Source organism: Camelus dromedarius, chromosome 23 (assembly GCF_036321535.1).
Source record: "Camelus dromedarius isolate mCamDro1 chromosome 23, mCamDro1.pat, whole genome shotgun sequence".
Classification (NCBI taxonomy): domain Eukaryota; kingdom Metazoa; phylum Chordata; class Mammalia; order Artiodactyla; family Camelidae; genus Camelus; species Camelus dromedarius.
Window position 1 is genome coordinate 8,331,479 of NC_087458.1, and position 60,948 is coordinate 8,392,426.

Sequence of the window (60,948 nt, forward strand, 5' to 3'; positions counted from 1 at the left end):
TCTGCCATTTTTCTGCTTATTGTAGATTTCACTCATGCCTTCTTTGTCTCTCTATTCCTTCATTGTTACCCTTTTTTAATCTTAAATAGTTATTTTCTATGGTGTCACTTAAACTACCTTCTCATTTCTTTTACTATCTATTTTTGAGTTATTTTCTAAGTGATTGTGTTAGAGATTACAATTGACTTATTAATTTTTAACAATTTAGTTTATATTAATCACAACTTAATATAAATATTAATATAATTATAATATATAAGATTTATATAGGAGAATTCAATTAAGCATTCTAAATTTTAGGTGAAAATATAAAAATTAACAAACTATATTACATCAGTTCTAATCAAATAGGAAATGTAATACAAGGAAAAAAGATCTAATTCACAGGAGTAAAATGATTTCTGTGAATAAATATAAATAAAGGTCTGCATTGTCTCCATGGAGAGCCTGACTCTCCTGAAAGTCTCAAGAAGAAGGCCATCATTTTATCACATTCAAAGATGTTAGAATGGAGAAGTCAAGCCCTCTTTGCTTCTCCCTGTTGTATCTAGGTTATTATATCTCCACCAAAATGCCCAATGTTCAATCGTTTGAGGATATATCTGGCTATATCACACTCTGTACCTCCTCATTACAGTCAGTTATCTACTTCTTGGTCACCTCCAAACAAAGACAGCCTCAGGCATTTTCTCCAGTGAAATTCTCCAAAGGCAGTAGCATCCACATGTGAATGAATTAGGATGCTTGGCTGCGAATAACAGAAATCTTCTTCTGTGATCCTGAGGTTGAGAAGCCACCACCAGCACGGTTGGTTGCAGAGTCATGCCACAGCATTCAGACATCCTTATCAGAAAATCAGTGTCAAAAACATTGTCTCCTAACACCTGTGAGTATAGTGACCACACACAGGCACCTATATTGCTGCAGAATATCCACTGATTACATGACTAGTCTTAACACAGAAACAGCAGAAAAACAAAGATATGGCTTCTGTCTCAGTTCTATCCTCCAAGCCCATCTCTGACAATCAAACATAAATCACATGTGTAACCCCAGCTTCCAGGGGGCCTGGGAAATGAGGGGTTAGCTTTCCACTTCTGCAGTACAGGAGTCCCATCGAGTGCCTGATCCCCATATCCACCACACTTCTTTCACTACCCTGCTAAAGCCATGGATCAACTCATCAAAACTCTGGTCAGTCTCCTAAATGTCTTTGTTCCACTGTCACTTGGTTTCACCTACTTAAGGACTGATCCAACTGTTCTCCACCTCTACACAACACTCAAGATGCTTGAAAGAATCACCAACCTCCCAGACAAAGCCATTATAAATTTACAATATTTAGCCTCAGCCAACCTTTAATAGCACCCATCAATCAGTCATTTGGATGACAGCTATTTAAAGATAGTATAAATTAACAATAGCTAGTGCTTACTGAGTGCTTGCTATGTATGATGCACTGTTCTAAGCATTTTGCATGTTTTAACTCAGTTGATACTGATAAAAACTGTTTGAGATGGGCATCATTATCCCCATTTCATAGATTAGAAAACAAAGGCATACAGCTGGGAAGTAACAGAACCAGGATTAAATCCAGGTAGTTTGGCTCCAGAGCCCAAATTTTCATGACTCTGCTAGTGGACTCTCACATGCTTCCAAATCTTCACCACCCTATCACTCTGGCAAATGATAAGATCCCCCATTTCTAGAGAAATATAGAAGGCAGAAAGGGATGACTTCAAGTCTCTAGCAAAAACTTTTGATTGTCCTGGATTGATTTATGTCCATCCTAAATTTCTCTTGTCCCACAGAAGATGCTGTTCTTCTATGTACTATCAGTACCTTCATCTGTGCTCCTCTGAGCTTCTGGGAAATATTGCTGTCTAATATGTTTCCTCTTTCTCTGGTACCTTCAAGTGGTCCCTCTTTGTTCACTCCTTTTCTGCAGCCCTTGAGTGTTCTTAACACTCTCCCTTCTTGACTTCACGCTTAATCCTATGTCCCCAACTATTGCCCTTTTTCCTACTCTTTCCCCTCACAGTCACACTTACACACTTGCTTCACGACACTCATTCCTTTGGCCTTATTTCATCAGGATCCTTAGGACGTCACAAAGTGACCAGCTACTACTCCTGCATTTGACACTATTGACGCCTCTTTTTTCCATAAAATCGTTCTTCTGTAGCTTTTTTTTTTTTTTTTTTGATATTACACTTTCCTGGATCTCCCTTTCTCAACTGCCATCCTCCTTAGGCTCTTTCTCTGGTTCCTTGTCCTCTGCTTCTATCCTCCCCTCAAATATTGGTGCTTCCAAGGGTTTGGGGACAGCCCCCTTTTCATCTCATTTTTTTTTTTATTCTTTCGCTATGACATCTACTCCATGGTTTGTATTATCACTCACATACTGCTAATGCCCAAGTCTATTCCTCCACACACCCTGTACTTAGCATCAGACCCTGCATCCAGCTGTACTAGACAACTCCTCTGGGGCTCTTACTCAGCGGGTCTGATGCTGCATTCATTACCTTCCACTTCTAACCTATTTCTGGGTTCTTATTTCCAGTAAGTGCATCACTCCAGAAACCTGGGCCTTGTCCTTGGCTCCTTTCTCTCCCTACACTTTGAAGAGCAATTGATCTAGTGTATACAACTCATCAGATCCAGTGCTAAGCACCTCACACACAATGCCTTTATTTTATTGTCACAATCTTATGGAAGAAAGAAACAGGGAAAGTTTAGTTGTTTCTAGTACTTATTGGTGAGGAAACCTGAGCAGAGTTCCTTAATCCATCATGATTTTTCTCAGCTTACCCCCATGCCTTTTGTGGCTGTCTGGAATAGGCTCATCCATCCCCACCCCTCTCTCTGACCTCTGACCAGTGGAGATGTTCTTTTTATGTCCTCCACAGCTCCTCCCATCCTCCTGTATTGCAGAGTTCCATGTTCCTTTCTTGTATTATATTGAACTTAGTGAGAAAGAAGAAGGATTCTTCTCCACAGAGAATAAATGCAGGAGAAATCAATGCAGGAGAAGAGACAGGGGGATGGCATTAAAGTGTTAGGGTTGGAGGGATCTCCTTACCCCTTCAGCCCCTGTTGAGATGAGATGGACAAGAATGATGACAATTGATTAGCGTCATTCATCAGACTTTATTTTCCTTTCAAATATTTTTATAAAATTCTATAAATAAGGAGTCAGGTGGTGAAAGAAGAGAAAGATTGAGAAATATGGACAGGGTGTCTACCAAACAGCTCTGGTCCAGATAAAGTATAGCTAATCATTGACTATCCAGGCAAAAAGAGGGGTTAGAGGCCTTGGGACATCAGAGGTATAATCTCCGCAAGAAGGCATTTCTTAATTTAAAATATTCACTTTATACCTAATTGTATGCTAATAGACAGAAAAAGATTGAACATGTTTGAGACCCACAAACCTGGCTCTTCTCCTGCCTTTTAACCCCTTCAGACACAATATTATGTCAGTTATTCCCATTCAATTTTATGTCTTCAACTTCTCCCTCTCTCCTGAATCTTTTCTCTTATTCTAAAAATATGACTGAATCTCTTCCAGTAAAAAACCAAAAACTTACTAAATCTTATGATTTTCCTCAGTCCTGACCCATCTCTTTCTAACTCCTGGGAGAAACTTCCTGGGAGAAAAATCTACATTTTTTTTTGTTTGTTTGTTTCCACGTATTCAGGTATCACTCACATCTATCCCTGGCTCTCTCTGTGCTCACTGCTCTTATAATTTAGGAAAGTCTCGCTCACCAGAATTCCTCACGGGGTGCTGGTGAGGTAGGTCTGAAAGCCTGTCCAGTTTGCTCTCTCAGAGACTAATTTGAATATGGAGTACTGAACCAAAATTTACAGCAATGTTAACAAAGAAACACGTTCTGGGCTCGAGTGAATTTTTTTCATGGAAGCTAGTGCAGAACTGGACCAAAAGAATAGGTGTGAATGCAGGTGTGAAAGGGTTAACATGGGAGGGAAGAAGTGGGGGGTGTTATGAGCCAGTAAAATCAGATAATTACAGAAGGCATAGAGGGACTTGTATTATGTAAAAAGAGAGGAGTCAAAACAATTTAAAATAGATCTCTGAGGACAAGATTAGCAATGGGAACCAGTCCATCTAACACTCATTACATTTCTGATTCAGGAATCTTTCATACATGGCAGTGATGAATATTTCCAAGCTGCAATTTCTAGACTCCTTATGGCTAAGGTTCTATCATTGATTTTACATACACAAGGCTTTTTTTTTTTTTTTAAACACAAGACTTTTATTTGAGACTTGAGTTTTATGGGCATTTAAGGAAGGAACAGAGCATGTTTTGCTGGCATGGAATGCTGGCAGACTTACCATGGTTACAGACTAGGATCTCATGATATTGCAGATTCCTGGTCATGGCAGAGGCAGCAGCTCTATTAGCAGCCCAGTTCTGCAGTGCTTCCAGATGTCTTTTCTGTGATCTCTGTCTCGAGTTTATGTCTTCAGCCCTACTAAAAAAACTGCTGGTCTAAAATATGCCATTTAGTAAAAATTTTTTTCTTAGAGCTAGCTGAAGAGTATGCTGTAGTCTGCAAGTAAAATTTTAAAAATACAGTAAATTATGTAAAAGATAGTTGATGGTGAGAGAATCTAAAGAAAGAGTATAAAATTTCTGTCTGACCCAGGTGGGTTTGAAGGCCATTAGGATCTGAATATTTTGCTTAACTTATATGCTATAGTATCAAAAGACCAAATAAAAATAGCTACACTGTTCTATGTGATAACTGGAAATTATCTCCATTTTGTGAGACTCTAATGGGTCTGAGAGAAACCACTGTAGAGGTGAAGGGCTCCCAAAGGTGGGTGGTGGGTGGTCCTGTGCTCAGATTAGTGAAATGGGCCCCTGTGTCCATGGCATTGAAATAGGAACCCTGCTGAGGCTTAGTTCTAAAGGGTTAAATGTGAGAAGTCTGAGGTGGATAAATGGGGTCACTGCTTAATCTACTTCTGCTAAATCAACATAGCAGATACTTTCTATAGTCTCCAGTCAGTTAGTTTAATCATAAATGCCTCCCACTTGTATATAGCACCTTCCAGTATGAAGCACTTTCTCCAGTGAGATGCAGATAGGTATAATTATAATTACTTTGAATTTTCCATCTTAAATAGATGAGAAAACTGAGAAACAAAGAGGTCAGTGGATAAACTCCAGGTCTGGAAAGTCAGAAAGTGGCAAAGCCAGGACTAGGACCAGGTCTTCAGCCCCACAACCAATTTGGTCTTTCTGGATCCAAGTCCCTCTCAGTGCAGTGAATCTCCCACACTAAGATGGTTTCAGTCCTTGAGAAGCCATATGAGGGAGAGGGAGGCCAGGCCCGTCCTAAAACAGCTTCTTACCTCCCTTGCAGCACCGCAGGCCGAGGAACTAAGGCCTCTGGTACAACTCAGCAGCCTCTGAGAAACAAGGTGACCTTTGGTCAACCACAGCCACATCCCCCTATGCTTATTGTGTCACAAATAGGCCAGAATCTCCAGCCTGTCCCACACCTGCAAAAGCTGCTGGCCCTAGAAGTCTCAGTTGGTCTCCCAGCAGGGCCCTCACTCTCTGTGAGCTGGAGGCTGGAGGACCCTGCCCTCCTCCCGGGAGGAATGAACTGTCTTTCACAGGGCTTTTTCATCTTAGTCTTGACTACCAACCCATTAGCTACACCAACTACATTACCTTTTAAACCTGGAGAAGCCCCCCTGTGGAGAGACTGCTCCCACCCTGTGCTTGTGCCCAGCTCAGGTGAGTACCCCTCCCTGACCTCAGTTTGTAGGTGATGTTCACACAACCATGTCAGTCTTTTTGCTGGACTTCCCTTATCACGAGGTTTTCCTCTTGGTTTTTGGCTGGACTGGTTCTGAGCATTTCTTTTCCATCCAGCAGGAGGAGGACAGACTGCAACACCCAACAGAAACTCCTACCCTCCCCAGGGGCTTAGGCCACACTAACCTACCCCCACAGGGAAGTGTGAGGGCTCTGCAGATCCCACTCTCAGTCCCAGGGAAAGTGTCTGAAGACCTTTGAGACCCACAGTGGGCACAGTGGGTAGAGAAAGCCCCAGAAGCATCAGTTAACTTGGAAACGTCACCATTTTAATAGTCAGTCCCCATTCCTAATGGGCCTAAGAAAGAACCTCTATCAGCCTCCAGCCTGTGCACCTGCTCCCACTCCCTGGAATAAGACCCTTCCTTCCCACTCACTGTCAAATACCCACTGACACTTTGAGATGCAGATCAGATGGCCCCCTGGGAGCTGCCCCGTCCTGCCCCAGATGGAACTAGGTGCTCTCTGTGCTGGGCTCCCACAGCACTTCAGCAAGTTTTTGGTCTTTTGTGACATGCTCAGGTCATTGGTTCTTGTCCTCCCTATTCTGATGCAGCCCCAGGCCCTGTGAACAGGGGAGGCAAGGAGGCCCCACTCTCAGGGTGCTGCATGTGCAGGGCCGGCACCTGAGGGTGGGTGTCTAACAAGAGTGATGTGTCACCCTTGTCCCAGCCCTACCTGTGAGAATGCTGCGGTATCACATGTTCTTGAACAAGGCAAGCAGCTTTCAGCTGCACTGCAAGTGTCAGCGTGGACTGCTTCTCACCTAGCACATAATGCCTGAGCACACTTGTGTCTCTGCACTGGACTGGCCCTCCTTTCCAGTCCAGTCACCGTGTGCTACGGTCACTAAGCCTCAAGGTGGCTTCGTGCCCCACATTTGCGAATTCCCTAGTAGAGTGTAAACATCTCCCTGAGGGTCAGTTTGCCGGTGACGCCTGTCCTGGGGGCACATGCTGACTCGCACTGCTTCTGTGCTGACCAGCGTCCTGCAAGTTAGAAGCCCTTCCTAGGTGTGCTGCTACCATAGTCTGCTGTCCTGGGAGAACAAGGCTCTGGGACGCAACAGCATTATGTCTGAGTCTCATCTTCTACATGAATAACTGTGGAAACTGCTGAACTTACCTGCGCCTCTGAGCTTTTCACCACAAGGGGGATGTGTCTCTTTCAGGAGCCTCTGAGTTTAGTAAGTGGGGCGCATGTACGAATGTATTAGTTTTAATGGTAAACCAGAATTCCAGGGGTACCCCTTCATGGCACTACATTTTCTGTAAAAAATAAAATGGTTTTGGGGGTTGGGAAACACTGAAAGTAGACACCTACTAAATCCTTAAACTCACTTCTATAACCTGCCATAAGCCTAAGCAAATGTATAAGCAGATTAGATTATATATTTGTGGACAAAGGACAGGAACAATCAGATCAGAAAACAAGAAATGCACTTACTTCACGTGTGCAGTAGATGAAAAAATGGGGAACTGAATAATTGTTTTCCCTAGGTCTGCAGTCTCTGGAGTGAAGTATTGAGTACATGGCATGCTCCCATGTGGCCTCACTAAAACAGCAATAAAAGATACGATGAGGCAGAGATGCCTCCATGCCATTAGGGATTTTGTTGAGAGAGAGAAGTTTTGTTACTGTCCCCATCATTTGAAATACTGGCTCCATCAACGAGTGGATGCTTTCTTTCCTAGTGGCCTTCAGAGTCCATGGTATCATACAAATGATATTAGCATCTACCACTGAACTCCTCAAAACCTATCAACATGAGTAATGGAAGAAAATGTTTTTCCCAGAGATAGTTCTGCTGTGGGCTGAACCCATCATATACTTAGATTTGCCTTTGAGTTTCATAAAGCTCTGCACTGAGACTGGCCTCTTCCCTTTCCAATAATGTAACTACTTCATTGCTCTGTTTAACCTTTCTTTCTTCTAAGCCTTTTGCCTAGGGAATGTGTGGAGAAGGAGAGTCAAGTCTACTGTCCCCATTCTCTGTAGGGTTGGCAGATCTAGGAGGGCCCATTTATCAGAATGCAAGCAATTTATTAACATCTCCATACTTGTAAAGAAACAACTACTACGAATTACTTTGCCTGGTGTCACTATATTTTGGTCCTTGAAATAGTTTTGATTCATATTCTAAAGCTATCCTCACTAAACGCCAAAAAATGCTGTTTTAATAAAATGTAATTGCAGGTATCAAATTTAATCGAAATAAGCTTGCAGACTCTGGGCATCTGCTTTATGTTTTCTCCCCTGGTATATCTTTCCATTTGTTTATGTCTTCAATTTCCTTCATCAGTGTCTTACAGTTTTCGGCAAGGTCTTTTGCCTGCTTGGGTAGGTTTATTCCCAGGTATTTTATTCTTTTTGGCATGATGGTGAATGGAGGAAAACATAGGCAGAACACTCGAGGACATACATTACAGCAATATATTTTTTGAACCAGCTCTTGGAGTATTGGAAATTAAAGCAAAAATAAACAAATGGGAGCTAATTGAACTTAAAAGCTTTTACACAGCTAAGGATACCATCAACAAAATGAAGAGACAGCCTACAGAATGGGAGAAAATATTTGCAAATGATGCGACTGACAAGGGACTGATTTCCAAAATATACAAACAGCTCATACACCTTAACATCAAAGAAACAAGCAACCCAATCCAAAAATGGGCAGAAAATCTAAATAAACAGTTCTCCAATGAAGACATACAAATGGCCAATAGGCACATGAAAAAATGCTCAGTATCGCTAATTGTCAGAGAAATGCAGATCAAAACTACTATGAGATATCACCTCATACCAGCCAGAAGGGCCATCATTGAAAAGTCTACAAATGGTAGATGCTGGAGAGGGTGTGGAGAAAAGGGAACCCCCCTACACTGCTGGTGAGAGTGTAGATTGGTGCAGCCACTATGGAGGACAGCATGGAGGTTCCTTAAAAAACCGAGAATAGACTTAACACATGATCCAGCAATCCACTCCTGGGCATATATCTAGAGAAAAATAAAATTCAAAAAGACACATGCACCCCAATGTTCATAGCAGCACTATTTACGATAGTCAAGACATGGAAACAACCCAAATGTCCATCAACAGATGACTGGATAAAGAAGATGTGGTACATATATACAAAGGAACACTACTTAGCCATAAAAAAGAATAAAATAATGCCATTTGCAGCAATATGGATGGACCTGAAGATTATCATTCTAAGTGAAGTGGATCACAAAGAGAAAGAAAAATGCCATACAACATCATTTATATGAGGAATCTAAAAAATAGTAACAATAATAATAAGGACACAAATGAACTACTTATTATTTTGATTTCTTGAATGTGTGTAAGCACATTTGACTGTCCTTTATGATTGGATTACCGCATTCTGTTGATTCTTATTTTGTAGTTGGCTTTATTCTTTTGATAACTATGTCAGTTTTAAAAGCTAAAGATCTCATCTGTTCTTAGAAAAAATAATTAGTACATATAAGTAAACTACAAAAAATGTGCATTATACTGTATATATGTATTTACAAGCAATATAATGTGTATGTGCAGTCGAACTGTAATAATTCTACATAATAAAACTTAAAAAGGAAAAAAAAGAGAATGAGCAAACAAACAAATAAATAAATAAAACAAACCTTAATTAAAAAAAAAAAGCACAGTGTCAGTTTAAGAAATCCTTGTCTTTTCAAGGGAGAGAAAACCAAAATTTAATTTCATATCAGCTTACTTTTTATTCTAAAACTCTTTGTTAAATAAGTTTATTTCAGTTTTAGCCAGCTTGATCAAGCATAAATTTCTTTCCATAAACGTTCTGCAACTTCCTCTTTCCACTTAGCATTAGTCCTTTCTTTTCCTTTTTTATTCTGACAACCATGTTGCTTTAGGCCACAATTATTTCCTCTCCCCTTAACAAAATGCATCTCCATACTTCATATTTTTTACTACCATAAAGCACATTTCATTCTTTTTATATACAAAATTATTTCCATTATCAATTCCAGTAGCCTTAATCAAATGTATTAATTAGAAGCCATAATTTCTAGTGAAAACTGAGAAGTAAGGAATTGTGAACAGTCTGTTATACCAGCATTTCCAAATTTATGGACACATTTCATAATTTCTAGAAACATGCACTTCCTTATAGCACACACTTGTTAGTGTGACAGAAGACATGTTTAGTAATAACCCAAACATCTTCAGTTATGTCATCTTTGTAATCATTGTCTTGAAGTCCTTGTCACCTTCTTTAGTCCTTCTGGGGTTTTACTTTGTTCCTTTGTTTTGAACATATTCCTCTGTCTCCTCATTTTGCATATGTCTCTGTGTTTATTTCTATGTGTCAGGTGATTTGATTTCATTTCTGAATCTTGGAGGAGTGGCCTTATGTAGGAGATGTCCAGTGGGGTCCAGCAGCACACTACCCCCTGGTCATCAGAACTATGTGTTCTAGGGGACCCCCTGTATGAGCTGCACGGGTTATTCCGTTCGGTGGGACTGACGACTGTGGGCCCACTGGTAGACGAGGCTGGTCTTAGCTCAGCTGCATGCTAGGCCCTCATGCAGTGGCTGCTAGCCTGCAGGTGGTCCTAGCTGGGTCTAAGCTTGGCTGGCTGCCTGTCCAGGGGTGGGGGTAATCCCAGGGCTTGTGCCTGCCTGCTGGTTGGCAGGATTGGGTTTTGAGTTGGCTGGCTGCATGCCCCTGGGGAGCTTAGAGCTTTTTCTGGCCCACTGGTGGGCAGGTAAACCCCAGGCCATACGTCTAGAGGCAGGACTCTAAAATGCCACTTGTCAGCACCAGTGTGTTTGTGGCAGATAAATCTCCCAAAGATGGCTGCCGGCAGCACATCCATAAAATGCGTTTAACACTCAGTGCCCTGACTACCTTGAGTGCGTGTCGAGTTGTGGAGGCCAGTCTTGCAGAGGCAGCAATGGGTTCTGGGGAGCTAAGGAGAAGGAGACAATGACCAGTAAGTAGATGGAGCTATTCCCATAGGGTGTGGGCCCAAGAGTTCTCAGGTGTTGGCAGGCATTGAGTCTGGGGAGAAGAGGCCAGAGCCTGAGCCTCAGTGGGTGGGGTGAGTCTGACAGCTGAGGCCGTGCCAGGAGGCCTGTGTACATGTCTGTTGCGGCCCCTCTGTGACAGCAGGAGCAGGACTGGCAGAGGCTTGAAGGGAAATGCTGGGTGGGATGCAGACCAGGGCTTCTCAGTTTTTGCGGGGTTTGGCTTTGCCGTGTGTGTGGGGAGGATAACTGGCACTAGTGGCCGCGAAGAAAGCCATGAGGCTGCAGGGAATCGATCAATAGCAGTATCTGTACTGGGGATGTAAGGAGTTGGCGCTTCCCACAACAGGCTTTATTTCTTTTGCTAACAGCTTCTTACTTAAGTTACCGACCATCAAAGTTAATGAAAAATCAAAAAGGAAATTTATTTCATTTAATGTTGTAGAGGCAGAGGACAGCACCCAAAGCAGGAGAGGTCTTCCCACCCTGGCTGTAACAGCGTGACTTCTGGGCCGGACCATAGGCCGACGTGGATGAGCGGAGCAGAGCTGTTGACCAGGGCAACTGGCAAAAGGATTGCAGTGGGTGTGGGGTTAGGGAGTGTGAGATTATCAAGCTCAGGTGACCACAGGGATGGGGCTTCCCCAACACAGTACAAGCATATCGCAGAGTGAGGTTATTTATATACTTCTGCAATTTTTTTATTGAGGTCCTGCTGTAGGTGCTGGGGATAATATGAAATGTCTGAATGGCTTATCCTAGACCTGTGAGCTGACATCCCAGAACTAACAAGCGAGCTCCACCCTTGGGGTGGGAAGAGCCTAAGAGCTCTTAGAAGGGAAGCTTGTCCTTCTCTTTTGCCCTTGCCTCCTGGATGTTTCCTTTGCAGCTGAACAGGCTGACAGGAGGCACTGATGGAGCCCTGCTCAGAAGACCCTCATCTCCGCAGGGCCCCCTGGCTCCTGGGGTTCACCAGCCTCCTCCTCAGTGAGTGATCTGGGCTCCTGGGAGGGGGAAGCCACAGTGCGCGGTATCCTCCTCTGTCTGTTGTCTTAGGCTGTGTTGAGGCTGGGAACCCTGAGCTGGGGCAGCCTTGGCTATAGTAAGAAATCCATTTCCAGGGAGGTGAGAACACTGCTGCTGCAAGAACAGGGAAGCCAGGAGCTGCCAGGAGCTGCCAGGAGCTGCCTGCCTGGAGCCACCTGGGGAAAGGGATGGAGACAGGAAAGCCGGCTCCTGGGGACCGAGGGGGTGGGAGCAAAGCTCCCCTGATCTGATACGGGGGACCTGAAGACCTGTGCAGCTGTCCTGTAGAGGTGGGGCCGACTAGAACCCTGGGTCTGAGCTGGAGGAAGCAACTCTAGTCTGGTTTTCTTGGGCAGGATACAGGACATTGAATACAATGAAATTCTAATTTTGTAAAAGGAAGAGCAGCCTCCAAAATTTAAGGGTGTCTGCATACCCACGTGTTGTAAAAGTATGGAGAAACCATGGAAGGAACAGTAGACTGTTAACGTGGGGCTCCAGGACAGAGTGACCTCGGGGAGGAGAGAAGGGAAGAGATGTAGAGACAATAGGAGGGTAAGCAAAAAGGGGACTCATAGACTATCCTAATAAAGGCCCTAAATCACATTTATGACCTCACTGAGGTTTTATGTTTATAATGAAATTAAATAAAAACTAATGAGGACATGATAAGAGCTAGTGAATTACAAATTCTGGGGAAAACTTGGAAAGCTTTTATTGTTTTAATTCTTTGTTTTACTCTCCCAGCCCCTGTATGAACCTGTAGGAATTGTATGAAATTTAATGAATGAAAGGGCATCTGTAAACAGATATCTTGAAATAACAATGAGCTTTGATTGACATTACATACCTTTTAATTAGTTAACTTTGGGTCAACAGTAAAATGTAGGCTTTCTCTTCTCTTTAATTTGATTTAACTCAAGAAACATGTTAGAGTTTTCTCTGTGGGTCCTGGGGATGGAAGATTACATAAGAAAAACAGACAGGCAGACAGAGAGACACACACATACATACACACACGGAAAAGGAGAGAGAGAGAGAGAAAGAAAGAGACTTCTTTCTTTCTTTCTCTTCTTGTGTAGGCAGTAATCCCTTCATGAGGGTCCAAAATTTGGATGGCTTAAAAGAAAGGAAATGTATTGTTTCAGCTCTGGAGCCCAGGAGTCCAAAATCAAGGTATATTACTCAGCTTGGGCTGCCAAAACAAGAAACCATAGGCAGAGTGGCTTAAACAACAGAACTTTGCTTTCCTTTAGGCCTGGAAGATAGAGTCCAAAGCCCAGTTTGGGCCAATTCTGTTGCCGGTGAGAGATGCAGAGAGCACTGTGTCCTGGGGACCCACTGGGCTGTGGCATTCATGTCCTGACTTGCTTAGAGGGACCTGGTAGCACAGTCTCGTCCAGCTCCCCTCAGTCGGCCTTCTGCAGGGCGTGCCCTAGAGTCTGTCCTGCACCCCACGCCGTGTGCTCTGCAAGACAGTGAGGTGGCTGCAGCAGGCCTGCCCCTGCCCTGGGGTGTCACTGGGGAGCGAGGTGTGGAAGGAGGGGACAGAGAAGGAGCTGTGAAGAGCTGGGCAGGTGGAGGATCAGTGAAGACCTGTTACTCCTCTGGACCTGCTGCCCGCTCTGATGTAGGTCCTGAAGGCTTTTGGCTTTGGGCTGAAGGGTTGATAAGCTCAGTGTAAGAGCCACAGTCTGGTGAGGCGAGCTGAAGGGACTGGGGTGAAGGCCTGACCCAGAGGGGATGCCTGATGAAGTGAATTAGTTATTAAGTTAATAAAAAGGTATGAGAAATACTTGCACATGTGAATACTGGCCTGAGCTAGCCTCTGCTTCCAGTGAGAGCCAGGAATGGGCAGGAGGACAGCAGAAGGGAGGCGGGCTCAATATGGGGAGAATTTACTGATTTGGACAAAGGACTGGGACCCTGGGAGGCAGAGGCCAACCCAGGTGGATCCTGACCTGCTGGAAGAAGAAGATTGTCTTCCCTTCCTGATAAGTCACTCTGTTCTGTGGCGCTTTCCCTTGTCTTGTTCTGCCCTACCCTGGTCCCCAGAAAGGTCAGAGGGTATCAGGTCCCCTGCGGCCTGTGTCTGAAGGGGCAGGACAGGTTCAAGAGGAGGCAGCCCTGAGGGTTGTACCCATGTTCACGGCTCTGCATGAGAGTGACTGAGGACCGCCCACTGTGGCCTCTCAGGGACTGGATGGGGAAGAGCTGTCTTGGTGGCAGGGACAGCAGAGCTCACTACAAGATCGCATGCTCCCCACATATTCTAGTCCCTGGCAGCTAGCTAAGGCCTTGTGATCATGCTGGCCACAAAGCATGAGCAGAGATCACGCTACTTCTGGGTGGATGTGGTGAAACCCCATGCATGATTCTCTTGTCTTCCTTCCCCGCTGTGGGGCTGGGGACCTGTGAAGACGCTGTGGGTTCCATGGGTGCAGCTACCAGGTGGTGGAGCCTCCACCGTGTGTGACAGGACCCCCTCCTCACTCTCTCATGGGACTTGTGGTGGGGGATGAAACTCCCTTGTTCTAAGACCCTGAGGTATTGCTACTCTTTGTTACACAGCAGAGTCTAGCCTGTCCTGATTACTACACTGCCTAGAAGGAGCAGGGAAGGGAGCAGCTTTCATATTTAATTCAGTGTCTTTTGCTGTGTAACCTATCACCCCAAAACTTAGTGCCTTAAATACTACCAGGAGTAGGCTCACACTTTCTGTGGGTCAGGGCCCAGGGGTGCTTCAGCTGGGTCCTCTGGCTCAGGGTCTCTCAGACTGAAATCAAGATCTTGGCTGGGACTACAGTCAGCTCCAGGCTCAACTGGGCAAGATCTGCTTCTAAGCTCCCTCGTGTGATTGCTGATGGGAGGCAGTTCCTGTGGCTGTTGGACTGAGGGCTCCAGTTCTTCCCTGGATGCTGGCCGGAGGCTGCCCTTGGTTCCTCCTCACTTGGGCCTCTTCATAGAGAAGGTGACAACGTGGCATCTGGATTCCTCAGAGTGAGCAAGAGAGAGTGAAGGGGAGAGAGAGAGAGTGGCAGCAAAGGGGAAGTCAGAGTCTTGTATAACCCAGTGTCACTGAGTGACATCCATCACGTTTGCTGTGTTCCCTTCCTAAGAACAAGTCATTAGGTGCAGCCCACACTCCAGGGAGGGGGTCACAGAAGGATGTGGACACGAGGCGGGGGTATCTTTGGGAGACAAGTAAGAAGTTCCTTCTACAATTATGCATTTAGTGCTGACAGAAAGTCCGCTAGGTAACCACGAGTAACCTATTCCAGATTACACTTTACTAGAACTACCAGGACTTAATTCCAGAACTTTTTCAAATGTATTATACTCGGCTGCCTCTGGAGAATCTAGGGAGTTAACTAAGGATTTCATTTAAAATGTGGATTCTGTAGTTCTCCTTCATTTTTGATGCGAAAACACTCACATTTCCTGTTCCCAATGCCCTAGGTGTCTGCAGCACTGGGGCCAAGAGTCCTGGAGCACAGGGTTCTGGAGCCCACATTCCTCTGCAGAAGATCCGAGGAGCTTCTGTGTTGTTTCATGTGACAAAGGAGCCAGGAGCTGAGCTGGAGGAGGTCTCGTGGGGCTTTGGCCCTGAGTCAAACTACAGAGTCCTGCTGAAAGTCCGTCCTGGGACAGATGCTCCAACCTGGATCATCCTCCAGGACAAGTACCAGCAGAGGGTCCACGTGCCCAACATGACGTCCCTGAGGATTGAGAACCTGACATCTGAGGACAGTGGGCAGTACCGGGCTCGCATCAGCTTTGTTGGAGGAATAGAACGCACCCAGGTTTTCCCCCTCATTATCTATGTGACCCCCCTCACCCCATCCCATAGCTCACTTCCTTCTTTTGTCACATAGGCCTCATCTTGCAGGATTCCTTCCAGACAGCAGCCTTCAGACTTTATTTTACTGTTTGAAATTAGGGTCAGTGGGTTCACAAAAAATGGAGAGCAGAACTAAGATTCAAACCAGGGATAAAAATCACTTCAGTGTTTTGGGAGAGGAGAACGCAGATTTGGGGCAAGTGGTATTTGCCAGAATGATTGTTGTTCTTTATAGGTCTAAGTTTATGTAATTTGTGTATTAGTTTTCCACTGCTGCTATAACAAATTACTATAAACTTAGTGGCTTAAAACAGAAAATTATTATTTTATCTTTCTGGAGTTCAGAAGTCATACACGGATCTCACTGAGCTAAAGTCAAAGTGTTGGCAAGGCTGTGTTCCTTCCTGGATTTTCCAGGGGAGAAAACGTTTTCTTTCTCCTTGTACCTTCTAGTGGCTGCCTGCATTCCTTGGCTCGTGGTCACTGCTCTCCATCTTCAAAGCCAGCAATGGTAGGACAGATCCTTCTCACATTGAATCCCTCTGATCTCCTTCTCTTCTTCCTTCTTCCATTTTTAAGGATCCTTTTGATTACATTGGTCCCTTCCAGATGATCTGGAATAATCTCCCTATTTGATGGTCAGCTAATTAATATTCTTAATACCATCTGTGACCTTAATTCCCCTTTACCATGTAACCTAACACATTCACAGTTTCTGAGGATCAGTATCTGGACATCTCTGGAAGAGAGTACAATTCACTTACCACAATTCGGAAATCCATGGTAGATGGTCTCTCCCGTCCTCTCTTCTCTTACTCAGCACCAGCCAGAGACAACCTCACTGACAAAGGCTCTTCAAATCTAGCTCCAAAATCTTCAAAAGATAAGCGAGAAAATTTACACTGCAATACTTCTTCACAACCTCATTTAGTCAACTCTTTGTTTCCCGAAAGTTCCTTTTGCACAGGGAACTACCTGCTGTGAGAGTGACTTTGACAGCTTTAGATCCCCATGTGATTTCTAAGACTGATTTGTCAATCTCTCGCTTCCCTTCCAGCGTGGACCTCAAGTTTAGTGGCCTGTTCTAACCACACTTGCAGTTGTCATTCCCATTCCCATTCCCATTGCATCTCTCAGAAATGTCTCTACTTTCAGCATCCTAATGCAGGGCAGATGTCAGTCTTCCACAAGGGCTGTGAGATCCCAGGCATCATCTGAGCAAGAGAAGCAGGGAAATGGCGCTGGACCAGGATGAGCTCTTCATTCTCAGACTGCTCTTTCTAGGAAACATCCCAACTTCTTCTACATAATGTGTCCTGGAATGTGGGGTCCTGAAAGGTGGGCTCCTGGAAGGTGAGGTCCAGCATGTAGTTTTTTTTAATGGGAGAATTGTAAGACTTGCTTAGTCTAATGAGATCACATAGGGCTTAAGTCAGTGGCTCCCTTCCTTACTGTCATTGTTATAAATTTGGGTTTTGGGAAAATTGTGCTTCTTCTGGAAAATGCATTCACCATCCTGAGAGGGAGGATGCCAGAGCCTCAGTGAGGTAATGGATGAGAAAACATGAACTGTAATGTTCTCCACTTGTGTGAGATTCCATTTTTTTCTCCTTCCTGCCCCCAGAGCCTGTGCCCCTTCCTCACATCCTGGTCAAGTCACAGTCCATCACATCAGTCTGGTGCAATGTCACCCTGGCGTGCCACCCAGGGGACAAAGAGGACCTGAATGTGACCTGGGAGAGCAAGGGCCTCCCCAGGGAGCTGGAACACAGAGTGACACCAGGACCAGCCCCCAACTCCTGGACCCTGCTTGTGAGCCTGCCCCTGAGCCAGCCCTACACCAAACTCATGTGTGTGGTCAGCAACCAGGTGGACCAGAAAACTGCCACGTTAGACCTTGGGGAAGTCTGTACCCATGGTGAGTGCAACCTGCCAGAGAGAAGGGGCTCTGTCCAAGCTCAGGTTCACGGGGCTCAGAGTTCTGGACTTCCCCCCTCCCATCTTATTAGCACCACCTTCCAACTGGTCACTGCGTACAGGAGCCTGGGGGGCACAACCAATTTGTTTCTGCTTTTAAGTGTCTCTGACATCTGTGCTCTCCCTTCCACCCTTTGCCCCTGCTGGTCCAGGCAGCAGCCTTTCAGTACCTCTCCCCACAGTTATCCATCATTCATTATGTGTCTAGAGTGGTCTTTAGGAAAAGCGAATGGGACGGTGTCAATGTCTGTGTGATCTGAGGGCTTTGACCTCCAGTGACTCCCTGTGAGATTCAGGGCTCAGAAGCTCCTCTGCCCATGTTTCTTACTTCATACGCTTCACGCTGAATTGTTTGCCTGGAGTCCTTGAATGTGTCCTGCTATTGCAAGCTTTAGAACCTCTAGACATGCTATTTTCTCTACCATCAGCCCTCCCAAGTCAAGAGTCCTCACTTCCTTACTTTGTCCTGTTGAAGGATTTCCCTCGTTAAGGCCAGCATCACGTGTCTGTGACCAGCACAGTCACGCAGGGCCCCGTGCTTGGTTATGGTTCTGTTTTTAATAAAGTTTGAACAAAGGATGCTTCAGTCTCATTTTGTTCAGGGCCCTGCAGGTGCTATAAACTTCCAGCTCAGGAGTTACTGTTTTATAAGGAGTGGTCCATGGACACCACACACTGAGCAGCAATACTCTGTGTATAGATCTGTCTCCTCCATAGCCTGGAACACCTTGAGAGCAGGGGCCATGTTTTGTCTTGCCTGAATCTGTGGCCCAAGCAGAGCTTCTGGCAAAGTTTGCTCACAGTCGCTGTTTCAGTGAATGCATGAATGAATGAATAACCTGGTACCCTGTGTGCAGCCTCGCCCCTCTAACCCATCCTCCACTAGGAAGATCTGCTGGGAGGATCTGATGTGTCAGCATCACATAAAGCCCCTGGTTACCCGCCACTGGGCCCCATCCTGGGGTCTCAGATAACGTTCAGCACTCAGCATGACCCACAAGACCCTCTGGAAAGAGCCTCTTCCTCCCTCTGATCCTCCTCACCCAGCTCCTCCCTGACCTCTCCCCTTTCCCTACCACGGTAGGGTGTTGGCGACTCCCAGGGCCAACACAGCCATTCTCTGAATGTGGTGCTCCTCCTTCCAGGAATGCTGTGTCCACCCTGAATATCTGTGAAACTCCTACTCCTCCCTTGAGACTCAGTTTACGTATCACCTCCTCTGGGAGGCCCTCCCTGAAGATGTGTATGTAAGTTGTAAGCCTCTATTGCACTGCAATGCCCCTGACTAGCAGACTTTGATATTTTCTCAGTCATCCTTCTGGGTGACCACGTCTTGTTCATCTCAGTATCCCTAACATCAAGCAGGAGCTCAGGACGCGGTTGAATGAATAAACCTTCCCTGCTCCTCCCTCTTCAGCTTCTGAACCAGGACCCTTCAGACTCCTCCCCCTGCTCTCCCTCTCTGTCCCCTTGGCAGGTGTATCTCAAGTTCTACCTTTCCTTTACCTTTCTTCATTCTCTCTGAGTGAGGGAAACAGGTTCACAAGGACAGGCCATTGCTGGCCCCCTTCAAGGCATCCTATGGGCCGTCGTGATTATGCTGTTCTTCCTAGGAATTGGACTCTATGTTTGGAAGACATGTAAGAAGAAAAAGAACATGGAGACTGAACAAGGCAGGTTGCATTTCTCCTTCCTGGCCCAGATAACCCCTCTCTTCCACTGGAACCTAGGCTCTCTTTCCCCTTCATTTTGCTGCTCAGGAGTTTCCCCTGCAGAGGGGATGGCGGGCGTGAACATGGCATTGGGTTCAGAGTAGTTGAAGAGGGTACAGGTTTCTGAGGCTGAGATTCAAGCTCCACTCTGTGTATAACTCAGCAGCAGGATGGCAGGAGGGACCATGATGTTGGCATCGACTGTGCAGAACTGAGCCAGCAAGAGTCTCGAGAAGGCACGTACAAGGTGAGAGGTGGGAGCTGTGCCCAGCTTGATCTGTCCCATGTCCCTCCATTCCTACACCTGTGCTTGTCAAACCCAGTCACTGCTGATTCTGGCCCCACTGCCCCTTTAACTGTTTCTGGACAATCAATCGTGTTAACAAGAAAATTTACGTGTGTTGTGTAGTGTGGCGCTGGGTGCTTTAGGAAGTCCATAAACAGCGCTTGTCAGCAGCAGTGGTTCCATGTGGGTCCCTCTGGGTCTACTCTATCCTTCAGCTGCTTTAGGAATCTTCTGTCTTGCATTCCCAGGACATCAGTGAACATCTGAAGGAAGAGTGGCCTCTCAACACTGTCTAGTCTGGGGTCCACAACACAGGCCAGAGCCTGAAGATAAATTGAAGGAAGCAGGGGAACCTGGCAATCTTGAGACATCTCCACTCTTATCCTGACATTCTTCAGACATCTGTTTCTTCCAGTTCTGTCCCTGGTCTCTTTTACTCAGACCTATGTGACCTCAGCTCAACAACGGGTGGAGCTGGACTTTCAGAGCCTATATGGACCAGGTTTTGTCCTTTACAAATATTATCTCTTCTAATTCTTACAAGGACCCTCTAGGGTGGGTATGTTCTGACTTTTACAGGACAGTAACTATTGTCCCCAAACTAGTTGGTGGCAGGTCAAAGCCTTAAATCCAATACTGGATGGTTCTAGCTTTCAGATCTTACCCTTTTTCTACATGGTCACTGAAGACCTGGGAATCCTGGAGTATTCGGATGGGAAGATCCTTCACTTGTTCCTCTACCAACGACCTAGCCTAAGACTCAGGTACCCCAGTTTGGGCTGAGTTCATTGTTGTTGGATCAGCGGTGGTTGAAAGAGGAATTACCCCATAAGTGGACCATGGGGACTTGGCTTGTGGGAGACATGAAATAAGGGATCGTGCCCTCAGCGCTGAAGAAGCATTCTGAGAGGACATGCTTGTCACTTTTGGGTCTCGTAGGATTTCCTTCTTCTGTTTACAAGATTTGTCGTAGGTTTCAGTATTTCAATCTTCAAATGAGCTCCCCTTGCATTATTATTCAAAAGTCAACTCAATAGGCTTTGCATAAGTTTTTCATTTACACCCTCAACAGTTCTGTGAGGCAGAAATCCCCATTGTACAGATGGAAAAATAAAATCTACAGATGTTAAATAAAACACTTACGTTCTCCCAAGTTAAAGTGATGTACCTGATTTGGGTTCATGGAGGATCATAATTTCACTCATTTTGACTTCTTTTTCTTCATCATCCCAAACTCCCAACCAGTTACTTCCTTCCCTCGGGTAGTGCTTCATAAAGCTGCTTGTAGTCCATCATCCTCTCATTCTTTCATTTCTATCTTTCACCTGCAGCTGCACTGATTTTCTCTTACCACCATCAATGTAAAGGATGCCTTCACTTAACTGTTGTTATTTCTTGACCATAGCCATCCCAGTGTGTGTGAAGTGGTATCTCATTGTGATTTTGAACTGCATTTCCCTAATGAAAAGTTGAACATCTTTTCATGTATATATCAAGCATTTGCATACCTTTTTTGAATTAATCTCTTTCTCTGATTTTGCTCCCCCTTGTCCCTGCCACCATACCAATGGAACTACTTTAGTTCAGGTCACCAGGAAACTCCATGTCATTAAATCCAATGGCCATTTTTAGTCATCCTTTTCCTCGAATCTCAGCAGCAATGGACCTGTCCTTGCTTGAGTCACTGCATCAATTTGCATTCACTATACAAATCAAAACTGCAATAAGGTATCACTTCACATCAGTCAGAATGGCCCTCACTCAAAAGTCCACAAATGATAAATGCTGGAGAAGGTGTGGAGAAAACGGAACCCTCCTACACTGTTGGTGGGAATGTAGTTTGCTGCAGCCATTATGGAAAACAGTATGGAGATTCCTCAAAAGACTAAAAATAGACTTAGCATATGAGCCAGCAATCCCACTCCTGGGGGGGAATTCCAATTCAAAAAGATACATGCACCCCAATGTTCATAGCAGCATTATATACAATAGCCAAGACATGGAAATAGCCCAAATGTCCATTGACAGATGACTGGATAAAGAAGTTGTGGTCTATTTATACAATGGAATGCTACTCAGCCATAAAAAGATAATAAAATAATGCCATTTGCAGCAATATGGATGGACCTAGAGATCATCATTCTTAATGAAGTAAGCCAGAAAGAGAAAGAAAAATACCATGTGATATCAGTCTTATGTGGAACCTAAAAAAAGAAAGAAAAAAAGGACACTAGGAACTCATCTACAAAACAGAATCAGACTCACAGACATAGTAAACAATCTTATGGTTACCAGGGAAAGGAGATGGGAAGGGATAAATTTGGGAGTTCGAGCTTTGCAAATGTTAGCCACTATATATAAAAATATATTTTAAAAAGTTTCTTCTGTAGAGCACAGGGACCTATATTCAATATCTTGTAATAACCTTTAAGAAAAAAAGAGTAGGAAAATGAATACATGTATGTATATGCATGACTGGGACATTGTGCTGTACACCAGAAATTGACACACTGTAACTGACTAATAATTCAATTAAAAAACATTTTGCATTCACCACTTATAATTCTTTCCCTCCAACTCAGTGGTAGCTCCCTAGTTGCCTTGACTAGTTTCTTTCTTATCTTTTCAATCTCTAAATTCTGGACTATCCCAGGGTTCAGACCCCAGTTATCATTTTTTTTTAAGTGTTATAGCCATGCACTAACCCTCAAACCTCTGGTTATATGAACTTACATGGCAAAAAGGTCTTAAAGATATAATCAAGGTTGAGGTCCTTAAATTGGGAGATTACCCCAAATTATCTGGGTGCACCCATTTTCATCATGGGAGTCCACAAAAGTGGAAGAGGAAGAGGGATAAAAGTGAGTCAGAAAGATACGAGGTGACATTTTGACACACTGCTGCTGTCTTTGAAGATGGAGTTCGGGGGCCCCAAGTCAAGGACATGTGGTTGTCTCTAGAAGTAAGGAAAGGCCCTCCATTTACAACAGGCAGAAAATGGGGACTTCAGTCTTAAAACTGCCAAGAAATGAACTCAGGCAATAACCAGAATGAGCAAGAAATGGATTCTCCCTTAGACACTCTGGAAAGGACCATAGCCTGATGTCCACTCCGGCACCTCCCTCCAGTCTTACCTCAAAAGCGTCCTCTTTGATGAAGCCCGTCCTGACCGTCTTATGTAAATTAAAACTACTCACCCAGTTCTCATCCTCCCTACTCTGTTCTTTTTCCAGAGCCCTTATCACCTCTTAACACACTAAGCCATCTCCTTATTTATTATGACTGCCTTGTAGTGTCTTCTCCTTCTAATACAATGACAGGGGCAGAGGGTTTGTTGGATTCATTCATGGCTGTGTCCTGAGCAGCTGGAGTGGTGACTGGCACACAGCAGGGGCTCATTCATATTTGTGGGAGGAACGAGTGTCCTCTTGAAGAGGGTCTGGGCTGGGGGCAGACAGCTCTACCTTAAATCACTCATGTGCAGTGCTAAGATGTGGTTGTGCTGCTGATAACACAGTGGGGTTTCACTGGAAGGACCGCACAGCTGATGAGTCACTATAGGTGGGGAGAGGGAGTGGAAGGTGAGGGCTTGTAGGGAGAACAGAACGTAGCTTGGTTCCTGCACTCACTGCATCGTAACTTGCCACCATTTACTGACACCAGAAATTCTCAGTGTGCTGCCGGGACCAGCAGTTCTGAGAGATACTCCTCCAGAAGAGGGTGGGGCAAAGGTCAGATAAGTTTGGGAAATGTACAGCCTGATCCCTTTTGAGATATTCATAGTCTACCTCACTGGGAACATTTGATTAAATTCTTTAATCTATTATTTCACAACATATGTGACCATGGGATTCCAAGTTCCTTCTTTCTTTTTCCAAGCAAAAGCCCTCCTGAGCTTCTGTTAAATTAGTGTCTGAATCATCACATACTTCGGAAAATGCCGACGGATAAGATAAAGCTTAACTCTGAGCACGGCATCCAAGGCCCTCGTGGTCTCGTCCAGTCTCTCCGGACTAGTCTCAAACATGCCCGACGTTTCTTCCATTCCACGCAGTTCTCTGCCTGCTCACAGTTCTTTCAGCTCCTCCCCCACCCCCACCCCCACTCTCCAAACTCCCTCCAGACTCAGTTCAAGGGCCCCTTTCCCCACCCTGTTGTGGATAATGTCTACCCTCCATCATCATGTCCATTCTGTCCAGCCCCGTATCTCAGTTGTCTTGTTTTATCTGCTGCCCCTCTGGACCTGCTCCTCCCAGGCCGGTATGAGGTTGGCTCACTGCATCCCCAGGGCCTGTCCTGTGGGCTGCATCAGTGGATGCAGGATGGATGGGGCCACACAGAAGGATTCTCACAGCTCTGGGTCAGCTGCCTGGGGAAGGGACACCAGCTGCTCCCTCTGGTTACCCCCGCCCCCTTGGTATCTTCAGTATCTTTTTTCAGTGGATCCTTCTCTTCCCTCAAAATACTAAGGACAGCGTCTCAAACATGACTGGATTTCCCCAATGGATAATATTCAAAGCTTTGTGTAGATAATTCACAAAATCAAAAACACAGCCAGCTAAGAGAAACGTTAGAGAACATGTTGCAACTTACTAGTTGTCATAGAAATGCAAATTAAACAGTGAGATCCCATAGGGTCTGAAATGTGCATCAAGAGCTGTGAAATGTTCAAGCCATCTGCCTCATCACCCACATCTGTGATAAATCCTAACAAAGCCACAAAATATTAGAAAAACTTACTGCCCAACAGTTACCTGCAGTATTCTTTTGTTAAGGACCTTTTTAACTGTGAAAAATAATTCGCAGAAAGTATACAGCAATAAACACATAGCTTAATGAATTATTATAAAGAAGTACTCAATGTAAGCACCATGGGTCACGAGATGGAACACCCTGGCACCCCAGGAGTCTCTGTGTGTCCCTTACAAATCACAAAGTCCCCTCCCCAGAGAGAAGCACTCCCTTGCTTTTCTCCAGAGTTTGCCCACCTCAGTAAGCATCCAGGAACGTGATGGTTTACTTCGCCTGTTCTGGGGGTTCACTCAAGTGGAGGCAGAGTTTGTGTTCCCTCCTGTTCAACTTTCACTCAGCATTGCAGGAGCCTTGTTCTCATGTCCCCTGGAGCCACACGCGTGCATTTCTGTAGACCAGGTAGCGAGGATCAGAATGGCTGAGTCATAGGGATTCTGTGGGAGAAGGTGTATAATCTCCCGGCGCACAGTGGGCACTTAATACAGTGTCATTCTCCCCTCTCCCTCTGGGACGTGGGTCCAGCTCCGTTTGGAAGCAGGACTCTCCCGGCTCCCATCCCCAGTACCGACCTGTCCCCTGTCCTCCTACGACCACTGCTTCCACCACCCGGATCCAGTTCTCTCCCCCAGCCTCCAGGGACAGAGCCGTCCTAGCATCTTACCCTCTGCTGTCAACACAGCTCCCTCCCTGTGAGGGGTCCTTCGGATTTCCTTCCAGGAACAGGACAAAGCTGACCCAGGCGGAGCCTGCCCCTCTGTCTCCCACCCCTCCTTCTTCACTACAGCCCTTCACTGACAAGACGGAGCTGCTTCACTTTTCAGAAGATGGATCTTTATACAACAAATGGGAATAATAAGTCTCAGGCTTTTTGGACAGTTTTTCAAAGAAGTTGAGGTAAGAGAAAAAACATGGAAAGTGGAGCCTGATGGATGTGCAGGGATGAGGCTTCGGGGAGGTGGAGAAGCTGGGGAGCTGCCTGTCTGGGGACAGGAGGTGCTGGGCAGGATGGGGCCTGGAGAAACAGCCTCGGTGCCTTTGGCTCTCTGTCCTTTAAGAAAATCACCTTTATATCTCCACTGCTCAGTTTAGAGTCTTGTGCCACTTTGCAAGGTGGGTCTGTTGTGATTACCGCCACTGTATACCAGGTCTCAGGAAGAACTCCTGAAACTCCATGTGGTTAAGGAACAGGCTTTATCAGGAAAACTGACCAAGAGAGGTTGTCAAGAAGAGGAGAGGAAGTGACCCCGGCTCTCTCATCATCCCATGGAGAGGAACGACCGGCTCTCAGTGATTAGCTGGACACACAGAGTGGGGCTGTGCTCCAGAGGAAGGACCTTGCTCCCAGGTCATTCTCTCTTCTTGCAGAACAAGGGGTGGGAGCAGCTTGGACAGTGAGAGACAGACAATCACTAACCCCAAGAGTCTGGTTTAGTTGCCAGCAACTTATAAGAGCTTTCTAGGAGTGCAGGCAGCCCAGCACCAGGGTCTTGGGGGCCATTTGTAAGCCCTCCTCCCCAGGATAGAGCTAATGACCACAATGAACATGCAGTAGGATGCAGACTCTCCTGGGAGGAGAAGGAAACTTCAATAAAAGTTGGGTTAATGACCAGGAAAACCAGGACCTCCAGAATGCTTAGTTGCACCCCTGGCTGTCGGGAGTCCTGGGTGACAGTCAGTTACACTCCCCGAGTCCGTAGATGACGTCCTGTGCTCAGGTTTGAGAGATGCACCTGGCATGTAGCCTGTAGTTGCTGTCCCTAGTCTTGAATCTGCCCCGGTTCTGGGTCTAGGCCGTGGCAGTGCTTGGGCAGGGGAGAAGCAGGTGCTCACAAGGCTGCATCAGAGGTGATGGCAGGAGGCAGTCTTGGCTTGACCTCTGGGAACTGAGTGGTTGGCAGACCGAGGAGCAGAGTTCAAAGCAGACCGGTGCCCCTGAGCACTGACTGAGGTCTGGAATTCTTTCTGGGGAAGGTTAGCTCAGAGCCTAGGGCCTTTTATTATCTGCAGGGATACTTGTCACAGGAATTCTTTAGTGCTTTTAGGTGCTGTGTGTTACCCACATGTGAGCTTCATCTCCAGAGAATCGTCTCAATTCCACCCAAAATCTTTTGGAAGCGGAATCATTCTCACAAACAGGAAACATTTATTCTGGCACCTACAATCTGAAGGACCTGTGGGAAGCCTGAGGACACAAATGGAAAAGACTGTCCTGGTCTCAGGAGACCCCATTTCCTTTGGAGACCACACACCCCGCCTGCAGCGAGACCAGGACCCAAAGTCTTGATGGGGGAGGCATTAGTCTTGCTGCTCTGTGTATTTCATCACGTGGACGTGGCTGTGGCCCTGGGCTCTGTCCACGGTCCCTGGATCTCACTGGCCCCACTCTCCTGGCCCTCCCCCCAGGCTGTCTGGCTGGCTCTGCTCCCTGCGCTTGGAGATTTCCTGGCTTCCCCACACCCCTCCTCCTGGCTGGCGGAGTCTTGATCTGAGTGGATAGTTAACCAGGAGCTTGCTGCCGCTGATTCTGCCCTCAGGCCCCTGTTGTCAAATTCCATCCTCTCAGGGCCTGGCTGTGTGGCCCAGCACCCCCTCCAATGCACATCCACCCTCTGGACACTGAGCTATATGACTGGAAGGGGTCATAGAGGGAGTCAGTTCTCCCCTCCTCAGTTCTGTTTGCTTCCATCCCCTTTGCTGAGATCCCCAATCTTACTTGACCCCTGGAGATGTGTGAGGAGGCATCTGGGGACAGCCTAGGAAGCCAGTGGTCTCACTTACTCCCCTTTTGTCCCTCCCCCTCAGATTGTTATTCTCTTGGTAAACTTTTATGCATGAAAAGCTCATTTAAAAAATTAATTTCAAAGCCATTTCTCACATCCCTAGAGCACTCACATGCGGAGTGTGCATCCCACAACATGCTGGACCAGTTGCCTCTGGTTCACCGTGGCTTTGGCCCCCGTCAGGAACAGAGACTCAAGCCACTGGCCTCTGAGCTACATTTCTTCCCATTCCTGCAGCCCCTTCCCCTCCTGGGGGCTGTGTGTTCTCCACTTGCCCCTTGTAGATCCTCCTGCACTCCTCCTCCAAGAAGCTTTCCTGCTTTATTTCGGTTTTCACACATTCTGTTCTGCTCTCCTTGACAAAAGAAAATGCTTTTTAAGAGCCTCTTTACTGTTTCACATACAACCTGCACTGAAATGAATTCTGCTTCCATCTCCCTAATAGAGTTCGGACTCCTTTAATGCAGTGACTCTGCTTCTTGTCTTTGTATCCCAGTCGTGCTGCACACAGTTGGCACTCATTACATATTTTTTGAATGGTGACCTGATGTTGGAAGACACTCTTTCAGGAAATCTCCAGGGCAGTTTGATCTTGAGCCACCAGGGGGCACTAGTGCCCCGGTGCTGCCGGTCCTCAGGGACTGAGGGCGCTTTGAGGGAGGCTGAGGTGCTGGTTGCAGGTGATGGGGGCACGTCGAGTCTTTTCATTTCTCTTCCAGACTCTTTTCATCTTCTTAAGGCTTTATTACAAAATGCCATAGATTGGATGGCTTAAACAACAGAAATACACTCTTACAGTTCTGGTGCCTGTGAAATCCAAGATTAAAGGGCTGGTTGATTCTCTTCCTAGTGAGGACCCTCTTCCTGGCTTGCTGTTTCCTTACGTGGTGAAGCGGGAAAGCTCTGCTATCTCTTAGTCTTCTTACAAGGGCACTGATCCCATCATAGGGGCTCCACCCTCATGACTTCATCTTAAAGTAACTGCCTCCCAAAGGCCCACCTCCTAATACCACTACATGGGGGGTTAGGACTTCTGCATATGAATTTCGCAGGGACACAGACATAGCCCTTAACACTGACTACAGGGGATCACAGGTGTGGTTGGGACTAGAGAGACTGGGAGGGGGTGACACGTTGACTGGTGGAGCATCAGTTCAGATGTAAACACATGGCCCAGGGTCCAGGGATTAAGGGCCAAATCCCTGAGCAGTAAGAGTCCAGGTGGGGCATCAGGTGAGGTTCCCATGTAGAAGGGGTCCATGTTTGTGATCATGGTGGTGAGAATTATTTTTGGGTGGGATTTCCATCCAGGTGAGAGGCAGTACAGGGCTGGGAGTAGGGTGGGGACCACTGGGAGTGGAGGACCCTTCAGAACCTGATGTCTCAGATCTGAGATATTGATCTGGATGAGACATTTCTGAGCTGAAACAGCCTCGACTCTGCCCTACCCTTTGAGACAGCCTCTGAGAAGTGAAGGCAGATTTCCTGGGGGAGGTTAGATGGGACTCAGGGGGTTTCCAGGGGATGGGGCTCATTCAGGGGGAAATACCCAGCGCTGGAGAGCACATTTTGATCTTCGGAAACGGAGCCTGCTTTGAAGAACCAAGAGAAGACTCCAGGTCAGTAGCAAACACAGATCCCCAATTGGATCTCTGTGTCCCTTTCCATCCTCACTTCTTTATGTCTCTGAGCTTTTGTTTGTTTCTTTGTGTTTGTTGTTATTTTTTTTCTTTAGAACATGAGTAGTCTCATTCCTGCTTCTCAAGTCAGTTTGAAGACACCCTGACATGAAGGATACACAGTATTTTGGAATTTGTAGGGCACTTCCTATCTGGTTCTCATATTTAGCACTCACAGCTAGACGCCTGCCTCTCCTGCTGTGTGGCCGTGGGCAAGACCCTCAACCTCCCTGGATCTCTGATTTCTCATGAGCCCAATGAGGGTGTTAACGGGGCAGAGCTCATCAAGCTACTGTGAGGATTAGACAAAATAATGTTATCACGCAGTGCTTAATGTACGTGCTCATCAAATAATACCTATTTGAAAATAATCTAATATTTATTAGTTTAATTTTCAAAGAAAAATACAGAAAACAATTTGTTATGTTCTCTCCGGCAGTTAATTCCTGATGACAAAGATCATGTCATATACATATGATTAAAAATTCAAGCAAATGTTTAAGGAAAAAGATAGCAGCCCTTCCACCTTACTTTCCCACAGCCCCTCTTCTCTAGGGTAACGTCTCTTTTTGTAATTTTCTTACAATTAATAGTAGCTGCTGTCTTTTCAAGCCTGTATTTGTATAGACATTTAGATACATCTGTATTCTATGTACCACTCAGTAACATTGGTTCAAAGATGTAACCCAATTTCAGAAGTGTTAAATGTGCAAATATGTGTGCAGGGTTAAGGTGACACTCAGAACGCCATTGCTCCCCTCCCCTGAACCCTGCCCAGTAGCAGACTCGACCACAACCACCTTCTCGTTCTTCTCTCCATGCCTTAGTTCAGGCTGCTTTCACCTCCGCGAGTGGCCTTTCCTCCACCCTCCTAAGTTGGCCTCTGGTTTGAGATCTAACTCAGGTCCTTACCCATGGGGTTTCCCAGAGTGTTCCCTTGATGAATACCTGCTCCCATGGTAAATGGTGTTCGACCCCAGCAATGTGTTCTGCCCCCACTGTCCCCCTGCTGGAAGATAAAACCCTGAGGGGAGGGCTCGTGTCTCCTTCACCTGTTACCCTGTGAGGCTTTTGTCCAAGCTCAGTGGGTATCTTTTATCTCATTTTAAAGCCACCATAGTTATTCACATGTTGAAAGAAAAAAAACTGAGGGCGGGATATCGTGAGAGTTAGAAATGCAGACATAGCTGTGTTCTAACAAACTGTTGGGCTTACAATATTCCTGAACAATTTCACAGGTGGGTCCTTGATGATACAGTTACACATGGCCTTAATTTAATGAAAATATTTAAAAAGGAAAGGAGGACCATAATTTTATAGACTTCTTATCACTGTCCAGAATTTGATAGAACAACGATTGAGCCGAAGTTGTAGGACACAAACAGAGCATTTGGTTCACATTTAATTAAGGGTGTGTGCGTGTATAAAAGAGCAAATAATTAAATAACAGTAAGTGCATTTGACATTGTATGTCACGCATGAGCGTCCTGCATGCACCCCTTTAAGTGAAAGAGGGCATTGAAGAAATTTGGGAAGAGTCATGTCTCAGGACTTTCAATTATGCTATTAAGACTTAGAATCTTAACTGGGTTGGAAAGCCTTTCCCAAAGTTTTGGCATAGATTCCCCTATTATTCTCTGGGCATTTAAAAACATACTATGCTTTTATCAGATTGTTTTCATGTTAAGTTACAACTATACTTATTTGAGTTCTAAATACATATGTTGATTGATGCAAAAATCACTTCCTAGTGATTTACCCTGCATCATTTCGGTTGCATAATGCCTGCAAAGGAGGACCTCTGTCGTGTACCTCAAAGCTCCTACCTGCGTGTTCAACTGTTTCTGGCTCACTGAGCACATCTACCAAAAACAGAACAGCGCACCACAGCCAGTGTCCTCCCGTGGGTAAGTCAAGATGCTGACTGTTGATAAGCACTTTAAAACCCATCACATGCAAAAGCAAGGAATGACTGCACAGAAGTTGCAAGCTACTGCATCATGCCTGCACAACTCCTTTATTCTGCAGAAACCTCAATTATTTGTCTCAGATTTTAAGAAAAGGTTGACTTAATGCTACAGGAGAGAAGCAATGAAATAAACCGCTTTAAAGGATAAATCGGCACAGAGTTAAAGCCACATTTTTCTTTCTTGTTTCTTTATTGAAGTATAGTTGGACTACAATATTATGTTAGCTTCAGGTGTACAACATAGTGATTTGATGCTTTTATAGGTTGTACTCCATACAAAGTTCTTATAAGTATTGACTGCATTCCCTCTGCCGTACATTACATCCTTGGAACTTATTTATTTTGTGCCTAGTAGTTTGTGCCTCTTAATCCCCTTCCCCATCATACCCTTCCCCCTAGACTCTCCCTTCTCACAACCACCAGTTTGTTCTCTATATCTGTGAGTCTGCTTCTGCTGTGTTACATTTGCTCATTTGTTTTATTTTTTTATGTTTAACAGGTGATATTTCAGATGGCCATACTCTCCCAGATGCATCAATTTCCTTGAAGATCCAATCCACATATGTTCATATGCCATGCTGGCAGGGAGACTGGCTGAAATGGCCAAAATCTAAGAGCTAATGTTCTTTTGGCCAGAATAATGGAATGATTATTTTCCTAGCTATCAATCTAAGCAAACAGAACCATCTGTCATGCAATGCAAACATACACATCTTAAGTACAGAAAGTCCAGTTGCCTTGACAGAGTTTGGAGTATCCTACTAACCGGGGCTGTAAAATGAGTTCTGAGCTAGGATAATGTGTGCTTTTGAGGCATTTCCTCATTAACATTTACCTGCTTAAACTAATTACTCATATTTCTTCTCCACTGGCTTTTAAACTTTGTTGAATATTGTGCAAAAAACAGTTGAATGAAGGCTTTGCAGAACAACAAGCAATGATATTTCCAGATCTATGCAGTATTGACAAGGTGACACACCAGTTTCAGAACTGGAGATTCTTGACACTGGGTCCCAAACAGGTTAAGAAAACTCTTAAACTGTTAAAGGCTATTACAAAACCAGAAGTTTCAACGAGGTACAAGAATACTAATATTGAGTTACCAATAGCCCAGTTCCTAACATTTGGTTTGCTAAAGTCCACATAAAATGGAACTGCTCTATACACTACAGCCCATAGCTTCCTCGTTCTCCAGGAAAGAGTTAGTGGACCCTAGTTTGGATTCTCAACAGTAGGTAGTCATATTGGTCAGTGCTTCTCCTCCCCCCTAAACCCTCCTCAAATACCAAATACCACTTATTTACCAATACCTTTCTTGATTTAGCTATTAACCAGAAAACTCACTAACAGCCAAAAGGTTCCAGCTGCTCTGGATTCCCCTTTAGAGCAGTGCCAACTCTCAGAAGCAATGAGTCTGGGGCAGGTCCTGCTTGAGGGGAAACAGACAAATCATATCTCCATCTTTAGCTCCAAGGGGCAAGTGAGTGAAAGATTGGTTATCCAACTTGGCAGATCATCACACAAATACAAAATCCCTCCCTCACTGAGGCTGCATTTTCCTAAACCCCCAGATGAAAAGGGTCAAGCTCAGCCAATCGCTTGCAGCAGGGTTGGTCGATGGAAATTGTTGGAAATGTACAGAGTTTCCATCTTGATTTAGTGCCAATGCAAAGCCATTTAAGGACTGCAAAATGTGACTTCCCTAATGTGCTTCAAATACTTCCATGGCTGGTGTGCTGGGGCTTTCCTTCATCATGCACCTAAAACTTTTACTGATGTGTTAGGTGATGGACCTTCTGCTCTATGAAGGATCCTCCTGGTTAGCGAAAGCCCTCATCCTCAGGTAGCTAATGATACGTCAAATGATGGAGACCTTGTCATGCTGGCTAGTGATGGCTTCAGGAAGAGGTAACAACTTGGCCAATTCACAGAACTCAAAAGATACTTCTCCTGGGCGGGAGAGAGCTGTGTCTAGGGATTTCTCCATTCTCAGTGCTTGTAAATCAGGAAAGTAAAATGTGAATCCATAATTCTTTTCTCCTCATGCATTTTATAGGTGCTATGAAATGTACACTGTGGTTTCCTGACAGTCCAGTAAGCACCTTCACCAAAGTACACAGCACCATGAACCACCTCGGTGACAGCGCTCCAGTGTGACATGCTGAGGCTTTCCTCCCTTTCTTCAGCATTTATTGGCAATATTTCCTTGTTGTGACCACCCCTCTAGTGGTTTCCCTTGGCCGGAACACCTTGACAATAAATATTAACAATCCTTAAAAAAGCAAGTCTTTGAAATGATTCCTGTAGTTAGAAGGAATGCCCTGCTGTGGGATGAATTCCGGGTCATATTTCATGAGTATTGACAGAGCTGGAAGTGACCGAAAAGGCTCCGAGCTGGCCTTGACATCTCTATTTGTGTTATGCAAACTTTTGAGAATCTGATGAAAACTAGGAACCCTTTTCTAGAGAAATGCATCCACCTACAAAAAGCAAGAAGGAAAGACACAATCTAAAAACGAGAAAGTTCTCTTAGAAATGGAAATAAGAAATCAAGGCAGGAATTTAAAAAAAAAATGACTGAAAGGCGTTTCCTGGGGCTGATGACTAGTCTTGAGATGATGTGATTAAAAGGGAATTTTTCCTCTGTTGATTTGCTCCAAGAGCCTGTGACTTCAGCAATGGCAGACAAATCCCAAATGAGGGAAAATCTACAAAGTATCTGACCAGCACTCCTCAAAACTGTCATCAGAAACAAGGGAATTCTGAGAAACTGTCACAGCTAAGGGAGCCAAAGGAGGCAGGAAAACTAAACGTAGTGTGCTATCCTGGATGGGATCCTGGAAGGAAAAAAGGGCATAAAGTAAGTATCATGGATATCTGAATAAGGTATGGATCTTAATTAATATTAATATATCAATAGGAGTTGATTGGTTGTAACAAATTACCATACTAATGTGAGATGTTAATAATGTGGAAATAGTATGTAGGGGATATGAGAATTTTATTATCTTCATAGTTTTCCTGTAAATATGAAACCCTCCTAGAAAATAAAGTCTATTAAAAATTAATAAAAGTTTTAAAGCATGAAATTAAAAAATGCTTCCACAAAATGAGAGAAAAAGTAAAAGCAGCTGGATCTAGTATTGGTCTTTCTCTGCCTTATTTCAGTGGGTGGGACGCTGGGCAGCAGAGGGTTCATGCCCTTTGTGTCTTCCTGGCAGAGGTGGGCAGAGCTGGCAGGAACTGGCTTGTGGGTTAGACCCACTCAGTGTCGTCAGGTGTGTTTAGCCTGAGTAGGGTAGAAAGAAAACCGGCGTAGACTTATGTGGAGAGAAAGTAACTTCCTTTGGTGTCTTAACTCTTTCCTGGGTCCTTGAAGGGGCTGCCAACTGACCTGAGCCATTTTCTCAAAAATGTTCCCCAAATACTGGCTTGTGCTAAATGCAGCTGGGGTCCAATCCATGGGACTGATCTTTGAGGCAGAAGTTGACCCTGGGGCAGATGCACAGATGCTGGGAAATGACATGATCCCAGTTGCTCTCCTAGGCCACCCTCCCTGCCCCTTCCCAAGGAGACTTTGCCCCTGGAACTAGGTGATGGGTAATCTGACCTCTGGCAGAGGGTGTGCATGGGTGTGTGTGTGTGTGTGTGTGTGTGTGTGTGTGTGGAGTGGCATTTTCTGGTCTCCTTTGCATCCTTAGCCCTCCGATGGAGAGTGAGTTCCTCTAAGGTCTGACCCCATCAGGCCCCACCATCCCCAGTTCACAGACTGGGAGCTCTGGACAGTAGGGAGAGGTCCTCTGGGAGACGGAGACCTTGGCTCCAGATCACCCAGGCTGCTCCTGACCCCAGGTGGTCTCAGTAATGCTGTAGACCCCTGCAGAGACTTCATGGGAGCCTCAAGGGTGGAGGTGGAGGCCTGTTCAGGATTCCCTGGGCCAATAGGCTCTGAAGGGTCACCAGAGGTTCTGCCCCTATGACTTCCAGGCTGCTGCAAACTAGATGTGCCTTTTTCCTTTTGATTTGATTTAATTAGAACTTTTAATTGAGGTTTTTGACATATAACATATTGCATTGTTTCACTTTTACAACATAATGATTCAATATTTGCATATATTGCACAATGATTAACTCAATAAATCTAGTTGGCAACTGTCACCATACACAGTTACAGAACTGTTTTTTCTTGTATTGAGAACTTTAGATCTAGTTTCTTAGCAACTTTCAAGTATGCAACACAATATTATCAATTATAGCCACTATGCTGTACATTACATCCCCACAACTTATTTATTTTATAACTAGGAGTGTACCCTTTGAGTCCCATCACCCATTCTGCCCACCTCCCCCCACTCCAACCCTTTGCAAACACAAATCTATTCTCTGTATCTATCAGTTTTAGTATTGGTCTTTCTCTGCCTTATTTCATGCAGCATGATGCCCTCAAGGTCTATCCATATTGTAGCTTATGGCAAGGTTTCATTCTTTTTATGGCTTAATAATATTCCACTATATCTATCTATCTATCTACATCTATACATATATATATATATCACATTTTCTTTAGCCATCCATCCGTTGATGGACACTTAGGTCTTAGATTGTTTCCATTTCTTGATTATTATAAATAATGCTGCATTGAGCATGAGAGTGCATATATGTCCTTTCAATTTAGTGTTTTCATTCTCTTCAGATAAATACCCAAAAAGTGGAATTGCTGAATCATATGGTGGTTTTATTTTTAATTTTTGAGGAACCTCCATAGTGTTTGCACCAATTTACTTTCCCTAAAATAATGTACAGTGTTCCCTTTTCTCCACATTGTTACCAACACTTGTTATTACATCTTTTTGGTGATAGCCAGTCTAACAGATGTGAGGTGATATCTTTGGTTTTGATTTGCATTTCCTTTATGGTTAGTGATGTTAAGCCTGTTTACATGTACTGACTGGCCATCTGTATGTCATCTATGAAAATATCTATTCAGATCTTCTGCCCATTTTTAAATTGGTTGTGTTTTTGCTGTTGAGTTTTATGAGTTCTTTACATATTTTTTGATATTAACCTCTTATCAGAAACACAGTTTGCAAAAGCTTTCTCCCATTCAGTCAATCACCTTTTCATTTCATTGATGATTTCCTTTACTGTGCAGAAGCTATTTAGTTTGATGTAGTCTCACAGGTTGCTTTTTGCCTTTTTGCTTTTGCTTTTAGTGTCATACTAAAGAAAATCATTGCCAAAACCTATGTGAATGAACTTACCACCTATGTTTCCTTGTAGGAGTTTTATGGTTTCAGGTTTTACATTCAATTCTTTAATCCATTTTGAGACAATTTTTGTGTATGGTATAAGGTAGTGTCCAGTTTTATTCTTTTGCATGTGACTATTCAGTTTTCCCAGCACCATTTATTGAAAAGACTGTCCTTTCCCCTTTGTATATTCTTGGCTGCTTTGTCATAAATTAATTGACCATATATGTGTCAGTTTATTTCTGTACTCTTTATTCTGTTTGATTGATCTACGTGTTTGTTTTTATGCCAATACCATACTGTTTTGACTACTATAGCTTTGTACTATTATTTGAAATCAGGCAGCATGGTGCTTCCAGCTTTGTTTTTTATCAAGGTAGCTTTGGCTACTTGGGGTCTTGTAGTTCCATACAAATTTTAGGATTGTTTGTTCTATTTCTGAGGAAAAAGCCATTGGAAGTTTGGTAAGGATTGCACTGAATCTGTAGATTGCTTTGAATAGTATGAACATTTTAACAATATTATTCCAATCCATGAGCATGAAATATCTTTAAATTTGTGTCTTCAGTATTTTTCATCAATATTGTACAGTTTTCAGTGTATAGGTTTTTCACGTCCTTGGTTAAATTTATTCCTAAGTCTTTTACTCTTTTTAATGCAATTGTATTTGGAATTGCTCTCTTAATTTCTCTTTCTGATAGTTTATTGTTATTGCATAGAAATACAACAGATTTTTGTGCATTGATTTTGTATCCTGAATTTTTAAATTAGTTATAACAAGTTATTTGTGTGTGTGTGTGTGTGTGTGCGTGGAGTCTTAAGGGTTTTCTATATGTAATATCTTGTCATCCACAAATTGTGACAGTTCTGCTTCTTTCTTTCTGCTTTGGGTGCCTTTCTTTCTTTCTTTCTTTTTTTGCTTAATCACAAGCTTTCAGCTTTTCACCGTTGAGTGTGATGTAGTTGTGGGCTTGTCATCTATGGCTTTATGTTGAGGTACTTTTCTTCTATACCCACTTCATTGAGAGGTTTTTTTTTTTTTTTTAAATCATAAAGGGATGTTGAATTTTGTCAAATGCTATTTCTGCATCTATTGAGATGGTCATATAATTTTTATCCTTCATTTTATTAATGTGGTATATCACATCGATTGACAAGTGGATGCCGAAAAATTCTTGCATCCCTGGAATGAATGCTTCACGATTATGGTCCGTATGGTCCTTTAATGTGTTGTTGAACATGACTTGCTAGTATTTTGTGGAGGAGTTTTGCATCTATGTTTATCAGGGATATTGGCCTGTACTTTTTTTTCCCTTGTGGTGTCCTTGTCTGATTTTGGCATCAGGGTAATGTTGACCTCAGAAAATGAGTTTAGAAGTGTTCCCTTCTCTTCTGTTTTTTGGAAGAGATAGAGAATGATTGATATTAATTCTTCTATGAATATTGGGTAGAATTTACTAGTGAAGCTGGTCCTGGACTTTTGTTTTTGGAAGTTTTCTGTTTACTGATCCAATCTCATCACTCATTATTCAGATTTTCTATTTCTTCATGATTCAGTCTTGGAAGAGTGTATGTTTCTGTGGGTGGGGAGGGAAGGGGAAAAGTTTTCCAAGAAAGTGAGTGCAACGAGAGCCAAGGTGCAGAAGTGAGTGTACTTGGACTGATAAAGGACATTTCCCAGAGCTTGGGGCTGGTGTCTGGAGACTTGCTCACAGCTGGGGGATGAGTCTGGGGGAATGATGATGGAAGCAGTTAGGACCTCAATAAGAACCGAAAACAACAACAAAAGCCTGGTGAAGACTCAGACACAACTGTCTAAAACTTAACAAAGAAGCTTGGAGCCCAACAATGGCTCAAGCTGAGCTCCAGACAACCAACAAATGCTCCTCTGACAAGCCAAGCACTTATTTAACTGAAGCCATGATTGTGGTGCAGTGGGGGGAAGACACTGAGTGGTGATGGTGGGGATCTGTGGAGGTGGGGCAGTGAGCCTTTGGGTTAGCTATGCGAGGGGGTAGTGGTGAAGCCTTTAGAATGTGTTCCATCATTTGCTATTAAAAACAATTCAGCAATCAATAATCTTGCATGAATGCCATCTGTGGGACAAAATTTTAGAAACAGGATTGCTGGATCACAGAGCAGACGTAGTCAGGATTATGACTATGTTAGTATCACCAGATTGTCTCCCATATGGGTTGTAACATTTTGCATCACTACCAGCAACGTATGGGTGCCTGATTTTCTACACCTTTTTGGACTTTTGGAAATTTGAACTTTTGGGATTTCAAGCCAAATGGTCTGGCTCCAGAGTCCACTCTTTAAACCATTAGGTTACCCCACCTCTAAAGAATACTTATTGAGTGTTTACTATTGTTCTCAGTGCTAGGAATACATCTGAGAGCAAGACAGATAAATTCTCAGACCTCAAGAACTTACCTCCTAGGCGAGACAGGGGAAATCAACAAATGACCAAGCAGATATGGAAAGTCAGGTGGTGGCAAGTGTGTGAGGATATAACAAGCAGAGGAAGACAGGAGAGCGGCTATTTTAGATGGGACTCTCTCTGCAGGGAAGCCCTCTTTGGAGAGGTAGCAGAGACCTGATAAGTATGAATGAGAACCATTTCAGTAAATGGGGGAAAATACCAGGAGGAGAAGTGACATGTGCCAAAACCCTGAGTTACTAGTCTCCCTGAGGTACTGGAGAAACAGACATAGGTCTTGTGTGGCTCGAGGGGAGTGATGGATGGAAACTAGAGAGACAAGGTGGGAGAGGTGGCCTGAGGACTGACGGTGTTAGGGCCTGGAAGGACAAGGTACAGACTTGAATTTCTTTCTAACTGGGACGGGGAGACAGCAGAGTATTTGGAGCAGCAGAGGGATAGATGATGACATCGGCTTAAAGGCCCACGCTGGCTGTGTGTGGAAAACAGACCGCAGTGCAGCGAGAGTGGAGCCTGGGAGGGAGTTGGGAGGATCCAGCAGAAGTGCAGCTTGAAGTGGAAGTGGTGGAGGCAGTGAGAAGGGGGTGAATTCATGAAATATTTGGAGAGGTGGCAGGATTTGCTGAGGGGTAGGATGCAGAGCCTGAGTGAAAGAGGAGCCAAGGATTTTGGCCTGAGCACCATGCTGAAGGATGGTTTGGGGGTCAGCGATGACGGTGGGGCCTGAGATGCAATGGGACCTTCACGTGGGGCTATCAGGCAAAGATACACGTGGGTCTGGGGTTCAGGGGAAAGGTTTGTGCAGACGGGGACGTGCTCCGGGGGGCAAGGTCTGGGCACTGAGAAGCACTCAGAAGGTCAGAGTCAGGAAGACGAGACTGAAAAAGAGTGGCCAGGGAGGCAGGAGGAGGAGGATCAGGAGACTCTGGTGTCTAGGAAGCCAGGTAGAGGCTTTCTTGAGGAAAGGAGTGATGAAATGTACCAAATATCGATCAGGTGAAGACAGAGGGAACCACTGGGATTGGCCTGGTGGAACTCAAGGTGACCTCCTGGTGGCCACCAGAATCTGTAGGTTTCAGCTCAGTGGTCCTTCCTCAGAGAGGCCTCCCTGCCCCTTCGTGCCCCCTCCTCTGCCAGCGCCCTGCACTTCCCTTCTCGGTAGCTGCCCTGATATCTGAGCACGACTTTTGGCGCTTACTTGTTCCGTGTCTGTTCCCCGCGGTGGTGGAGGCTCCCTGTGGTGGTGGAGGCTCCCTGTGGGCAGGAACAGGGACGCGGTGTTTACCCTGCGTTATGAGCACCCAGCGTGTGCCTGGCCCCCGAGGGGGGCTCAGTGAACAGCCACTGAATGAGTGCTGAGCAAGCACCTGGGAGCCAGGCCGGGGACGGAACCCAAGCGGTTTTCAGTTCTGCTCCCGTGGGGTCATTTGATTCACTCGGGTTTTATTTGTGTTTGTGGGGGAAGAAAGTCCCCCAGAGACCTCGCTGACCTTTGCAAAAATGGTGATGGACATGCCTGAATATTTTTCATGAGTTTTTATGACCAGAACAAATATGAGTTCAAGGAGGGTTAGCACTTAAAAAAATGATTTATTTTTAGAGCTGTTTTAGATTTACAGAAAAATAAGGAAGACAGCACCGAGAATTCCCATACACTCCACATAGAATTGCCTCTATTATCAACATCTCACCCTACTGACACTTGTCACAATTAATAAGCTGATGTGTTATGAGGAAGAGTCTGTACTTTATTCAGATTTCCTTCATTTTTACCTCATGTCCTTTTCTGTCCCAGGCTCTTGTCCAGGACATCCTCTTGCATTTAGTCATCATGTCTTCTTTGGCTCCTCTGGCTGTGACAGTTTCTCAGACGTTCCTGTTTTCATGGCAGTTTTGAGGCGCACAGGTCAGGTATTTGGTATAACATCCCTCAGTTGGGACTTGTCTGATGCTTCTTTATAATTAGTCAAGGGTCTGGGGGTTTGGGAGGAGGACCACAGAAGAAAGTGTTATTTTCATCACATTGTGTCAAGGATACATGCTCCCAACATGAGTCACCACTCCAACACCTGGCTAAAGGGAGTGTTCCCCAGGGGCACCCACTAAGAAGTTACTTTTCCCCTTTTTCTACACTGTCCTTGTTAAGAGCATTGGGGTCCCAGAAATCTGCCCACTAGACAAATCTTTTTAGTTGGGTCAGAAATTTCAAGAGGTTTCTGAATGAGGGAGATAGCCCCTGACTATCATGGGGACCCATCGTTTTGGGGGAAGAGATCCTGTTAACAGGAAGGAGACGTCTTGGGTCCCTGATTTGACACCTGTTCCCAGACTTTGATTACAAATGAATAACGTGCCATCCTATTTTATAGATCACCCTTGACTTAATTTTGTCAGCATGAGTGTTATCACCAAGAGTCTGACATTTCTTGAATATTTTAAGAATCTAGAGTTTTCAGACTTGAATTACTAAGGATAACACGGTGGATTTTGGGATTGTCCTTCTGAGGGGTGGATGTTCTTGGGGTGAATTATCACCTGAAGGGAGCTGGGAAGATAAGGCCACGGTGGAGCTCACCTTTGTTTTCCCACAGGCACTGTGCCGTGTGCCTGGGGCTGAGGGTTCGCCAGAGGGGGAGGTGCTGGGGGAGGTCGTGCTGCCCGTGAAGCCACCTTGGGGCTCTGTAACCACAGCAGATGGTGACCCGGACAGGAAGGGAGGGCCCTGGCAGTGCCGAGACACACATGTGTCCAGTAAATATTTGCTGAGTGGAAATCAGTCATGGTCGCCATGTGCAGCTTAGCTGAAAGATGTGTGTCCTGTTCAAGAACATATGTGACACCCCAGCGTCCTCACAGGAGGGCTGGGACAAGGGAGAGACAGCAAGACAGCCACCCTCAGGTGCCGACCCTGCAGGGGCACCGGCCTGAGAGTGGGGCCTTCTTGCCTCCCCTGGTCACAGGGCCTGGGGCTGCATCAGAAGGAGGAGACAGGAGCCAGTGACCTGGTCATGTCACAAATGACTGACGACTTGCTGAAGTGCTGGGGGAGCCCAGCGTGGAGAGCACCTAGTTCCATCTGGGGCTGGACGGGGCAGCTCCCGGGGGCCATGTGAGCTGCATCTGGAAGGGTCGGTGGGCATTAGACAGGGGGCAGAGGGAAGGGTCTTCCTCCAGGGAGCGGGAGCAGGTGTGCGGGCTGGAGGCTGATGGGTGTTCCTCTCTTAGGCGCATAAGGGATGGGGATTGCCCCCTCAAATGGGGAGGTTTTCCCCAGTTACCTGCTCCTGCTGGGGCTCTCCCTCCTCTCTGTGCCCCCAATGAGAGGGTCTCAAATGTCTGTGGGCACGTTCTCGGGGGCTGCGAGTGGGGATGTGCAGAGCCCGCCCTCTTCCCCCTGGGGTGGAGTGCTGTGGTCGGAATGCCTCGGGTGGGTAGAAGGCTGTGTTGGGTGTCATGGTCTGTCCTCTCCCGCTGCACAGAAGAGACATGCTGACAACCAGCCCAGTCAAGGCTCTCTTGGGAACCCTAGTGACAAAGGAAGCCCAGCAGAAAGAGGCTGAGTGATCTGATGTGGTTGGGATGAGAGTCACCCACAAACTGAAGTCGGGGAAAGGTCCTCACCGGAGATGGGCACAGGCACAGGGTGGGAGTAGTCTCTCCACCAGGGAGGAGGGCAGGTCCACTGGTGGACAAGGGCCGCCTTGATCTCGGGGGTGCTGAGATGCAGCCACTGGCCTTAGTTTCTCGGCCTGGGGTGGAGTGAGGGAGGCAAGAGACTGTCTTGGGACAGGCCTGGTCTCCCTCCCCTCATGTGGCTCCTCAAGGTCTGAAGCCGTCTGCGTGTGGGAGCTTCACTGCACTGAGAGGACTTGGATCCTGGTAAGAAAGGCAGGGGCCTGGTCCTAGGCCAGGCTCCACTACATACTGGCTTCCAAACTTTGGGCTTATTTATTAACCTCTTTGGATCTTCAGTTTCCACATCTGTGAAATTGTTAGATAATTGTAATTCCATCTGTCTCTCATAGATGAGAATGCTCTGTAAATGTGAGAGAGCTAGATAAGCTGGGGGTGTTGATGACTGGGATGTTGCTTTGGGATTAGAGATCTTGTTCTTAAAAAGCACCGGGTGTTCTGCCAGCGTGGAGTGTTTACTTGTCTGGCAAGCTCCCAGTTCCCCGCCTGTAGCAGTTTCCTCTTTTCTTCTCTCTAGGCTCCTCCTCCCCTCCCAAATCCCGAGCAGATTGTTTACAGACCCAGAGAGCTCTCACGCAGGGAGCGCTCACAGGAGGTGCAAGGACATGGGAGGTGAAAAATATGGGGCTTGCTTCTCATCCCCCTGAGAGTGACCAGGGGGTGAGCTGCCCACGTGCTGACACCGTACAGGAAGCTTCTGACCTCACGATTCATGGGTCACCTTTTGAGGTAATTTCTCCATTACTGGATTGGGTTGCATGAATCAAACTAGTGCTGTGTATTCTGTTGCCTGGGATGCTACAGGACGGTTTAGGGGAGCACAGAATGGACTCAGGTGACTTGCTCGAGGCCACCCAGTGGGATGGGACAGTGGCTGTGAGGTTGGGGATTTTTTTCTAGAGTCTGTTGTTAAGAGTCCAGACCCTACCCTTGATTTGATGTGTAAGTTTTTGCAGGTCACGTTGTCCGTCTTGGTCTCAAGTTTCACATCCATATAGTGGGTTTAACAGGCAGTTCCCCAACTACCTTAAGTGCACAGTCATGGGGCTAGTCCTGGGGGGTCCAGCCTTGGAGTCTGGGCAGCTGGGAGGAAGCCTCAGTGGGGAGGAGAAGGGGGCACTGCCCAGAAGTGAGGTAGATGGTGCTACTCCCATAGGGTGTAGGCCCAAGAGTTCTCAGGTGCTGGGGGGTATTGAGTCTGGGGAGAGGCGGCCAGAGCCTGAGTGAGCCTCAGTGGGTGGGGTGAGTCTGACAGCCGAGGCCATGCCCGGAGGCCTGTGTAGATGTTTGTCGCGGCCCCTCTGTGACAGCAGGAGCAGGGCTGGCAGAGGCTTGAAGGGAAATGCTGGGTGGGCTGCAGACCAGGGCTTAGTTTTTGTGTATGGGGAGGCCTACTGACGCGTGTGGCCGCCGGGAAAGCTGTACGGGTACAAGCCATGGGAAGTGTCTGTATTTGCATAGGAGACGTGGGGAGCTGACACCTCCCCCAAGGAGCTTTGTTCTTTTGCTCACAGCTTCACGTTTAGGCAACTGACAGCTGAGTTTGTGGAAAATCAAAATCTGACTCATTATTTAGTATAAAGACAGAGGAGACAGGCCCTGATGCAGGGGAGGCCTAGCCCCACCGGGCTGAAGCGGTGTGACTCCTGAGCCGAGCCCAAGGCTGGCACTGATGGGCAGGGCTGCAGGGGGCAGAGCTGGTGCCCAGGGAAGCAGGTGAGGGGATTCCAGTGAGTGCCAGTGTGGGGAGTGTGAGACCCACAAGCTGGCGTCACCCTCTCCAGCACAGGGCCAGGCATGTCCCGGAGTGAGGTGGTTTATACATTTATTCTGCATTTGTTTATTGAGGGCCTGCGGCAGGAGCTGGGGATGACATGAAATGTCTGAGTGGGTGGCTGTAGGCTGGTGGGCTGTTGACACGGACCTAGCATGCTAGCTCCGCCCTAGGGGTGGGAAGAGCCTGCGTGCTCCGAGTAAACTTGTCCTCCTCTTTGTCCCTGCCTCCTGGATGTTTCCTCCGCAGCTGAACAGGCTGACGGGCGGCACTGATGGAGCCCTGCTCAGAAGACCCGCATCTCCGCAGGGCCTCCTGGCTCCTGGGGCTCACCAGCCTCCTCCTCAGTGAGTGGCCGGGGCTCCGGGAGGGAGGGCTATGTGGTACAGGGAGGCAGGGTCTCCTTTCCGTGTCTGATGTCTTTCACGAACAAAAAGACAAAACAGCTCTGTTATAATTTGGCAAATGTAGTGTGTTTGGTTTACAGATGAACTATAGAACAAAATGGCCTTTTGCTTGTGGCGAGGCCAGGACCTCTGAGCTACCACTGCCTGGGCTGCACTTAGGGAGCCATTTCCAGGGAGATGAGGCTGCTTCTGCTGCAAGAACAGGGAAGCCAGGAGCTGCCAGGAGCTGCCTGCCTGGAGCTGCCTGGGGAGAGGGATGGAGACAGAGAAGCCGGCTCCTGGGGACAGAGGGGTGGGACGAGGGTTTCCCTGCTCTGGACTCAGAGGAGACATTACAGCCTCTGCAGCTTCCTGTGGAGTTGGGGGCCAGCTAGAACCCCGGGTCTGAGCTAGAGGAAGCAACTCTAACGTGAGTTTCTTGAGCAATATTCAGAAGGCTGAATACAATGAAATTCTTCTTTCATAAAAGGAACGGCAGCCTCTAACATTTTCGGGTGTCTGTAAACCCACATGTTGTAAGAATATGGAGAAACCGAGAAAGGAACAGTAGAGTGCTTGTGTGGGCAGGCAGCGGGAAGTAGGAACATCAGAAGTTAAACAAAAAGGGAACTGAAGGAAAGACTATCTTGAAAAACAGGCACATTTATGACTTTATCAGAGGTTATATGTTTACAACAAAGTAAGTAAAAACCAATGAGGAAATAAGGCGTAGTGAATCATGAATTCTGAAGAAAGCTTGGAAAGCCTTTAATGTTTTAATTTTTTATTTTATTATCCCAGCCACTATATGAACGAGCAGGAGTTCTATGAAATTTAATGGACTAGAGGGCACCTGTAAACAGATTTTTTGAAATAACAATGAGCTTTGCAGAACATTACCCTCTATAACTAGGTAACTTTGTGTCAACAGTAAAGTGCAGGCTTTTGCTTTTCTTCATTTTATTTAACTGAAAAATATGTGATATTATTTAGAGTTTTCTCCTTAACCTCTGGTGTTGGAAGAATACATAGGGCAAAGAGAGAGGGGGAGAGACAGAATGAGAGGGAGAGAGAGAAATAGAATTTTAAGTTGGTTTGTGAGCATGCACTTCCCCTTTCCCAGGAGAGGAAGTGAAGGATGAGCCCAGGAACTGCCCAGGTCCTGGTGGTGAGTCAGCCGTGCTGGGACAGGGACAAGGGTGGGCAGCTCCTGCAGGGGAGGGGCGCTGGCTGGGAGAGAGGAGACCCGGAAGTCAGGTCTGGCTCTGCCCTGTGTGACCAGGACAAGCTCACTTCCCGGGGAGCCGCCTCCTCTGGGACAGGAGGGGCCTGGGCTGTCCCCCTCTAAGTCCTCTCCCAGCTGGGACGTCCTGGGATTCGGTGCCTCCACCCAGACGGGACTCTCCTGTGGGTGCTTCAAGGCCTCTGCTCTGTCTCTTCATCCTGTCCTGTCCTCTTCCTGTGTCCTGACAGGGACTGGCATCTGATGAGTCCGTGTAGGGCAACTTCAAAGAGCAGATTCTCGTCATCCCTGTGGTCACTTCTCAGCCCTCCAAGAAGGGAGGGAGTGCTCTTCTTCAAGCCTCTCCTTTGGAACCCGGCCCAGCCCTCTGTTTTCTCTGCATCTGCTCCTGTAGACCTCCTAGTGAAATGAAGGACACCACCTATCTTCCCACAGCCTGTGGAAACCTTCTTTGCAAGCCACGCGCAGGAAAGCATGTTAAGGCGGCGTTAAGCCTACTATGAGAACCCCAGCCCTGTGCGGGGAGCTGAAGGGACTGGGGTGAAGGCCCGACCCAGAGGGGATGCTTGATTAAGTGAGTTAGTGACTAAATGAGTACAAGGAAATACCAGAAATGCTTGCATGTGTGAATACTGGCCTGAGCTAGTCTCTGCTTCCAGCGAGAGCCAGGAGTGGGCAGGAGGACAGCAGGAGGGAGGCGGGCTCGATATGGGGAGAATTTACTGATTTGGAGAATATACTGATTTGGTCCCTGGAAGGCAGCAGCCAACCCGGGCAGATCCTGACCTGATGAGAGAAGCAGATTGCTGTTCCCTTCAGGATAAGTCATTCTGTGGCCCTTTCCCTTGTCCTGTTCTGAACTACTCTGGTTCCCAGGAAGGACAGGTCAGAGGGTATCAGGTCCCCTGCGGCCTGTGTCTGAAGAGGGAGGACAGGCTTAGGAGGAGGCAGCCCTGAAGGTTGTACCCATGGTCACGCTCTGCATGAGAGTGACTGAGGACCGCCCACTGTGGCCTCTCGGGGACTGGATGGGGAAGAGCTGTCTTGGCGGCAGGGACAGCAGAGCTCACTACAGGATTGTGTGCTCCCCACATATTCTAGTCCCTGGTAGCTAGCTAAGGCCTTGTGATCATGCTAGCCAAAAAGTATGAGCAGAGATCACGCTACTTCTGGGTGGATGTGGTGAAACCCCATGCATGATTCTCTTGTCTTCCTTCCCCGCTGTGGGGCTGGGGACCTGTGAAGACGCTGTGGGTTCCATGGGTGCAGCTACCAGGTGGTGGAGCCTCCACCGTGTGTGACAGGACCCCCTCCTCACTCTCTCATGGGACTTGTGGTGGGGGATGAAACTCCCCTGTTCTAAGACCCTGAAGTATTTCTACTTTTTGTTACACAGCAGAGTCTAGCCTGTCCTGACTACTACACAGCCTAGATGGAGCAGGGAAGGGAGCAGCTTTTATATTTGGATGAGATGTCTATTGCTGTGTAATCTATCACCCCAAAACTTAATGCCTTAAACACCACCAGGTACAGGCTCACACTTTCTGTGGGTCAAGGCCCAGGGGTGCTTCAGCTGGGTCCTCTGGCTCAGAATCTCTCAGACTGAAATCAAGGTTGTGGCTGGGGCTACAATCAGCTCCAGGCTCAACTGGGCAAGATCTGCTTCTGAGCTCCCTCGTGTGATTGCTGATGGGAGGAAGTTCCTGTGGCTGTTGGACTGAGGGCTCCAGTTCCTCCCTGGATGCTGGCCGGAGGCTGCCCTTGGTTCCTCCTCATGTGGGCCTCTTCATAGGGAAGCTGGCAACATGGCAGCTGGATTCCTCAAAGTGAGCAAGGGAGAGTGAAGGGGAGAGAGAGAATGGGAGTCTTGTATAATCCAGTGTCACTGAGTGACATCCATCACGTTTGCTGTGTTCCCTTCCTAAGAACAAGTCATTAGGTGCAGGCCACACTCCAGGGAGGGGGTCACAGAAGGATGTGGACACGAGGCGGGGGTATCTTTGGGAGACAAGTAAGAAGTTCCTTCTACAATTATGCATTTAGTGCTGACCCAAAGTCCGCTAGGTAACCATGAGTAACCTATTCCAGATTACACTTTACTAGAACTACCAGGACTTAATTCCAGAACTTTTTCAAATGTATTATACTCGGCTGCCTCTGGAGAATCTAGGGAGTTACTAAGGATTTCATTTAAAATGTGGATTCTGTAGTTCTCCTTCATTTTTGATGAGAAAACAATCACGTTTCCTGTTCCCAATGCCCTAGGTGTCTGCAGCACTGGGGCCAAGAGTCCTGGAGCCCACGTTCCTCTGCAGAAGATCCGAGGAGCTTCTGTGTTGTTTCATGTGACAAAGGAGCCAGGAGCTGAGCTGGAGGAGGTCTCGTGGGGCTTTGGCCCTGAGTCAAACTACAGAGTCCTGCTGAAAGTCCATCCTGGGACAGATGCTCCAACCTGGATCAGCCTCCAGGACAAGTACCAGCAGAGGGTCCACGTGCCCAACATGATGTCCCTGAGGATTGAGAACCTGACATCTGAGGACAGTGGGCAGTACCGGGCTCGCATCAGCTTTGTTGGAGGAATAGAACGCACCCAGGTTTTCCCCCTCATTATCTACGGTACGTGACCCCCCCTCACCCCATCCCATAGCTCACCTCCTTCTTTTGTCACATAGGAGTGTCACATAGGTCTCATTTTGCAGGATTCCTTCCTGACAGCAGCCTTCAGACTTCATTTTACTGTTTAAAATTAGGGTCAGTGGGTTCACAAAAAATGGAGAGCAGAACTGAGATTCACACCAAGGATAAAGTCACTTCAGTGTTTTGGGAGAGGAGAACGCAAATTTGGGGCAAGTGGTATTTGCCAGAATGATTGTTCTTTATAGGTCTAAATCTGCTTAGTTTGTGTATTCATCGTCTGTTGCTGCTATAACAAATTGCTGTAATCTAGAGGCTTAAAACAACGCAAATTGACTATTTTACTGCGCTGTAGGTCAAAAGTCAGACATGGGTCTCACTGGATCAAAATCAAGGTGTTGGCAGGGCTGTGTTCCTTTCTAGAGGTTCCAGAACGAGATTCATTTATTTGCATTTTCCACCTGCTAGTGGCTGCTTACATTCCATGGCTCGAGACCACTTTCCTCCACCTTCAAACCCGGCAATAGTGGGACCAACCCTCCTCACTTTGTATCCCTCTGACTTCCTCCTCTTCTTCCTCCTTCCATGTGATTATGTTGGTTCCATCCAGATAATTAAAACAGTCTCCTTATTTTAAAGTCCGCTCATTAGCAACCTTAATCCCATCTGTTACCTTAATGCCACTTTGCCAAGTAATCTAACATATTCACAGGTTCCGAGGATTGGATGTGGACAAATCTGGGACGACTGGTCATCTACACAGTTCAGAAATCCATGTGTAGTTAGTTCAGCTGCCCTCTCTCCTTTTACTCAGCACCAGCCCAAGGCCAGCCTCACTTACAGACTCCATAAATCCAGCTCAAAAAGCCTCAATAGATGACGGGAGAATCTTATGATGCAACACTTTCTAAGAACCTCACTTAGCCAGCACTTTCTTTCCTTAAGTTTCCTGTCCGCATGGGAAGATATCTGCTACGAGGGAGTGGCTGTTGCAGCAAGATTCCCGTGTGATTTCCCTCCCTCCCTCCCTCCCTCCCTCCCTCCCTCCCTCCCTCTCTCTCTCTCTCTTTCTTTCTTTCTTTCTTTCTTTCTTTCTTTCTTTCTTTCTTTCTTTCTTTCTTTCTTTCTTTCTTTCTTTCTTTCTTTCTTTCTTTCTTTCTTTCTTTTTTTCTTTCATTCTTTCATTCTTTCATTCTTTCATTCTTCTTTCCATTTTTAAATTGAGTTATAGTCATTTTACAATGTTGTGTCAAATTCCAGTGTAGAGCACAATTTTTCAGTTATACACGAACATACATATATTCATTGTCACTTTTTTTTTTTGCTGTGAGCTACCATAAGATCTTGTATCTATTTCCCTGTACTATACAGTATAATCTTGTTTATCTATTCTGCATATGCATGTCAGTATCTACAAATTTTGAACTCCCAGTCTGTCCCTTCCCACCCCACCGCCCCCTTGGCAACCATGTGATTTCTAAGACCAGCTTATCAGTATGTCACGTCTTTTCCTGTGTGGACCTCAAGTTTAACTGCACGTTCTAACCAGACTCAGGCTTGTCATTCCTAGTTGCTGCCACTGCCTCTCCTGCAAATGTGTCCGCTGGGGAGCCTGGGACATCTCTCTGGGCTCCCAGACCTGGCCAGATGTCCTCCTTCCCTATGGGCCATGCAAGGCCAGGCATTATCTGAGCAGGAGAAGAGGGCAAGGGCCCTGACCCAGGACTGGTCCTTCTGTCCCAGACTCCTTCCTCTCCCAGGAGAAACCCCACTTTCTTAGAAATAAAGGGCTTTGGGTAGGTGGGATCCGGGCTTTATTTTCTTGTTGGAGATTTTTAAGGCTTGCTCAGTCTCGTGAAATCAAATAGGGCTTAACTCAGTGGCTTCCTTCTTTATTGTCACTTGCTGTACGTTAAATATTGAGAAAGTTGTGTTTTATCTGTGAAATGCACTCGCCATCGTTAAAGGGAGGATGCTCGGGTGTCCATGAGATAAGGAATCAGGACGTGCAGATGTAACTCTTTCTACTCATGTGAGGCTCCACGCTTCTGTCTCTCTTACCGCAGAGCCCGTGCCCCCCCCACAGATCTTGCCGGGGTCACCATCCATTGCTGCAGGCTGGTGCAATGTCACCCTGGAGTGCAGGGCCTCAGAGGACACAGAGGACCTGAATGTGACCTGGGAGAGCAGGGGCCTGGAACACAGAGTGACACCAGGACCGGCCCCCAACCCCTGGACCCTGGCTGTGAGCCTGCCCCTGAGCCAGCCTAGCCCCAGCCTCTCCTGTGTGGTCAGCAACCAGGTGGACCAGAAAACTGCCACGTTAGGCCTTGGGGAAGTCTGTGCCCATGGTGAGTGCATGGGGCACTCTCAGAGGTCAGACAGCACTGGGGTGAGGGCTCTGGGCTTTTCTCCTCTCCATGCTATAAGCACCACCTTCCACCTGATCATCCCGTACAGAGGTCTGGAAGGTACATCCAACTTGTCTCTGTTTTTCAAGGTGTCTCGCATCCATGCCCACATCTCCACCTCTTGCCTATCCTGCTCCAGGGCAGTACTTCTCCCACCCCATCCATTATCCACAGTGCGGCCACTGTCATCTTTTGGAAGAGAAATCGGGTTGGGCGACTGACCTGTGTTGTCTGGAGGAGTCTGACCCAGTGACTCCCTGTAGGAGTCCAGGCTCAGAAGCTTCTCAGCCCATGTTTCTGGCCTCACCTGCATGCTTCACAGTGAGCTGCTTGCCTGGAGTTTTCGGATATGTCCTGCTATTGCAAGCTTTAGCCTCTGGAAATGCTGTTTCCTCCACCATCATTCCTCCTGCCCTTGGCCTTTGCGTCCTGACTTACTTTTATGGAAGGATCCCCTCAGGCACTGCTTCTTCGGGTGTGTGTGTGTGTGTGTGTGTGTGTGAGAGCAGGACAGTCACAGAGCGCCCTGCGCCTGGTTGTGGTTAATACAGTGTGAACAAAGGGCGCGTCCGTCTCATGTTGCACACGGCCCTGCAGGTGCTGCCGCTGCGCCGCCCTCGGGCATCACTCCCTTAAGAGGCAGCCTGTGGTCACCCCACACTGAGTAGCTGTGCTCTGTTTATAGATTTGTCTGGATCACCTTGTGGACAGGGGCCATGTCTTGTTCTCCTGTGAATCTGTGTCCCAAGCAGAGCTTCTGGCAAAGTTTGCTCACAGTCGCTGTTTCAGTGAATGCATGAATGGCCTGGTACCCTGTGTGCAGTCTCGCCCCTCTAACCCATCCTCCACGAGCTGCTGGGGGGATCTGACGTGTCAGCATCACTTAAAATCCCATGTTACCCACCCCACCCCTGGCCCCATCCTGGAGACTTAGATACAGTTCAGCACTCAGCATGACCCACAAGACCCTTTGGAAAGAGACCCCTTCCTCCCTCTGATCCTCCTCGCCCAGCTCCTCCCTGCCCTGTCCCTGCTCCCTGCTGCAGCAGGGTGTTGGCCACTCCCGGGGCTGGTGATTCCACACAACCATTCTCTGAATGTGGTGCTCCTCCTTCCGGGAATGCTGTGTCCATCCTGAATATCTGTGAAACTCCTACTCCTCCCTCGAGACTCAGTTTACGCATCACCTCCTCTGGGAGGCCCTCCCTGAAGACGTGTGTACAAGTTGTAATCCTCTATTGCACAGCAATGCCCTTGGCTGGCAGACTTTGATATTTTCTCAGTCATCCTTCTGGGTGACCACGTCTTGTTCATCTCAGTATCCCTCGAATCAAGCAGGAGCTCAGGACGCGGTTGAATGAATAAAACTTCCCTGCTCCTCCCTCTTCAGCTTCTGAACCAGGACCCTTGAGACTCCTTCACCTGCTCTCCCTCTCTGTCCCCTTGGCAGGTGTATCTCAAGTTCTACCTTTCCTTTACCTTTCTTCACTCTCTCTGTTTGAGGAAAACAGATTCACATGGACAGGCCAGTGCTAACCTCCTGCCAGGCATCCTAGGGGCCACCGTGGCTGTGCTGCTGATCCTCGGAGGTGGACTGTACCTTTGGAAGACACAAAAGAAGAAGGAGAAGATGGAGACTAGAAAAGGCAAGTTGCACTTGCCCCTCCTGACTCAGATGCCTCCCTCCCCCACTGGACCCTTGGTTCCTCTCCTGTACTTTGCTGCTCAGGGAAGATCTCAGCACAGGGGATGGTGGGTGTGACCATGGCCTTTGGATCATAGCTTTGGCGGAAGGTACAGATTTTCAAACCCCAGGCTCAAGCTTCACTTTGTGTATGACTCGGGTACAGAATTGCAGGAGGACCACAGGGACCATGATGGTGGCATCGAGTACGCAGAGCTGAGCCAGCCGGAATCTCCAGAGGGCACATACAAGGTGAGAAGGTGGGAGCTGTGTTCAGCCTGGACTTTTCTGGATCTCTCCATGTCTCGATCTGGGCCTGTCAAGCCTAGTCATCTGCCTTTCCTGGCCCCACTGTCTCCAACTTTTTCAGGACAGTCAATGGTATTTGCTAAGAAAATGTATAACTGGGGTCAGTGTAGCGCTGGGCACGTTGGGCAAATTCACATGCAGTTCATGTCAGCAGCGCTGGTTTCATGTGGTCCCTCTGGGGCACCCCTCAGCTGTTCTAGGAATCCTCTGTCTTGCATTCCTAGGGTATGAGTGAACAACATCTCGGAGAAAACGAGGCCCTCAATACTGTCTACAGTGAGGTCCACAAGCCAGGTAGGCCATGAAGATAATTTAATTGGAGGAAGCAGAAGAATCAGCACTCTTAGGACTCCTCCACTCTGAGCTTGATCCTTGCTGACACCTGCCTCCTCCAGCTCTGGTCCAGCTCCAGCTGCCCCTGGTCTGTGTTCTCTGATCCTCCTGCCCTCAACTCTCTGGGCACACGTGGCCCTGTCACTTCCTCTGTCACCTCCCTCAGCTGCTCTCCCACTCAGGATCCTCACACCTGTAGGACAAGTGCTCTTCCTCCATCATTGACTCAGCTCCTGACCCGTCTCCTCCTGATGCTTCCCAAAGAAGACCTCCCTGACTGTGCATGTGTTCATCCCCACAGCCTCTGCCGTGTGGCTGGTGTACGTCCTTCTGAGAAACCAAGTGCAGAGGTGTTGGCCATGCCATAGAGGAGGGGGTTATGGCCTAGTGCTGGATGCTGAGTTGGTGGTCCATGGAGGCAGCGTGGGCAGGTGGGAGCCCACAAAAGACTATCCTTCTGTCCCCTCCAGCTCTGCTGGCCTCAGACCCTAGACCAGCCTCCTCTTTGCTCACTCACATCTCTCCACCTGGAATGACAGTTCCCTCTCCCTGCTCCTTGCTCTCATTTCTGCCTGTTGAAATCCTGCCATGCTGACCAAAGTACCCTTCCAAACCATGCATCCCGCGGAGCTTGTCTTGTTCCCAAAGGTTTGGAAATCGTCCCTCCCACACCTGACTTTTTCAAACACCTTCGACATAACTAAGACCCCTGCCACAGTCTGCCCTGCATTGGACATGACTCTTCCCTGCAGGACTCACCTGGGGCTCCCTCAGGAGGGTTGGGGGTTTAGGAGGCCAAGAACAAGGAGACAAGAATCACTCTGTGTGAAGGATCTGGTCCACCCTTCCTCCCACTCCTACAGGGGCTCAGCAGACTGAGACCCAGAGCACAGAGGCTGCTGAAGGTCTTCCTGAAAGTGAGACCACATGGAAGGAAGGGTAGATGAGATCACCTCCCCTGACCCTGCCTGGCCCAGAGACCTGAAGAGGGGGTTTCCTATCCCCCCTCCAGCCTCACATAGTCTGAGGTCCTGGTGCAGCCTGCACTGTGGTATGTGGGAGCTCCTCCTTTCCCTGGGGGGTCCTCACCTCCTCAAAGCCTCTGCCCCCTCCTTTGGGTCCCAGCTCTTGGGTCAGAGATGGAATCACTCTGGTATTACAATCTGTGGTACATGGTCTGCTGGCCTGGATTCCTGGGTCTCTTGGCTCCTCTCCCAGCTTAGCAAGCTTAGCTGCTTCATCTCTGACCTCAGAAAGCAAAGTTCTGAGCTGAAGTCTTGAGCATTATAAAGCAGTGTTATGATCCTGCTGGATGGTGCAGGGATAAGAGAGGCTCAGGGCTTCCATAACAAGGCTGTTTATAACCTCTTTCCACTCAGGCTGAACAGAAAGCTGAGAGAGAAGAAGGTGACAACTCTCACTGGCATCCCAGGTGAATAGCCATGGCTGGGCATCAGTGCCCATCAGCCCAGAAGCAGTATGTCAGGGTGCATTCATTCTAGGCTGTAGTTTAAAGACAAGTGGGTATTGAGGCCTCAAAGTATAAGTTGTGATCCTGTTATGCAAATACTATCATTATTCCCAGGAAACTACAGCACTGATAAATTAATGACCTTGCTCAAGGTCACGTAACTGATAGATGATAGTGCTAGAATGGAAATCTTGGAATTGAATTCTAAAGCTCTTGCTCTCACCACTGTATACTCTACCCATGTGATGGAATACTATTTATGTAATAAGAAGAGTAAATTACAACTTAATGTATTTGAATAGGAACTTGTCCATGAAATATTAGATGAGTTATGACATGTGTATATAATTGTAATTATATACAAACATATGTTTATATGGGCACAAAGCAGTCTAAAAGCTGTGATTGTATTTTCATTTTCATTTTCATTTGTCTCAAGGTATTTTTTAATTTCAACTTTGATTTCATCATTGACTCATTGTTTCTTTTAATAGCATGTTGTTTAATCTCCGTGCTTTCCTTTTTTTCTCTATATGTATGTTCAGGTATAACTGAAAAATTGTGCTCTACACTAGAATTTGACACAACATTTTAAAATGATTATGACTCAATAAAAAATGTTAAAAAAAAAGGTCTAAAAGCTAAATAGGTCTAGAAGTTGACAGTGGTTACCCTCTGGGGTCTGTCTCTTCTGTATCATCGGATTCTTTATAACACTAATCAAAACAAAGATTATCTATTAAATCTCTTGGGCAGGGCAGTGACAGGATCAGAGCTGTGCTTCTGATACATAAAGCCACATACATGCCAACAGGAAGCTTAGCATTTTGGAAACCAGTTAACGTACTTAGGCTCATTTTCACTTTCTGTTGTGTTGATTGATGCCTTCAGGGTCTTTATTGAAATAACCCGAAATGTCTAAATCTGTCTACATAGTACAAGCAAAGTGAAAATTTCGGTCGAATTGATCCAAGTGGACACTCCCCATGAATTGCTTACAACCCAGGCTGTTCACTAGATCAACTAGAGAGCTTTTAAGAAAAGGTGCTTGGACAAATTCCAGTGTAGAGCACAATGTGTCTGTTATACATAAGCATACACATATTCATTATCACATTTTTTTTTTTTTTGCTATGAGCTACCACAAGATCTTGTAAATATTTCCCTTTGCTATACAGTATAATCTTGTTTTTCTATTCTACATATGCCTGTAAGTATCTACAAATTTTGAAATCTCAGTCTGTCCCTTCCCACTCCCCTCCCCCTTGGCAACTATAACTCAATATAAAAATGTTTTAAAAGAGAAAAGAACAGATGCCTGGACTCTATCCTGAAACTGAAACTGGGCACCATCTATATTTTAAAAAACTCAATAGATGATTCTGATGCATAATCAAGCTTGAAAACTGAAAGCTTTCGTCTGCATGAAGTCTTCAAAAGTCTCTTCAAAAATGGGGACATACCTGGCAAAGAGAGGTTGAGAGTTTGCCAAGATGTGTCTCGGCCTGTGCTAGTACATAGGCCAGTAAATGTTGGGTGACTGAAGGAATGGGCGAATGACAACACCCTATAGGCGGGTATTACAGTTGACCCCTGAGCAGTCAAAATTCTGTGTGTAAGTTTACAACTAGCCTTCCGTATTCACAATTCCGCATTCACAGATTCAAGCAATCACGGATCATGTAGCCCTGCAGTAGTACATGCTCATTGAAAAAAAAAACACAGCATATAAGTGGACTGGTGCAGTTCCAATTTGTGTGGTTTTCAAGGTTCAACTGTACTTTGATGTGCCCACCAAGGTCTGGCATGTAGATTCTGAACCAGAACCCAGAAGCTCCGTTTCATCCACTGCCCAGTGCTGATTTACCTTGGGGATGCAAAATCTTGATAATAAATGTTAAAAGACACTGATATGCAAAACCAGAATGTTTGTTTATTTATTTACAGTGAGACGTATCCTTGATAACTGGGCTGGATATCCCTGTTAGCCTGACGAAAACATCCTCTTCTCAAAGAGAGGCCACATGGGAAACCACTGGGCTGCTTGGGGAGCCCTGAGTCAGGACAGGTGAACAGATGCTGCTGGTCTGGATTCCAATGGCCATCTGGTCTAAGTCCTCCATCTCCATGGTGGGATGTACCTGCCCAGGACATGAGATTCTCCTGCCAGCTTGACTGAGCACTTCATTTGTCTCTGTCTCTCACCTCTCTTTATGCCCCATTTCTTGTTAACCATCCTTCTGGTCATGTGCATTTGTGAGATTAAGTCTTGCCCTGGTTTCAACTGGAATCATTGTAGCTGTACTATAATCCACATATGTGTGTTTTATTTAATCTCTAAAAGTTAAAAAAAAAAATCCCCTCAAATCCATCCTTATTTCTCTCATTTCCAAATTGTAGTAGAGAATGTGGAGTGTGAAGACACCCCCTCAATACACCACATACCAACAGCTGAGTTACCAAGTTGCTTTTGTAAACAGACCCGAAGAGAAAAGCTGTGAACTGGTTAATGAGATCCTGTAGCTCTCAGGGCTGGAATGTTTACCTAATTTATCACCTAACCTTTCAGCAAGATCCTCTCATATTTAAAACAGCAAAACAACAATAACAACAAGAAAAAACTTTAAGAGAATGTAGTGTATAGTTAATGTCTATTCAGTTTTAAATCTTTTTAAAATGGAAAATTTCTTTAAAAATGTAAAATTGCTAAGATCAATTTACATGTGCATATAAACCTCAAAAAGTGAACACAGAAAATATTGTATAAAGGAGTATTTTGTCCTTCGAGGGCATGAGAGACAAAACCTATTACTGGTGAATTCTTCACATATTTAAAGAATAGATAATTTTTGTGCTAACAAATTTGTTTTAACACTTGCCAGAAGATAGAAAACATTTATTTATGATTCAGAAAACTTGACAAAGCATGAAAAAGGAAACAAAGTCCCAACCTAGCTGTCCGAGCTGCTTGGACACTTGTCACTTCCCTTCCTCTGCCGGAGATTTTTCTTGTGAGTTGAATTTCCAGCTTCCCAAGGAGCCTGAGGAGCAGAAGAGCTTTTGCCGGCATCCTCCACAGTAATGGGAGTAAGAATAGAGATCTAGTCTCTGTTAGGTCAGAAACAGAGCTGAGAGTGAGAACCTTCTGGGTGATGGATCCTGGGTTGGCCACGCTCCCTGCAGTGGGCTGACTCAGTACAAGGCCCTCTCCTCCAGCTGGTGGTTCTGGGGAAACTGGGACTTTGGGGCTCGAAATAATCCCATGTGATTTTGCCAAAAGGGATTCCTAGAATCTGAGAATGTACGTGTTGGAAGAAAACTCACTGTGGGGTCTGACCCTATCCTGAGCTTTATAACTACCCACCAAGTAATTGCACCTGTGGTTACACTCTACCAGTGACCAGTGACATGGACCTCACTGTGCTCCAAAGCATCTATTTCAGTTTTGGAGGACTCTGACTATAGGAAATTCTCCTCTAATGTCAGCTGTCAAAACCTGCCTTTCCTATTTGCTCATTACAGACATGATTCCTTGTCCACTCAATGGCTCTTCAAGTGGGATTTAGAGCAGAGCAGAGGTAGACTGCAGTGGTCGGTACAGCTGATCTTTGCTTTTCCTAAAAGCCTCAATTTCACACCATCCTATAATTTCCTGGGCACATGCCACCTTTACTGTCTCTGATTCCCATCTCACCTGGTATTGTCCCAAAGGGCTAGGGAGATTGGAATCACATTTTCCAGCACCAACCTACTGTACCCCTAATCTCCTGGGAAAGGAATGTCCATAGAGGTGAACACACTGTCTTTGCTGGGCACTCTCTTGATCCCAACAGATTTCCCCAAAGTCTAGGGTGGCAGTTTTCTGGTCCACATGGTTATTTCCCACACAGGTGAGGCTGGAGTTGGGCTAGCTCAGGGGTAGGCTCAGAGCCTGGTCTCAATGTCCCTCTGCTCCAGGTTCCTGGGGAGGCCCTTATTCACCTAGGTCACATTCAGGTCTTCTGTGGTCCCTGTGACCCTGGTGCTCCAGAGTGACATTGTACCAGCCTGATGTGGTAGATGGTTAATTGGCCAGGATCTGGGGAAGGGTCATGGGCTCTGGGGCAGGAGGGAACAAAAGTTATAATTGCATTTGTAGAGCATGGTACTCACCCATTATTGTGTAGATTCAGAGCAGCCACCTGGCAAGGCAGGGCATTTCACAGCCAAAGAAACTAAGACCTAGAGGGGTGAAACAGTTTGCCAAAATTATACAATGAGAAAGTGATACCGAATCTCAGTTTTAGAGAAGGAAAGGCAGCCAGTCTGTTAATGCTGTAAGCCTAGCTGTCACCACACACAGCTGAAATCACATCTGCTTCCCTCCACGCACATTATCAGATCCTTCACAACCTCCATAGCACTTGGGGGGATTAATCAAACTTCTTGGGCAAATACCCTCCATGTGCAGAATTTTGAAAGAAGCTTCTGAAAACTGGCTTCAGACTCTTAATCCTCTCTCGCCCACATTTGGAGATGGGAAGAGAATTTCTTTGGAGAGAGCTGTGCTGCCATGAATCCCCTTCTAACCTAATAGGTGCCTACCTTTCACCTCAACATGGTGAGAGGGGCTTCAGTGAGACCATGCAGAGAGCCGGATGTATGTCCCCCTGCAGCTTGGGGATGCACTGGACAGGTGTCTGATTTAAATCTGAGAAACTGAAGGGGAGAAATGCTGCTGAAATGTCCTATAGTAGAAAAGTATTGGCTTCCAGTTGAGAAGAAATTGCAAAAGCATCCGTGAGTCCAATGAACACGTTTTTCATCAACTGCAAGTAGGACCTTAAAAGAACTTTGACAAGAGGTGCGTCTGGAGAGGCAAGAGAATTCCAGCAGAGAGAGTCTATGGGGAAATGAACCAGCCAAGACGAGCAGCTGAAGAGAGAGACAAAGATGGCCTTCCTGAGAGCGTGTCACCTCACTTGTCAGGACTGTGTGACAAGGTAGGTGAGACATGTCCACTGTGTGAGAAGAGAGGTATACAAGGAAACCACAAGCGCCCTGTGAGAGGATCAGCCGAAACAGTCACGCCGGAGAACCCGCATGCTCCATCTCCACTACAGGATGAGCCAAGGAAAGTCATCCCTGTTGCCTCCAACCTCCATCCTCCTTACTACTCCTCACTGCCTCCCTGTCCTTGTAGAGCGGGGAGAGAACTTGGTCTTCTTGCCGTTCTCTGTGATCCCTGTGGGCCTTTGCCAGGGAGCTGTGCCCTGGTCTTTGGGTCTGACTCTCTGCCTCTGCTACCTCTGCTGCTGCTGGGGCTTTGAGGCAGTGTGGGTGACACGGTGATGCGCTTGGTCCCTGCCACAGCCTCCTCCACAGTGAGGTCCCTGAACTCTGACCTTTCTTATTCTGAACTCAGGTACTTTCTGGCCCATGGCCCTTCTCAGCACCTTATCTCACCTATAGGAGCCCACAAGAACTTCTGGACCTTCCAAACATGGAACACAAGCTAAGGGTGATTTGTAGCCCTTCTAGGAGCCCTTTAAGGTCCAAACACACTGTGGCCCAATTTACTAAACATGGATCCCTGGGAGGAGGCACGACCCTCCCAGATAAGGGGGGAGTGGGACCCAGCGTCTTCTGCTTTTGCGTTCCTGCTCATCCTATCTGGACTTCCCGTCACCTGGCTGGCTCTTCACCAGCCACACAGCTCTGTTATGTTGAGCCCCTTGGGAATGGCATGTCACATTTCTTTTAAGTTTTAATTACAATCTCATCCTCAATGCATTTAAAAATAATTCCTTAATCCAGAAAGATATATAAAACCACTCTCATATTCTGCCTGGCATCTTTTTACTTTGTGACTTGCCAAATGAACTCTATTCTCTTAGTCTACAATCTTTGGTTTTGGAGCAAACAAATCTCTTTTGTTCTATCAATAAAATATGGCTCTTGCCTATTTTGGAAGTCAAAGCATAAATACGGATTTGCACATTCTCAGGGGGGTCCTGGCCTCTGCCTGAAACAATGGCTGTCTCAGCCCCAAGAGTTGGAGAGTGTGGGGAGCAAGGACTGCAGGAGTGGAAAAATACTTTGGAACCCTCCAGACAAGAAGACACTGAGCTAATTCAGGAGCTCCTCCTCATACCCTGACCATACAATAAAACTTGATGAAATGTAACTAAAAGGTTTTGATTATGTTACTTAAGTTCAGAAATAAAAAAGAACTCAGTGTTGAAGAGGTGAGTAGAATTTGAAGTTGTGGTGTCCCAAGGGGTTATCAGAACCAGAAATGTACCTCAGAGGCCAAAGTTAAATGTCTCTCAGAGGGGAAGAAGTGTAAATATGTCCTTGAGTTTGCAGGGATGCTGCACAAAGCTGGATAAGAGGCTGGGTGAATTAAGGTAACGTATTTGTTTTCTGTTCTGGAAAACTAGTGT

At 46.3% G+C, this 60,948-nt stretch overlaps 1 protein-coding gene across 5 annotated transcripts; it reads left to right on the forward strand.

The window, feature by feature from the left end:
• The first annotated feature begins 42,818 nt into the window (after nucleotides 1-42,818).
• LOC105102706 (SLAM family member 5) lies at nucleotides 42,819-60,747 on the forward strand. 5 transcript variants are annotated; one of them, XM_064477871.1, is made up of 9 exons: nucleotides 42,819-43,007; nucleotides 44,302-44,399; nucleotides 47,947-48,297; nucleotides 50,382-50,666; nucleotides 52,238-52,371; nucleotides 52,570-52,662; nucleotides 52,944-53,013; nucleotides 53,354-53,483; nucleotides 56,471-60,747. In XM_064477871.1, the coding sequence occupies exons 2-9, from the start codon at nucleotides 44,327-44,329 to the stop codon at nucleotides 56,484-56,486; spliced, it is 1,152 nt and encodes a 383-aa protein (XP_064333941.1). In that variant the 5' UTR covers nucleotides 42,819-43,007; nucleotides 44,302-44,326; the 3' UTR covers nucleotides 56,487-60,747. The 5 variants fall into 5 exon arrangements, with proteins under 5 accessions (XP_064333941.1, XP_064333940.1, XP_064333942.1 ...); XM_064477870.1 differs by lacking the exon at nucleotides 56,471-60,747 and adding an exon at nucleotides 54,432-56,443; XM_064477872.1 differs by lacking the exon at nucleotides 53,354-53,483 and having other exon boundaries at nucleotides 42,820-43,007.
• Nucleotides 60,748-60,948: the final 201 nt, after the last annotated feature.

Excerpts from the sequence above, each read along its gene's own strand:
- LOC105102706 (XM_064477870.1), top strand. The coding sequence starts at position 44,327 with ATGGAGCCCTGCTCAGAAGACCCGCATCTCCGCAGGGCCTCCTGGCTC. Across the intron at positions 48,298-50,381 it reads TTTCCCCCTCATTATCTACG|AGCCCGTGCCCCCCCCACAG; the intron begins GTACGTGACCCC and ends CTCTTACCGCAG. Across the intron at positions 50,667-52,237 it reads TGGGGAAGTCTGTGCCCATG|ATTCACATGGACAGGCCAGT; the intron begins GTGAGTGCATGG and ends TGAGGAAAACAG.